The sequence below is a fragment of the Microtus oregoni genome, unplaced genomic scaffold (genome assembly GCF_018167655.1).
Source record: "Microtus oregoni isolate MIOR12 unplaced genomic scaffold, Mior012 000073F_ref0000255, whole genome shotgun sequence".
NCBI classification, from domain to species: domain Eukaryota; kingdom Metazoa; phylum Chordata; class Mammalia; order Rodentia; family Cricetidae; genus Microtus; species Microtus oregoni.
In genome coordinates, this window is record NW_024543986.1 from 3,013,341 (window position 1) to 3,085,429 (window position 72,089).

Below are 72,089 nucleotides of genomic sequence, written 5' to 3' on the forward strand. Positions count from 1 at the left end.
TGGTGTCAACATCACATTATCAGGCTGGAGAGATGGCTCAGTTGTTAAGAGCATTGACTGCTATTTTAGAGGTTCTGAGTTCTATTTCCAGCATCCATATGGTTGCTCACAACCATCTACAGTGGGATCTGGTGCCCTCTTCTGGAATAAAGGTGTATGTTGACTTATATACATAAATACACGAAAAATATCACATTATCTTGATTACCAAGAGTTTATGGTAAGTTTTCAAATGTGAACATGCAAGGGTCCCATTTGCCAAATCGTTTGGCTATTCTGAGTTCTTCACATTTCCACACACACTGTATTTCTGTATACTTTTAGAAACAGATCAGCGGTGTATTTTTCTGTAAAACCTATTGTCATTTTAATAGTGATTTTATGTAATTTATATATCACTTTGGTGTAAATTGCTACGCTAGCAAAGCCATTTCTTAATTCATGTACATGGACTTCCTCTCCACTTCTGTAGATCTTCTTTAATTTCCTTAAGCAATGTTTCATTCTTTATTTTCTACATTTTCTTACTTATTTGTGTCTACGTGTTTGGGTGTGGACATGCCACTGTGCAAGTGTGGAGGTAAGAGGACAACTTTCATGAATCAGTCCTCTGTTCCACCATGTGTATCCCAAGGATTGAACTCGGGTCATCAGACTTGCCAGCAAGTGTCTTTGCCCACTAAGCCATTTCACAGCCCTCATAGGTTTTGCGTACAAGCGTACATTATGGGGTTTTTTTTTTGTTAAAATTGTTTTAAAACATTTAATTTATTTTGGTATTATTGTGAACAGAGTTGTCTAATTTTATTTTTACATTTTGTTGCTATTCTACAAAAATCTAATTTATTTGTATATTTACCTTTTCCCACACATCCTTTTTTATAAATTCTAGTTTTCTCCAGAAACGATTGCCAACTAGAAATCAAGCTAGTTTAAGTCCTTTCTTTCCTATCTGAGTGGTTTTTGTTTCTTTTCTGTTCTAGCTACACTGGCTACATGATGCTGGAGAGATAGCTCATGTTTAGGAGTATTTGTTGCTCTCGCAGAGGAGCTGTTTGGTTCTCAGCACCCACTTCAGGCAGCTCACAACTGTCTATAACTCCAGCTGCAGGGAATCCAATGCCTTCTCCTGGCCTCCATGGGCAGTGCATACATTCAGTGCACAAGGAAACACACTTAAGATTAAACAAATAAATTACTTACCTTTTTTGATTTTTGGAGACAGAGTTTCTCTGTGTAGCACTGATTATCCTGGAACTCACTCTCTAGATCAAGCTGGCCTCAAACTCACAGAAAAGTACCCGCCTCTGCCTTTCAAGTGCTGAGATTAAAGGTGTGTGCCAGCACGACCCAGAATTTCTTTTAAAAAAAGAATGTGGGCTGGAGAGATGGCTCAGAGGTTAAGAGCATTGCCTGCTCTTCCAAAGGTCCTGAGTTCAATTCCCAGCAATCACATGGTGGCTTATAACCATCTGTAATGGGGTCTGGTGCCCTCTTCTGGCCGTCAGACACAACGCAGAAAGAATATTGTATACATAATAAATAAATAAATATTAAAAAAAAGAATGTACAGTACAAGTAGCAAGAATGAATAGCATAAACTTGCTTCCAGTCTCAGATAAGAACACTCACGCTTTCTCACTAAAAAGGCTGATAATGCCTTAACAGCTAGAGACTGCTTATGGTCATCCACACTTTGAAAAACTTTCTATAATATCTTGTTGGGTATCTTTGCAAATTGTGGTAAAATACATGCAACATAAAATTTGCCATATAAATCTTTTTTGAGACACAGAGAAATGTGTCTTGTGTTTTAAGAGCCTTTTTATGAAGTCCTGGCTGGTCTGGAACTTAATATGTAAACTCCCCCCCCACACACACACACATAGACAAATTAAACAAAATTTTAAATTATAAAACATAGACCAAAGAGATGCCTCAGTGACAAAGAGCACTTGATGCCCTTGAAGAGGACCTGAATTCATTTCTCAGGACCCATATGGTGCCACATGACCATCTGTAACTCCAGTTCCAGAAGATGCAAAGCCAAAGACACTGCACACACATGGTGTACATACATATATGCAGGCAAGACTTTTATATACACAAAATTTTCTTAAATAAATCTTTAAAAAATTAAAAATCCCAAATAGCATAGTTAACCAGGCATGTGACATGGGCTACATAGTAAGACCATATGAACACAAAACATAGAAACAAAAGTGATTATCAGATTGGATAAAAAAAAACAAAGATCAAATACATACTTTCTGTAAGACATAGACACACACACACAGAGAGACTTTGGTTCAGAGAGATGGCACAGTGGGTAAAGATGCTTGCCACCAAGCCTTGTGTTTGATCCCCAAATCCTACATAGGAGATAGGGAGAACTGACACCTGGAAGCTGCCCTCTGATTTCTACAGGCATGCTGTGGCTTATGCTCACATGTGGGCTAAATAAATTAAGTATTACAAAAAGAAACCTACCTTAAATATGAAGCTACATACAGGTTACAATTTGAAAAGATGGCTAACACCAATTTTAAAGAAATCTCTAGAAAGGATATCAACATCAAAGCAGATTGCAGAACCAAGTATAGCGCACACCTGTAAAGCTGGCATTCAGGAAGGATGAGGCAGGAATGTCAAGCTACAGGCTGGCCTGGTTATGTAGTGTGCACCAGTCTTAAAAGTCCCTAGTTCCAGGACAGGCTCCAAAGCTACAGAGAAACCCTGTCTCAAAAAAAAAATCAAAATAGATTTCAAACTACAGAATATCACCAAGGATCAAATTTAGAATGTTCTGAAACTGAATGGTCAACTCAAGAGAACATAAACTGAAAATTTTCAATACGATCATTTGTTTTCTGTTACTGCTTAACAGATTACTACAAACTGAGTGGATTAAAGCAGCCTGTTTTAGCCCGGCAGTGGTGGCACACCCTTAATCCCCGCACTCGGGAGACAGAGGCAGGCGGATCTTACTCAAAGTAAGGAAAAGAAATAAAATTAATTACAAATCAACAAAAATTACCAAATTCTAGTCGGTTTCATCAGGATAAAAGAGAAGACACATGGAAAAATGTTAGCATCATCCATTTGGAGCTTTGTGGCATCACCAGAAGCACTTCAATAAAACTCAGATGGCATCACAATGGACTCTATAGACATTTGAAAATAAGGACAGCTGATTGATAAATTAGTGCTAATGAATATAAAACTGACAAATTAAAAAAATACCACAAACTGTCCAAGTTCGTTTAAAAAACTACAAGGGCCAGACAGTGGTGCTCCCCCACCCCCCCCCCAAAAAAAAACAAAATCTAATTGATGTAATTCAGCATATCAAACTTAAAAAAAAAACTTGGGGCTGGAGAGATTGCTCTGTGGTTTAGTAGCCTTGCTGTTCTTCAGGAAGACTTGAATTTTGTTCCAAGTACCCATCTCAAGAGACTCACATCCACCTGTGACTCCACCTTCATGGGAATGTAGCACCCTCTTCCGGTCTCTGCAGGCATCTGCACTCACATGTGCACAAACACATACACAGCTACACACATATGGTTTTTCGAGACAGGGTTTCTCTGTGTAGCCTTAGCAGTGCTGGCACTAGCTTTGTAGAGCAGGCTGACCTCGAACTCACAAAGATCCACCTACCTCTGCCTCCCAAGTGCTGGGATTAAAGGCATGCTCCACCACTGCCTGGCCTTGTACACACACACACACACACACACACACAGTACACACACACACACATACACACATGCCATATAATAAAGCATGGCATATCAAGTTGATATCAAGTTGTCTTAAGACTGGGCTAGGCAACCCAGCATTAGGAACAGGTTCCAAAAGCCAGCCAAAGCATTAGGAACAGCCCCGCTTCCACTACCAGGAGTCCCACAAGTAGACTAAGCCACAACCACCACACTTATGCAGGGGGCCCAGACTGGTCCCATGCAGGTTCACTAGCCATCAGTTCATACCCTGTAAGTTCCCATGAGCAGGCCAGTTGCTTCTGTGGGTTCCCTTGTGATGACCCTGACTCCCCTGGCTTGTATAATCTTTCCCCTCTCTCCTCAACAAGATTCACCAGGCTCAGCCCAGTGCTTGGCTGGGGGGGGGTCTCTGCATCTGCTTTGCTGGCACCCATGGGAGGCCTACCCCTTTCTGAACAAAGGCAGAGGAGACATGGGGGAAGAGAATGGGAGGAAGGAGGAGAGGAAGCTGCAGTCAGGAGGTAAAATAAATGAAAAATTTTAATTAGTAAAAAAAATCATACAAAAATATCTATAGGTAGAGAAAAAGCATTTGACAAGTCAAGTTCATTCCTAAGGAAAGACATGGTGGCAAGGGCAACTTTAGCTGTGCTAGCAGGAGCAACCAGACAAGCCAGCCATGTTACATCCACAGTCCGGAGGCAAAGAGATACGAATACTGGTGTCTGCACTCGCTTTCTTATTCAATCTAAGACTCAGTTCCATGAGATTGTGCTGAATATATCCAAGGCGAGTTTCCACTCCTCCGTTAAACCTCCCTAGAAACACCTTAACACATCCATCCAGAGATGTGAGTCCTACGTGACTCCAAGTTCATCCAAAATGGCAATAAAGATTAACCATTACACTGATAAACCAAATTAAAAAAAACTCCCTACAATTAAATATTACTTAATGTTAAAGCACCAAGTGGATTCCCTAAGAGTAAGAACAAGACATGGATATCCACGTCTACCGCCCCCCCCCATTCAACACTGTACTGCATGCAGGTTCTAGCACTACATTAAGGACAAAGAAATAAATAGCATGAAGATTTAAAGGGAGAAAGAGTGTTAGGGGTTAGCTAAGAGATGGAATGTTTACTGCGTGCGGTCCTGGCTTTCTGCCTCAGCTTTTCAAAAAGAAAAGAAGAAGAAGAGCAGACAAGAGAAGAGAGACATGAAGGGGAGGGTGGAGGAGGGGATGGGAGGGTATAAGAGGGAAGGAGAGAGAAGGGAAAGGGGAGGAGAGGGGAGGGGAAGGAATAAATGGCTGTTTTTTTTCTTTTTAGATGGCATGCTAATTCATAATAGAATTCTGGCTAGAGTACCTAAAAGAAGATACTAGATCACGACTGGGTATGGAGGCACAGGCCTGTAGTAATAAGGGTGGCGGGGCTGCGTCCCCAGCACCCCAGCCACCTGCACGGCTAGTTTATGCCCCAAAATAACAACACACAAACTGTATTCTTTTAAACAGTGCTTGGCCCATTCTCTTCTAGGCTAATTCTCACATATTAATTTAGCCCATTTCTAATCATCTGTGTATGGCACCCCAAGGTGCGCTTACCAGGAAGATTCTAGCCTATGTCCATCCTGGGTCGGAGCTTCATAGCGTGCATCTGCCCAGGAGCCAGGAGCATGGCGTCTCTCTCAGGCGTCTGCTCCCAAAAGGAGAGCTGTCGAAACTGACCTCACTTCCTCTTCCTCCCAGCGTTCTGTTCTGTCTACTCCTCCCACCTATCCTCTAACCAATAAAATGGGCCAAGGCAGTTCCTTTATTAGCCAATGACCTTCCTCCATCATTTCCCCTTTTTCTGTTTAAACAAAAAAAAAGGCTTTAACTTTAACATAGCAAAATTACATATAACAAAACAGTTATCAAGTAAAAGTTACAATAATCTTTATCATAACTAAGGAAAACTATAACTAACTATTCTTAACTCCATCAAAGACTCCAGAAAGATATAATATTACCTAAGTAAACAAGAACTAAGAAACTTCAAACTCTAGAAATGACAAAGACATCTCGCTGCCTGGACAGTCACCCAAAGTTCTTTTGTACCGTTGGGGCATCCATCTTCAGCCTTTAGGCCCATGGTATCCAGCAGACATTTCCATAAAGCAGGAAAATTCAAAGTCAGTTCAGTCACTATCTGTTGTGTCCTGCAGAATGTCTCGCAGACTCTTTCAAAATGAATCAGGAACCCCGAAAGATCATCTCACCTTAGGCAAGTTCAGTAGTCCTCTCTCTGTGGGTTCTCTGTGTCCAGTTTATGCAATAGTCCAGGCAAGAGCAGTTTCTTGCCCAAATGGCTATCAAACTCCATAAGGTGCCTCTTCAATGCCCATCTTCCTCTTGAAGTAGATTGGTGCTGCCAGGAGCAGAGTGTCTCATTGTCATGAAAAGTCCTCAGTTATTAAAACATTTAAAATGCCATATTCTATAATCTTTAAAAAATATGAAGAATGCCTATCTAAAATATATCTACGCACATCTAGAAAATATTAACTAACATGACTACAAACTTGACTATTATGATTATCTATTAACTACCTATATACATTACATTTTTAAATGAACTACACAATCACAGTTCCTTAATCAAGATCAGAAACACATATACATATAACAAAATTGACCATAAATCTCTATCAATAAAGCAAAATCTATACTAATGCAAATTATTCATACCTATATCATATCCCCCTTTAAATGTAAAAGAACTTTTATAAACCATATTTGGGAATATGGGCGCAGTTTTTTTCTCTCCAAACTGCTCCCTGCTGAATGGAGGCGTCGTTAATTAGGTCTTTCATGGTATAACCTGTGTGCTAGTTTCATCTCAGTTGGCAGTTGAGCGAAGCAATTTTTTGAAGATGTTCACTGCAACCCTTCAGGAGGGCGTGGTCCATCATACCAAATCGGAATAGAAGAAATGAACAGCGTCTCATCCTCTGTGAAAACAAAATAAGAAACTCCTTTCCAAAGCATCATGTCCTTAGATCCAAATTTCAAAGTCAAGGCATCAAAATATCTATGTTGTATTAGTTCAGCAGCATTTATAAATAAATATCTTTTAGCAGCTGTTGCTCCTTCCTCAGCATTCAAACAATTCAAAGAGAGCATAATAGCATACAGTATCAAGATTCTCTGTGTATTTTCCATCTTTGTGCAGCTTTGTTTTAACCTCTATTTTGTTTATTTTTACTTTTAACTCTTTGCTTTTTGAGACAGGTTCTCTGTATCTTTGACCTGGAATAACTCTGTAGACCAGGCTGTCTTTGAACTCTCAGAGATCCGCCTGTCTCTGCCTCCCAGGCATTCGGGATTAAAGGTGTACACTACTACACCTTGAACTCACAGAGATCTGTTTGCCTCTGCCTTCTAGGCACTGGGATTAAAGGCGTGTGCTACCACACCTTGAAGTCACAGAGGTCAATCTCCCTCTGCCTTCCAAGTGTTGGGATTAAAGGTGTGTACCACACACAACAACTCTCTTCCTTTTTTTTGTTACTTTAAGAACTTTAAATTTTAGTCTGCATATATTTTTAACACACTTCAAACCATTTAGAAATTTTCTTTGTCTTTGAATCTCTCTTTACTGTATATCTCTCTTTTTCTGACCACACGAGTCTTTAATTTACCAAGCAATATCAGTAGGATTAAAGGCGTGGCTTTGCCGGCTGGATCCAGCCCATTCCTTAGCTTTCCAGCCTCATGGCTGAGGTACTGGCTGTAGCCAGCAAGCGAGCTTCAGCAGCCTGTGCTTGCAAACCGCACAAACCGCCTGCGTAAAAGAGTCAGAGTTTGTCCTGGCAGGACAGCCCAGAAAGCCGGCATTTTTTAAATGGCACAGCTTTTTTCCTGCTACAACTGAAAACCGAAAAGCATGCATTCAGCTTTTCATCAGCACCGTTTAAGTGTTTCGTGGCAGGACCTCTTAATGAGCTGCAGGCTTTGCAGCTAAAGCTGAGTCAGGAAGCCTCTCTTAGATGAGGCGCTTGCTTGCCTCTAGCAAGCAGAGCAGAGCGAGTCTAGTTGCCATCAAACAAATCATAGCACTTTACTCCAAATGCTCTATTCAAAAGCTCTGTCTCCCGCAGGAACCAGACAGAGATCTCAATGGCGACACAGCCCCAGGAAGTCGCGCTTTAATATGACACAGCATTTTTTCTGCTACTGTTGCCGAATCAGGAAATCTCTCTACAGCACGCCACCAACAAACAGCAAAAATCTGTGTTAAACTCTCTCTCCCTTATTTTTAAGCCTTCTCAGGTTTTTTAAGTGAGTTTAGTCCATCACGTGGGGCGCCAAAATGTAGTAATAAGGGTGGCGGGGCTGCGTCCCCAGCACCCCAGCCACCCGCAAGGCTAGCTTATGCCCCAAAATAACAACACACAAACTGTATTCATTTAATTACTGCTTGGCCCATTCTCTTATAGGCTAATTCTCACATATTAATTTAGCCCATTTCTAATCATCTGTGTATGGCACCCCAAGGTGCGCTTACCAGGAAGATTCTAGCCTATGTCCATCCTGGGTCGGAGATTCATCCCGGGAGCAGGGCATGGCGTCTCTCTCAGGCGTCTGCTCCAGAGAGGAGAGCTGTCGAGACTGAGCTCACTTCCTCTTCCTCCCAGCGTCCTGTTCTGCCTACTCCTCCCACCTATCTTCCAATCTATAAAATGGGCCAAGGCAGTTCCTTTATAAGCTAATGACCTTCCTCCATCACAGGCCTTTAATCCCAGCATTTTGGGAGGCAGAGACAGATGGACCTCTTTGAGTTCAAGGCCAGCCTGATCTACTAAGTGAGTTCCGGACTACCAGCCAAGGCTACACAGTGAGACCCTGTTTCATAAGAAAAATAACAAAAACCAGTCAAACAGACAAAAAATACTAGAGACCTAATAAGCAACCTTAAGTTATTCCAGGATAAGCCAGGCATAGAGCCACACACCTTTAATTACAGCACTCAGGAGGCAAAGGCAAGTACATTCTTCTGAGTTTGAGACAAGCTAGCCTATATATATATATATATTGAATTCCAGATCAACCAGGGCTATATAAGAGCCTGTCTCAGAGAGAGGGTGGGATTTCAGGATAAAAGATTGATATGCAAATGAAAAGTTTGCTTCCATGCATACAGCAGATAACTGGAAATGTAATTTTTTGTTTTTGTTGTTTTTCAAGACAGGGTTTCTCTGTAGCTTTGGAGCCTGTCCTGGAACTTGCTCTGTAGACCAGGCTGGCCTCAAACTCATAGAGATTCTCCTGCCTCTGCCTCTCAAGTGCTGGGATTAAAGGCATGCACCACCCCCGCCCGGCCAACAACTGGAAATGTAAATTTTAAAAGCAATATAATTTTAAACAGTGTAAAAATAATGAAAATACAAACAAATCTACAAGACCTATACTCTGAAAGAGTAGTACAATTAAAGAAATATAGGTCAATTCATGGTTCAGATAACTTGATATTGTTTAATAAAAATTGTGTCTTTGTTAGATAGGGCTACACAGTGAAGCCCTATGTAAAAAACAAAGAAAGAAATTGTGTCCAAATTGATCTAGAAATTCAATAGAATCCTGATGAAAATGCCAAAAAGCTTTCTTTTAAAACCTGTACTTAAGTGCAAAAGCATGAATAGCAAAACAATGGAAAAGCACAACAAAATCCCAGCTACTGGCTTCTAATGGCATTCTGTTACACAAAGGAAAGAGCCAGACAGCTGAAAAAAATGGCTCATTTTAGAGCAGGGACAGGAAATGTACAAGCTCTTATGACAGCTTGTGGGGCCAGAAAATAAGGAAATGTCCAAACAAGCCAAGAAAGCCACTTTGATGAGAGTTCCTGTCTCAAAGGGACATGAGAACCAGCGGAAAGCATTCCTAGCGATCAAAGGCAAAATAGTTTCAGCAACAACATAGTGCAGTGTTAGATGATAATCCAACACAGAAAACAGATATTTATGAGTCCAAAGTGTTATAAATTAATAATTGAGTAACAATGGATGCATACCTTCCTAAGCCTGGATGGAGAGGGGAGGGAGGGCCTTGGATTTCCCACAGGGCAGGGTACCCTGCCCTCTCTTAGGACTGGAGGGGGAGGGAAGAGTGAGTGGGGGAGCGAAAGGGAAGTGGGAGGAGGGGAGGAAATGGAAATTTTGATTGGTATTATTTATAATGTAATAAAAATTATCAGAAAAAATAACTGAGTAACAAGATAGGATACAAAACCTCACATTTTTAAAGAATCCCAAATAATTTATAGCAATAGTCAATCCTCACAGTTAGCATTATTGTCCATTCCTTGAGTACAAACTGTATAGACAGACATCCTTCCAAACAGTACAATAATGGAAAATAAGGGGGAAAGAGTCAATTAACAGCGCATAAAGTTTGACAAAGTACTACCCAAGCCAGTGGTTAAGGATTCTATCAGCAGTGAGAAGTCAAGCTGATAACTGTACCTTGGATATAATATGATGAAAATGGCTTTCTGCCTCCATAGTCTTTCTAGAAACACTGAAATCTATTCATGAGGAAAACAACAGCCAGGGCAACACAAGCCTGCAATCCCAGGACTCTGGAAGCTAAAGCAAGAGAGAGGATCACATAGCCAAGGCCAATCTAGACTGCAAACCAAGTTCTGGCGAGCTCTACTGCGTAGTTCGACTCTATCTCAGAAACCAAAAGAACGCCACAGATACACTCCAATAAAGAGATAGTCTGCAAAATACCTGGTCAGTACTCCCAAAAGTGTCAAGGTCACTGAAAGCAAGGAAAGTCTGAGAGACTATCATAAACAAGAGGAATCTAAGGATAGCCAATATCTAAATGTAGTTGGCATTCTGGTTAAGAGTCTAAAACAGTGTGCCAATGCCTTTGGTCACAGCACTTGAGAGGCAGAGGCAGGGGAATCTCTGTGAGTTTGAGGCCAGCCTGGGCTACATATAGATTTCTAAAACAGCCAGAGCTACATAATGAGACCCTGTCTCAGAAATAAATAAATAAATAAATAAATAAATAAATTTAAAATAAAAAATAAAGAAGTGAGGCATGGTTGTGCATACCGTTAATCCCAGCACTCAGGAGGCAGAGGCAAGTAAATCTCCATGAGTTCAAGGCCAGGCTGGTCTACAAAATAAGTTCCTGAACAGCCAGGACTGTTCTACAAAGAAACCCTATCTTGAAAAACCAAAAATCAAAAATAAATAAATTAATAAATAAAAGTGATGTTTAAAGAATCCGGAATAGAAAAAAAAAGGATAGAAAAGACAAGAAAAGATATCTGCTTTATTCCAATTCAAGTTTGTCCTGGATATCCTAACCAGTGCAACAAGACAAAGAAAAGAAACGAAAGCCACTCGTTTTGGAAAAGAAGAAATGGCATGTATGGATGTGTATTGCTGGGGATAGAATCCAGAGCCTTGTACATGCTGGGCAAATACACTTTTACTGAGCTGTATCCCCAGCCCATTTTAAAATGTATTTTATGGGCTGGGGGGATTGCTCAGTGGTTCAAGTGCTTGCCATGTACAATCATGAGAACCTTATTATTCAGATCCTCAAAAGCCACATAAATACTGGATGGATATGGTGCCTCGTAAAGTGTACCTCTATGCCCAGCAGAAAAAGATGTTTTTATTTTGAGACAGGGTCTCACTAAATTAGCCAAGCTGGCCTCAAACTTTAGAGAGACAGAGAGGAGAGAAAGAGGAGAGGGAGAGAGAGAGAAAGGAGAGGGAGGGGAGAGGAGAGGAGAGGAGAGGAGAGGAGAGGAGAGGAGAGGAGAGGAGAGGAGAGATGCCTGTCGAAGCCAGAGGCATCTGATCCTCTGTAGCTGGAATTACAGACAGCTATCAGCTGCCTGACTGAGTGCTGGCAACTGAGCCCTAGTTCCCCTAAAGGACAGCAAGTGCTTTTAATCACCAAGCCATATTTCCAGTCCCACTCTCATTCTTTTGAGACAAGGTTTTACTATGCAGCTCTGGTTGATCTGACTCTGTGTAGCATGATCTGGTACGAAATGCTCTGACCTTGATTCAGTCTTTGTATCATCCTCAGTGTGCTGGGGGCTCAGCGTATCTTATTCTTTTCAAAACAGCTTGATATAGGATCCACATATCATATACTTTATTTATTTAACATAGACAGTTTAACTGGGCATGGTAGTGATGCACACCCACAATCCCACCACTCCAAAGGCATCACACTGGTAGATGGTATATCTGTAATGCCAGCATTTGGGAGATGGAGGCAGGAAGATTAGAATTTCAAAGTCAGATTTGACAACATCCTGAGTTTGAGGCTAGCTTGGGCTATGTGAGACCCTATCTAGAATAAGTAAATTTCAGGAGAATTGACACTTTTTAATACTTCTCTAATTATTTAATCTTCTTTAAATTCTTTTTTAATTTCTCTATATATTGTTTTGTAGGATTATATAGCACACAATTCCCACTGTATACAATCCAGCCTCAAGGATTTAATGATTTTAGTCTATTTCAAATGATAGTTGATAACATTTCTTTTTTTTCTTAGTTTTTTGAGACAAGGTTTTTCTATGTAGCCCTGAAACTTTCTCTGTTGGCAGCACTAGCCTCAAACTCACAGAAATCGGCCTGCCTATGTCTCCCAAGTGCTGGAATTAAAGCCATGCACCCCATCCTTGACTAAAATGTCATTTTTGTGATTCCTAACAATATTCTGCAGTGTCTAAACCAATCATCATCAGAGAGGCTTCCTCCAGAAGCTGAGGGGAGCAGATGCAGAGACCCACAGTCAAAGGGGCAAAACTCAGGAACCCTGCAGAAGAGAGCGAGGAAGGATTGTAGGAGCCAGAGGGGTTGATAACATCAGAAGAACACAGCCCACAGAATCATCTAAGTGGGGCTCATAGGGGCTCACAGAGACTGAAGCGACAATCATGAAGCCTGAATGGGTCTGTGGCGTGTTTGGTTGATATCCCTGCGAAGCCTGACCTTTTCTGAAGGGAAACAGAGGAGCAGTGGATCCAGGGGAAAGAAAAGGGGAGGGGAGGGAAATTGGAGGAGTGGAGGGAGGGAAGGCTGTGGTCGGGATGTATTGTATGAGAAAAGAATAAATAAAAAGAAAAATAGTAAAATTTCATTTCTGTTTTTGTTCTTGTTTTTATTCTTGATGTGTTAGTCTGTAGAAGAACAATGTTGGCAAGCTGCTCTGTAGGGCTTTCACATACATTCATATGCACACATGTGCACACATAAACACACAAAATCAACTAATTAATTTTTAAAAAGAAAAAACAAATGTTAGTGAGAATGTGGGGAGAGGACAACCTTTACTTACTGTTGGTAGGAATGCAAAGTGGTAGAGCCCTATGGAAATGAATAAGGAGATTCCTCAAAAGATTGAAAGTAGAGCTACCAAATGACCAGATAGTCCACTCCGGGATATGTACCTGAAAGACTCTAAATCAACATACCACAGAACTAGTTACACAGCCTTGTTTACTGATGCAATATTCACAGTAGTGAAGCTATAAAACAAGCATGGATGTCCATCAGTAGATTAAAAAAAAATATGTTCTAAGCACAATGAAATTTTATTCAGGTATATAAAAGAATAAAATCACAGCATTTGCAAAAATGGATGCAACGGGAGATCATTAAGTGAAATAAACCAAAAAACTAAATATAGCATGGTTTTCTCATATGTGAGATATAATTCTTAATTTGTGTGAGGACCAGCGGCTGGATAAACAAAATGCGGCATAACTATACAGTGGGAGAGTATTCGTTCACTAATAAGAAATGAGGTACTCAGAGCCAAGATGTCTTCCGGGCCTGAGCTACTGCCAAGGCCTGTGCCTGGGTCTGTGGTCCAACTACAGCTGGAGTCTGAGTTAATGTCTGTGACGTGTGTCACCCAGGGGACTGTGGGAACCATGCATCATAAAACCAGGGGGCCATGCTGAACCAGCCCCACCCTTCACTGACCAAGGGAAAGCTGTCTCTGCCTCTCGCTGGACACTGCAGCATGAGTGGCCCTGACCCTCACAGAGAGCTGTACCCTGCACTCGGGAGAGATGGCCCCAGTAGGCAAGGGGGAACCAACCCGGATGACATGGGCCTAGGGAGGCTGGCTTTGCCCCCTCGCCTGAGGCAGGTGACCTGAGTGGTCCGAACTGACCAGCTCAGCTATCACGGAGGCCCACAGCCAAGCCTTAGGTTGGCCCAGCCTAACATCTATGATCTGCTGGAGTCTGTGAAGGAACTGCTCCTGAGCACTGAGCAACAACACCTGAAGGATCTCCATGGCCCAGGGCAACCGTGGGCTATCCCAGAGGATTTCCGGCCCGGCTGGGACTCAGTGCTGATGGTGTTCCAGGAAGCTGAGGCCTTGAACCAGACCAGTGACTCACTGCAATGAACATTTGCTAGTAATGCTGATTGGACAAAGGGTACATCATGTGACACACTGCTCCCAATGCCACCAGAATGAGTGGAGAGATGTTAGAGAGGTGGGAAGGAAGAAGCAGAGTTTCTGTTTTGTTCTTATTTTTGTTTGTTTGTTTGCTTGTTTGGTTTCTGTTTTGACTTGACTTTTTAAATTTTCTTTTGGGGAGCCCTGCAGGGGTGAGGGGAGGATGAGGGTGATGGTGGGGAGGTGCGGGAGGTGAGCAGAATTGTAGTGTATGATGTAAAATTTCCAAAGAATAAATTTAAAAAATTATGTTTAGGAAATAAAAAATAATACAAAGAGAAGAAAAAAGAAATGAGGTGCTGATACATGCTTATAAAATACATTATCCCTGAAAACTTTCAAGTCAAAGAAGCTATATGATTACATTTATATGAAATGTTCAGAAGACAAATCTATAAATAGATACGTGCTTGCCCAAAGTTGGGAAGAACAATGTAAGGTGATGAATATAGGGTACAAGGTTCTGTTCTACAGATTATTTAAAAAATACCTCCTGTAACTTACAACGGTAGAGGTTGTACAATTCTGTGACCATACAAAGTGAAAAACAAAATACTGAATTGGAGCTGGAGAGATGACTCCGGGATTAAGAGCTCTTGCTGCTCTCGCAGAAGACCATGTTCAGATCCCTGCACCTACACGGTAGCTCACAACCATCTATAATCCTAGTTGCAGGGGAGCTGACAACCTCTTCTGACCTGCACAGGCACCAGGCACGCATGTGGTGTATATACATATATGCAAAATGTGGTGGTTTGAATAAGTATGGCCACCATAGACTCGTGTGTTTGAATGTTTGGCCCATAGGGAGCGGCACTATTAGGAGGTGTGGCCTTGGTGGAATAGGTGAGGTCTCCTATGCTCAATCTATGCCCAGTATGGAACACATATGTGAAACACAATCTTCTTCTGCTGCTCATGGATCCAGATGTAGAACTCTCAGCTCCTTCTCCAGCACTATGTCTGCCTGCATCCACCGTGTCCAGACAGGATGATAATGAACTTAACCTTTGAAACTGTAAGCCAATTCCAATTAAATGTTTTCCTTTAAAAGAGTTGGGGTGATGGTGGTGCATGCCTTTAATCCCAGCACTCGGGAGGCAGAGGCAGGCGAATCTCTGTGAGTTCGAGGCCAGCCTGGTCTACAAGAGCTAGTTCCAGGACAGGAACCAAAAAGCTACAGAGAAACCCTGTCTTGAAAATCCAAAAAAAAAGAGTTGGGGTGATCATGGTCTTTCTTCACAGCAATAGGAACCCTAACTAAGACACAGGATCTAAAAGAATTTTCCCCTTTAATTGAAAATAAATTCTTTTCTCATATAATATATCCTAATTATAGTCTCACCTCCCTCTACTCCCACTTCCTCCCACCTCCCCTGCAATTGGATCCACCTCATTTCTGTCTCTCATTAGAAAAGAACAGGCCTCTAAGAGATAACAAAACATAAAAAATATAAAATAAAACAAAAATTATCACATCAAAGTTGGACAAGGTAACCCAACAGAAGGAAAAGAACCCAAGAGAAGACACAAGAAGCAGAGACCCACTTGTTCACAAATTCAGGAATCTTATAAAAGCTATAATATATTGCAGAGGACCTGGTGCAGAGCCATGTAGGGCCTGTGCTTCTTGCTTCAGTCTCTGGGAGTTCATATGAGTTTTGCTCGGTTGATATAGAGGACCTTGTTGTCCTGGTGTCCTCTATCCCTTCTGGCTCTCACACTCTTTCCACCTCCTCCTCTGCAACCCCCTGAGATCTGAAAGGAAGTATTTGATGGAGACATCCCATTTAGAGATGCGTGTTTTAAGGTCTCTCTCATTCTTTGCTTAATGTCTGGCTGTGGGTCTCTGCATTTGTTCTCATCTGCTGCAGGAGGAATCTTCCCTGATAATGGCTGAATAAGGCACTGATCTATGAAGATAGCAGAATAGCATTAGGAGTCATTTTATCACTACTTGTTTGAAGTACAGTAGTATTTGGTTTTACTCTACATCTCTGAGCTATGCTTTCTGGTTCTTATTCATTCAAGCAGTGTTGGGGATGATTTCCATTTCACAAAGTGGGCCTTAAGTCAAATCAGACACTGGTTGGTTATTCCAACAAGTTTTATACCTCCATTGCCCTAGCATATTTTTCAGGCAGGACAGACTGTAGATCAAAGGTTTTGTGGCTGGGTAGGAGTTTACGTTTCTCTTTTGGAAACCTGCAGAGTACCTTCCTGTACCAAAGACATGGGAACATAGGGGTGAGGGCTCTATGTAGGCACCAGCTCAATAACTCCATCTTCAATGAGTTGTGTAGCTGCTGTCTTCAGCAATGGGAACTTGATGTCTGTTTGTGTAAAGCAACCTAGCAACAGACTGAGTTGTTTGGAGATCTCCATAGGACTCCTTTGGTCATCAACTCAATTGGATTTAACCCATTCCCAGTACTGAAACTTTCTTTTGGTGATAGGAGATGGCCAATTGGAGTTTTGTCTCCCTTGCTACTTGGAAGCCTGATTAGGATCACCTTCGTTTATTTTAGGAAGCTTCAGGGTTGAAGAAGTGGCTCAGTGGATAAGAGCCCTGGCTGTTCTTCCAGAGGACCTGGGTTCAATTCCCAGCAACCATATGGCAGCTCACAACTATCTGTAACTCCAGTTCCAGGGGAATCTGATACCCTCACACATACATACATGCATTCAAACTCTAATGAACAAAAAAATAAAAATTTAAAAATCATTAAAAGATATATAAAATATAAAGGAAGTTTACACTGCACTAGGTTTCCCTTCCACCCCTCAAATGTCCCTCAATTCAAGCAGTTTCTCGGCACATTCCCTCCCTCAACCCCAGCTGTCCTCCCCCTTCAAGGCCCTTCTGGCTTTTAGAGTCTCCATTGAGAAGTCGGGTGTCATTCTAATAGGTCTGCTTTTATATGTCACTTGGTCTTTTCTCCTTAGAACTTTAAAATTCCTTCTTTGTTCTGTATGTCTAGTGTTTTGATTATTATGTGTCTAGGGGACTTTCTTTTCTAGCCCAGTCTATTTGGTGTTCTGTATGCTTCTTATATCTTCATAAGCATCTCCATCTTTATGTTAGGAAACTTTCATTCTATGTTTTTTTTGTTGAGGATACTTTCTGGGCCTTTGAGCTGGGAATCTTCTCTTTTTTCTAGCCCTATTAATCTTGGGTTTGATCTTTACAGAGTGTCCCAGATTTCCTGGGTGTTTTGTGTCAGTAGCTTCTAAGATTAACATTTTCTTTGACCAAGGCGCCCATTTCTTCTCCATATCTTCAACACCTGAGATTCTCTCTTCTGTCTCTTCTATTCTGTCGGTGAAGTTTGTCTCTGTAGTTCCTGTTCAAATTCCTAATTTTTTCATTTCTAGAATTCCCTCAGTTCGGATTTTTGTTATTGATTGTATTCCCATTTTCAGGTCTTGAACAGTTTTATTTGTTTTCTTCCACTGTTTGTGTTTTCCTGGATTTCTTTAAGGGATTTATTCATTTCCTCTTTAATGACTTCTATTCATATTCATAAAGGCTGGGTTTTTGTTTGTTTGTTTGCTTGTTTATCGAGACAGGGCTTCTCTGTAGCTTTGAAGCCTGTCCTGGAACTAGCTCTTGTAGACCAGGCTGGCCTCAAACTCACAGAGATCTGCCTACCTCTGCCTTCCAAGTGCTGGGATTAAAGGCATGCGCCACCACTGCCCAGCTCATAAAGGCTGCCTGCTGTGGTAGAATTGTTAGGCTCTAATGGAGATATATTGTCTTGGCTGTTATTGTATTTTTTACTCTGGCATCTAGGCATCTGGGATTAGGACGATTATAGATATAGATGTTGATATCTGCTTTTGTCTTTGTTGGGTAGGTGGTTTGTTCCTTGAGAATGTGATGGTTGTGTGTTCCAGGTAGGAAACTTTCTGTGGACTTGATAGGTGTGGCCACTGGTGGTTCCAGGTAAAATGTGTTTCTGGGTATTGGGAGGTGACACTTAGGGATGGGGATAAACTAGGGATGTGAAAGCTTTCACAGGAGGGAACGCAGAGTGTTCCACCAGGGTCGGCTTATTTAGTCTCCTTGGAACGGGTGTAGAGAGTGAAGAGGATGAGACTGGGGGATTATTGTATCTGGAGGAACAGAAGAGAGGGAAAGATCTACAGTCAGCCTACCTGCTTCCCTGAGGATTAGCAGGGAGGGCCTTTTGTAGTTGGGATCCGCCCACCCCACTCCCCTCCTTTCACCTGCTCAGCTGGTGTGTTTTCCTGGGGAATTCCTGCTGGTATTGGAGGCTAGGGAAATGGGGTGTGTTGGAGTAAGGAAGGTTGGAGGAGTGGCCCACTGAGGATGAAGTCTTAAAGGAAAGGGAGACCACAGCAGGTGTTCTGCTACAGAGTTGAGAATGCGACGGGGGATTGGGTCTGGAGAAACAGGAGAGGTCATGATCTGCACCCAGCTTCCTTGCTTCCCTGGCAGGAGTCAATCTAAAAAAAAATGTTTAAAGCATTGAGATGCACACTTAAACAGAATGAGCCACCAGGAGGTGGTGGTGCATGCCTTAAATCTCAGCACTCTGGAGGCAGAGGCAGGCAAATCTCTGTGAGTTTAGGCCAGCCTCGTCTGCAGAGTGAGTTCCAAAATAGCCAAGGCTACACAAAGAAATTCTGTCTCAAAAAAATCAAGAAAAAAAACCGCAAAAAACCAAACAACAACAAAAAAAACCATAATGAACTGATAATCACAATAAGCTGAATTCATAGCAAATTAAAATATCTCAATTGCAAAGCCAGGTGTGGTGGACACGCCTTTAATCCCCTCAGAGGCAGGTGGATCTCTGTGATTTTAAGGCCAGCCTGGTCTACAGAGTTCCAGGATAGCCAGGGCTACACAGAGAAACCCTGTCTCAAAAAACAAACAAAATCCACACAATTATGCTACACTACAATTCTTGCCTCTGCCTGGGTCTTCTTTGTGAAACATAAGTCAAATGAAATTATAAATTTATTTGTGGGAGGTATACATGCATATTCACACACAATAATTTTTGTTATTTTCACTTGGTTGTGAATTTGCTTATAGTTTTATTCACTGGCAATCACTTCCACAACTCTTATACCCTATTATACATTTTACCTCTACAATTAAGTACTTAACTCTTGTGGTAGTTTGAGTGAGATGTCCCCCATAGGTTCAGATATCTAAACACTTGGGTCTCCAATGGAAGGTACTATTTGAAGAGTTTTAGGAAGTGCAGCCTTGTTGAAGGAAGCATATCACTGGAATGGGTTTTGAGAGTCTACAGCCTTGCCCTACTTCCAATTCACTTGGCTTCTGTTTGCATTAAAAGATCTGAGCTCCAGCTGGGTATGGTGGTTCTAGCCTTTAATACCAACACTCAAGAGGCAGAGGCAGTCAGATCACTGTATGAGGCCATCCTAGCCTACACAGTGAATTTCAGGCTATCCAGGGCTATATAGCAAGACCCCCATCTTGAGAGCGAGAGGCGATCTTTCAGCTTCCTATTCCTGTTTCCATTTCTTCCCTTTGTGCTGTGTTTCCCTGCTAGGATGGACTCTTATCCCTCTCGACCCATAAACTAAAATAAACCCTTTCTTCCATAAGTTGCCTCTGACCAGGGCATTTTATCAGACCAACAGGGAGGCGACTAACTCTCAAACTACAAAAACACAAGCCAGAAATTTTAGTCTCACTCCACTATCGTCTCTCCCCTGCCCTCGCTAGTCTTCTGCGGTTCACAGTAAGTAGCCTACTACCCAGTCACTTGATGAAGCCAGTAATTTCGGCTTAATCTTTCTCTTTCCTCCCCCATTCTTTTGGTCGGTCCATCAGTGACTCTGTTCCCATAGCTGCCACCTTCTCTTGCTGTCTGCACAATAGCTTCCTGACTGATCTCTGAATCTTTTTACTTTTCTGGGGTGGGGAGGTCGTTTGGTTTTTCAAGACAGGGTTTCTCTGTATAACGGAACCCTGGTTGTTCTGGAACATGAACTCACAAAGATCTGTCTGCCTCTGTCTCCTGAGTGCTGGGATTAAATAAAGGCCACCACGCCCAACTCTGTCTCTACTTCTGCTCCTGCCCATCTCCAGTCCATTCTACACACAGCAGGAAGATGATATTTATAAAACTTCAAATGTCATTCTCCTGCATAACTTAATATTCGTGACCCATTTTAAATTCTTTCATCATCTGTGAGGTCCTAAATGGTCTGTTATTCACAATGATGCAGCCACACTGTCCTTTCTGTTTCTGAAATACTGTAAGGTCTTCCTAACCCTGAGCGACTGTGTGTACATTGTTCATTCTGCCCGGAAAATTTTCCCCCATTCTTTGCAAAACTGGTTCCTTGTCATCCTTTAAGTTTTAGCTACAACATGGCCTTGCCATCCTTATAACTCCACATTAGAGGGGACTTGAAGGGCCAGGCATGGTGGTGCATGCCTTTAATCTCAGCATTTTGGAGGCAGAGGCAGGCGGATCTCTGAGTTTGCAGTCTAAAGAGTGAGTTTCAGGACAACCAGAGCTGCATAGAGAAACCCTTTCTCAAAAAAAGTCAATGTTTCAAAAATGTTCTTATTCATATTATATATAAAATAGCATCTATCTATAAAAACATAATTTGAAGTGTCTTGAGAAGTGACAAGTAATTCAGAGAGGACAGACTAAACGTGTATTTTATTTTTATCTCCTTAATAATAGTCTCTTCACATCTTTTAAGTACATAATTGGATAGAAGACTAGCAATTGAAAAACTGATTGAAACAATTGTCATTATTATAGTTAACAATTATTGAACCTTTGATGTGTGTGTAGCCGGCTACTCTAAGAGTTTTTCACTTATTTTACTGTTTTATGTACATAATAATTCATTTAATTTCACAACTACCTAATGTAGTATTATCCCCACTTTTTTGAGAAACATCTCATGTTACTCAGGTTAGCCACAAACTCACTATGTCGGCAAGGATGAGCTTCAACTCCTGGTCTTCACACCTTTCTTTTCCACGTGCTACAATTATAGGCATGTTCCACCAATGCCTGACTGACTTTATTATTCCCATTTTAAAAATAAGAAAACAAAGACACCAAGGACCTAAATGGCTTAAGAAGTACCAATCTTGGATGAAAATCAGCAGGTGAAAGTGCTTTCCCCCAAACCTGACAACCTGAGTTCAACTCCTGGAACACACATGGTGGAAGGCGATCCAACTCCCACAAATTGCCCTCTGACTTCCACATACCCCTAACAAACAAGAAATAAATGTTTAAATATGTTAAAAACTACTTATCAAATTAATAAGTGACAGAACTAAATTTCAATCACAGATAATCTAACTTCACTATTCCCTTATTCTATAAGATTACTGCAATACCACAGACCTGAAGTTGAGATAATCTGAATTAATATAAAGATGTTATAAATAGAAAATGACAGAAAAGTGGGGAGACAATTGAGAGAATAAGGAATTAAAAGTGAAGGTGTTAGGGAAATAACCACGGAAAGGTGAGTCTAAGGTGACTCTCAAACGTCTGACTTGATTGGATAGCTTATTGACCAGTTATAGAGATGAAGATTATAAGAGAATTCTGTGGGAAAGGCAGAAGTCACCGGTCATTTCTATTGTGGTTGTGGAAACAAAGAAGGCAACCAGATACTGGTCTATAGTTTAAGAAAGACATCTTTCTTAGAAGTGTAGACTTTGAAGTTTACATATTAGTTTTAAAAACAATATACCCCAGGAAGGACATATGGAACAAACAAAGAAGACTGAGAGTAGAATTTTAGGGAATATCATCATTTAGGGGGAAAGTATATTAGATGTATCCAGAAGAGAAAATTGAAGCTGGACACAGAGCTAAGATATCGGGAGAGAATAGGCAGGGAACTCTGGGATGGAGTTTTAACAACATTAAAATTGTGTTAATAAAGCCCACTGGGAAATAGGATCTATGACGCCATAGAATATATCTGTTTTACTCACCAATATATCAACAGCTCCTAAAAGTCTGGCATAGAGTCAATTATTTTTTTAGAAAATGATAAATGAATAATGAAAAACAAAAAGAACTACCAAATCCCGAATCAAATTCTGGGAAGACAAAGACCAAGAATTGTTATTTTACTTAAGAATTAGAGTGCCACTGATCATAAGACACTTGGTGGAACAGTTGAGAAAAACAAAATGGAAATGACCTAAGAGAAATAGCAAGAATGTTTTCAGGCAAGAAGTCTCAGACTGGTAGCAATGGAGCTCAATGAACAAAAGTGATGACCTCAAGCCTGACAACCTAAATTTAATCCATGAAGTCAAATGGTGGAAGGACAACAAATTGTCCTCTGGTTCCCATATGTGTACAGTGTCATGAGCACACACACACACACACACACACACACACACACACAAATGCACTCACATACATAAATAGATAAGTTTATTAAAAAAAGAATTATTGTGCCCGATGCGATGCCACAAACATATAATTCCAACCGTTGGGACGCTGAGGCAGGATCACCAATTTTTATAGCTAGCCTGAATTTTTATACAGCCTGTCTCAAACAAGAAAAAAACAGTTCGTCAAGAGGTGAGAAACTGTGACTAGGACCTTGTGCCTAGTACCTGTGAGTCAAGCCCTCTGCCAGTGAGCTACAACCGGGATGAAATAACATTGTGTATGTGTGAAGGGCTCTCACCATGTAGCCCCGGATGAAATGTAAGATATATTCCTGCCTCTGCCTTTCCAGGGCTAGGAATAATTTAATAACTCTTTTTTGAATGACATTTTGTTGCATAGGAAGAAGGAACAGTGGGCTGCAATCACAGGTACATAGACTCAAAAGTGATTTCCCTTAAGATGGGAGGAAACTTGCTATATTCGTGTGCCCTCCATCCTTCTGGCTCAATGTGGACCACTATGCGGGAGTACAACAGAGTCTGAGGCTGGCCAGCGATGAGTTTTGTGAGACACAGTTCAGCTGGGCACGGACCTGGAGGCTTTGGGGTTTTTTTAGCTTTCAGCGGAGCTCAGACACCCTCGACCTCACCTCACTCATCTGGGACAACAAGAAAATCAAGGGTCTGAGAATCGCCACCGCTAATTTGAAGAGCTCCGAAAAGAACGGAGACTGCAAAGTCCCGCCCGCCGTCCTTGCCGCCTGCAGCCAGGCAACCGGGCGTTATGCCAGCCAATCCTAAAGAGACTCAAATTCTTCACCAGCCTCTCCCTGGGCGGAAATGACGCGTCTAGTCGTGCCTGATTGGCGGAAGCAATAATTGCTTTGCGGCAGGCTAGTAACTTGCTTTCTTTTTGGCTTCCGCCCTTGTTCCATGTGAGAGACAGGCTACGGCGATGCACGCGACCAAAGCTGCGAAGGGGTAAGAAGTAAAAGGGAGATCCCGGGTCTGAGGGCTGAGTTTCCTGGAATTAGGGGGAGAAACGCCACCTTCTAACACTCAGTAGTTATCCTTCTCTCAAGATCCTGCCAGTAGTTAATGTATCTGCTATTAGTCCTTTAAAGCCCCTTAATTTAAGTTGATTTTGCGCCTCTGTTTTTCGGCTCTTTAAGTGCGACGCTGTTAGACCTAATGGTCGATCAGATCTATCTTTTTTTTTTTAAATTTTTTTATTTATTTATTTAATATTCTGTCTGTGTGTAAGAGGGCCAGAAGAGGGCACCAGACCTCATTACAGATGGTTGTGAGCCACCATGTGGTTGCCGGGAATTGAACTCAGGACCTTTGGAAGAACAGGCAATGCTCTTAACCACTGAGCCATTTCTCCAGCCCAGATCTATCTCTTGACAAAGTTAATATTACTGGTTTCCCTTTATTTGTCACGTGCCCATTTTTTGTCTGTGCCACGCGCGATCTGCGCAGGCAGTGCCAAATTGTGTGAGAGTCGTCCACAATATTACCTCTCCTGTGGTATTTCACGTGTTCCCCCTCAGCGTTATAAAATCTAAATGTAGTCCATTTGGTAATGTTTGCCTAGTAAATACCGAGATACTCTGTTAAGTAATAGTAGACTCTTTCTAAATACCAATCTCCTTAGTTAAACACCCGTACTCGTTGGTTTCAATTATTCGCCTATCTCCCCAGTTCTGGGTACAAAAGATCAAGATTACATTTTGAATGCACTTATTAAGGCATCGGACTGGTAGAAGATGCATAGAATCGCTAATAGAATCTTTAAAAGGTTAATTAGGAAACTGCCTTTACCTCAAAGACCAGCAGTAGCATCGGTGGGAAACGCAGCGTCAATCACTAATGAGTTTTGTTCATTCTTTTTCTTGCGAATTTGAATGGTGTCAGTTACTGTTACCTTGGAGGTGTTGCCTTACTTCGGTCTAAATGTAAAGTCTTGACAAATTGCCGAAGGTGCTCTTACTATTGCGCTTTTGCACCTCTTCTCGGGCTACTCAGAACTGAAAAAAAAAAAAAAAAACGGAATGAATTGGTTTAGAACAGCGGTTCTCAACCTTCCCAACGCCGCGACTGTTTAATTTAATTCCTCATGTTGTGCTGACCCCCAACCATAGCATTATTTTCGTTGCTACTTCATAATTCTAACTTTCCCACAGTTATGAATCGTAATTATCTGTGTTTTCCGATGGTCTTTAGCAACTCCTTTAAAAGGATCGTGCAACAACCTCCGGTGGATCGCGACTCACAGGTTGAGAACCGCCGGTGGAGACGCTGTTTTTAAAAGAAGGGTTATTTCGCGTGCTAATATTTCTATGTTGCCTTTTTAAAACAGCCTTCTGGCTTTGAGCCAGCAGGAAGAACTAGTGGATTTGCCAACCAACTACCCCTTGAGCGCCAGTGAAGATGAGGTGGGTGACCAGCGTTGAACTGATTCAAAATCAGGGCGAACAACGCATTCCTGTAGCGGAAAGGATTGGAGATATATATATGGGGGGGTACCTAGAACTCCAGCATCTGCTGACTGAATTGTACGCCTAATTCCTTTACAAAATCCTTAAGTCGTTTCCCCTCCTTCCGTGTAAAACAGTACCGATATTAATGATAAGGAAAGGTCAGGGGTCATGGTAGTCATCCTAGAACTCAGGAGCCTGAGGCAGGAGGATCTGAAATTTGAGACCCTTCTCTGCTGCTAACCGAGAGCTTGTCTTCATTTGTTTGTAAGGGATTCTATGAAGCTCAGTGGCACACACCTTTAACCCAGCACTTGGGAGTCAGAGGCAGTGAATCTATATTATTTCGCAGCCAGCCGGGGGTACATAGTAAGTTACAATCCGGACAAGGCTACATAATGAGACCCTGTCTCAGAAGGGGGTGGGGTAGTTTCTCCTGATTAAAAAGCCACTTTGAATACTGTGTTTATGACTTTAACTGTTGGTCGGTGTTTCTGTATGAAAAAAAAAACCACTTTTATGCAGAAACAGTATTTTAAGCTGATTTCTTTTCTTTTGGAGGAGGGTTCGAGACAGGGTTTCTCTGCAGACAATAATTAAATTATCAGTAGATTCATTTGCAGTCACTAAGCTGACCAAAAAAACACAGGGTGGGGGAAGGTAGTCTCCAGACAAGGTTTCTCTGTAACCACCCAGACTGGCCTCAAACTCACATGGATCCACCAGTGCTGGGTTTAAAGGCATGAGTCACCACTGCCTGGTTTAAGATGTTATCTTCAAATCAGTTAGGACATTCCAAGTTACTAAGGATCTACAGTCTTTTTTTTTTTTTTTTTTTTTTTGGTCAGGGATGGGTTGAAGGATCTACATTCCTTATATAGTGTTTGAATTTTGAAACAGTTCCCTAATTCCAAATCCAGCTTGGATTAGAGTGGTCATATAATATCTCATCTGAATCCCCTGTTCTCTGCCAACCAGAACCCAAATTTGCATGTGCACTTATTTCCAAGTTGTCTTTCCCCTCCTCGCGTTGTCCTAATGCAGTTTCCTCCTCTGAGTCTAGGGGGACGGTGATGGAGAAAGAAAACATCAAAAACTTCTGGAAGCGATCGGTTCCCTTAGTGGAAAAAATAGGTAATATCTCTGTCAGTTTGGACAGCTTATAATTACGTCCGTCTGTCTGCCTGTCTTCCATCTTTCCTTCCTTCCTTTGTGTGGGGATATACATATGCCACTTAGCACAAGTGGAGGTCATAGGACAGCTTGTAAAAGTTGGTTCTTTCCTTCCATATGGGGGATTCAGGGATCAAACTCAGTTTGGTTTGGCAGCAATGGCCTTTATCTCTTGAGCCATCTTGCTCGCCCTACTAAGATTTATTGAGTATCTCATGTAATGATCCTAGTGCCTGTGTATAGCATATAGTAAAAAACTGTATGATTATTAGCTACTTTCTTTATTGCTGTCAATGTATTAGAACTCGTACAGTTTTAGTTAATTCACACCAATAGTCTTTTGAAGCATTGAATACATATTAACCACATTAAAGTTAAAATTAAAATTTTAACTCCATGGTGAACCATTTATAAGGGCAGGACCTGAATTCAAATTTATGTGTGCTTAAATCTTTTTCATTGTACTACATTGTATTTTTTGTTGTTGTTTTTGTTTGTTTGTTTGTTTTGTTTTTCTAGACAGGGTTTCTCTGTGGTTTTGGAGCCTGTCCTGGAACTAGCTCTTGTAGACCAGGCTGGTCTCAAACTCACAGAGATCATCACCCTGCCTCTGCCTCCCGAGTGCTGGGATTAAAGGCGTGTGCCACCACCGCCCAGCTACATTGTATTTTTTAAGGACTGGGGCTATATAAAGAATATGAGATGCGGATTAGACTAAGTCAAAAGTTAGAAACAGTTTGGTTGTACTGACAAAAGTGGACCATGGGGTGTGGACCATAAAACCACAACTGCCTTTGAAGAAAGAAACATTGTGCTTAAAGGTGTAACCCAGTGGTAGAGCGGGTATGAAACCCTAGACTTCAGCATCTTAGAAACAAAACAATAAAGGGAAGTGTTTTGCGCTCCCCATGCAAATGTTTCCATTTCTAGTGTATCTTTTTTTCCTAATTTCAGGTGGAAATCGGCTGAGAGATCTGAGGCTAGTCTGAAAGTGTCTGAGTTTAATGTTAGTTCTGAAGGTAAGGGGTTGTTATTTTGTTCATTTTTTTGTTTCTTCTTTCTTTTCTTTTTTTGAGACAAGGTTTCTCTGTGTAACAGCCTTGGCTGTCCTGGAACTCACTCTGTAGACCAGGCTGACCTCAAACTCCATCTGCCTCTGCCTCCAGAGTGCTAGAATTAAAGGTGTGTGCCACCACTGCCCAGCTCCTGAAGATAAGTTTTAAAAAGTATTTATGCATGAAATCATAAATATTTACCTGTGAGGATACATTAAGGATAGTCAAATAAAGAATGCTGAATATCTCCTATGGACCTCAATAGAATGCTTAATCCATTAAAGCGACTTGAGTGATGGTTCCGTGTATCTCTTACTACCTTAGCTGTCGTGTTTGTATAGCTTTTTTATGTATATATTTTTATTGATGTTTATTAAGCTCTACATTTTTCTCTGCTCCCCTCCCTGCCTCTCCCCTCCCCCCTCAATCCTCCCCCAAGGTCCCCATTCTCCCAATTTACTCAGGAGGTCTTATCTTTTTCTACTTTCTACATTCCATGTAGGTTAGATCTATGTAAGTCTCTCTTAGGCTCCACATTGTTGTCTAAATTCTCTGGGATTATGGTTTGTAGGCTGGCTTTCTTTGCTTTATGTTTAAAAACCATCTATGAGTGAGTACATGTGATAACTGTCTTTCTGTGTCTGGGTTACCTCACTCAAAATAATGTTTTCTAGCTCCATCCATTTTCCTGCAAAATTCAAGATGTTGTTATTTTTTCTGCTGTATATTACTCCATTGTGTAAATGTACCACATTTTCCTTATCCATTCTTCGGTCAAGGGGCATTTAGATTGTTTCCAGGTTCTGGCTATGACAAACAAAGCTGCTATGAACATAGTTGAGCACATGTCCTTGTGGCACAATTGAGCATCCTTTAGATATATACCCAAAAGTAGTATTATTGGGTCTTGAGGAAGATTGTTTCCTAATTTTCTGAGAAATCGCCAAACTGACATCCAAAGGGGTTGTACCAGCTTGCATTCCCACCAGCAATGCAGGGGTGTTCCCTTTACCCCACAACCTCTCCAGCATAAGTTGTCATAAGTGTTTTTGATCTTGGCCATTCTTTCAGGTGTAAGATGGAATCTCAGAGTTATTTTGAATTGTGTTTCTCTGATGACTAAGGATGTTGAACATTTCCTTAAGTGTCTTTCAGCCATTTTAGATTCCTCTGTTTAGAGTTCTCTGTTTAGGTCTGTACTCCATTTTTTTTATTGGATTATGTGGGTTGTTGCTGTCCAATTTCTTGAGTTCTCTGTATATTTTGGATATCAGACCTCTGTCTGATTTGGGGTTAGTGAATATCTTTTCCCATTCTGTAGGCTGTCATTTTGTCTTGTTGACCATGTCTTGCTTTACAGAAGCTTTTCAGTTTCAGGAGGTCCCATTTATTAATTGTTTCTCTCAGTGTCTGTGCTGCTGAAGTTATATTTAGGAAGTGGGTCCCTGTGCCAGTGCATTCAAATGTACTTCCCACTTTCTCTCCTATAAGGTTTAGTGTGGCTGGCTTTATGTTGAGGTCTTTGATCCATTTGGACTTGAGGTTTGTGCATGGTGATAGATATGGATCTAGTTTTACTCTTCTACATGTTGCTATCCAGTTATGCCTGCACCACTTGTTAAATATGCTTTCTTTTTTCCATTTGATATTTTTTTGCTTCTTTATCAAAGATCAGGTGTTCGAAGATGTATGGATTGATATGCAGGTCTTCTATTCAGTTCTATTGGTCCTCCTGTCTGTTCTTATGCCAATACCAGGCTGTTTTCAGTACTGTAGCTCTGTTGTAGAGTTTGAAGTCAGGGATTGTGATGCCTCCAGAAGTTCTTTTGTTGTACAGGATTGTTTTTTTTGCTTTCCCATATGGAGTTGAGTACTGTTCTTTCGAGGTCTTTGAAGAATTTTGCTGGGATTTTGATGGGCAGTGTTTGTATAGCTTTTTAATGTTCACAATTGCCTTTTTTCTTATCTGTCTTTCCTTTTTGGTTTCTCAAGACAGGGTTTCTTTGTGTAACCTTGGCTGTGCTAGAATTCTCTGTGTAGACCAGGCCGGCCTCGAACTCACAGAGATCCATCTGTCCCTGCCTCCCAAGTACTGGGATTAAAGGCATGCACCATCACCACCCAGCTCACAATTGCCTTTGTATTTCAGTTCTGACATGATGCTTTGAGTTAGGACAGACAGATAGATATTCAGCTTTTTTGGAGCCTTATTAGAGTTGTTTGATGTTGGTAAACCAAAGAGTTTCTATTGTCGTGACTAACAGAATATGGGTGAGGCGTTATTTATAGGAGCTAGCTTGACCCCAAAGCAGGTGTATTACCGAAAGCCCACTGCAACACTGATGAAAACTCAAGAATGCTGCACCCCTTAACTTCTTTAAGGAATTGACCAAGAAAATCTCTGTAGCTGGCTGCTCATATCTCTTCTCCCCAACAGCTGTTAGCTACTTCTATAAAGCTGTGTCTTGGGGGTGGACTTGGATAATCTGCAAGTTTCAGTGTTCCCAGACATGTGACACTTGTTTTCCTCATGAGCCTTCCCCCTCCCTCATGGGATGGTTTCAATTTGGAAGCAACTGCCGTATAACAAGCCACCCCTTACTCTCTCTTTCATGGTGTTCCCTTAGGCTTGAAGTGGGGTACAGATAGCCATTTCGGACTAATCATTGTGCCACAGCAAGTCTCTGGGGTGATTGAGTCTCTGGTTAGCCACTGCAACAGGAAGTTTCCTTCCATGACCAGTTAAGGCTGACAGTGGCCGTGATCTCTTAGCACTTCAGACTTTTGGATTTCATGTTGTGGTCTTTAGTCTACTATTAGTTGATTTTTATTTTTTTTTATTTCTGACTTCCTGAACATCAGCATCTTTGCTGTGGTTCCCTACAAAGCAGCATGTCACAGGGCAAAGGGATCAAGACAGACTCCTAGGCCTCCTTAGCAGAAAGGAAATGGCAGACCCTTACCTGACTGACCTAGGTAGAGGTGGCAGACATTTTTCAACCCCATTGCTTTTCCGTTATTGATTTCCTAATCAATAACTAAATGTTGAGTCTTGGAAGCTTAGTAGTATCTAAGATATACTATACCCCGCCCCCTCAAGAGTCCCTTCTTATCCCCTGAGTTGGGGGAAGAGAGGAAAAGGACAATATCATGACTGTTAGAAATGCATGATCTACCAGGTATGGTGGCATATACCTTTTATTCTCAGCACTCAGGAGGCAGAAGCAGGTGTATCTGTTTTAACCTTTTCTGAACTTTGGCAGATTCAATGAGTTTGTGCTTTTAGTAATCACCATTGGAACCTCAGAGCGCTTAGCAGTGTACTACCGGTAAGCTAGCTGAATTGATTCAACGGGTTTCTATTGAGCTTCTGCAGTGTATCCACCAAAGCAGCTAAATCAATAGCAGGTGACTAGTCTAGATACTAAGTCAACAATGAAGAATAAGGGGTGATCAGATGGGCTCTACAGTCTAGGAATGATGGGAAGAACTAAAACAGGCTGATGCAGCAGTGGCCCGTGTCTTTAATCTCAGTACTTGAAAGATGCAAGAAGAGCAAAGAGCAGGAATTCAAGGCCAAGCTTGGCTACACAGTTCAAGGCCACCCTGGCCTACAAGAGATCCTATCTTAAAAACAAGACAAAATCTAAGTGGTGTAGTATAATGATTTAAGGGAATACTTCAGATTGATTGGCCATGAAAGGTCCTTGAAGAGGCAAGGTTGAAGGGAAAGGAAAGTCAACCATACAAAGGTGGGAGAAAACATTCTTGTCAAAGGAACAGCTTAGGAACACTTAAAGAAAAACTCAGGAAAAGGACTAATATCAGTTGAGTATAGTAGAATATTGTGAGTTAGAGTTAACTCCAAATGAAGACCGAATCCTATCAGGACTTGTCCTTTGGGTTTATGAGATTCTAGGTATAATTAAGCAGGCTTGAATCACTTTCAGCAGGATTATGACATATTGAGATACATAATTTTAAAAACTGACTGGCTGCTGTGGGACGAATTAATTGCAGTGAGACAAGAGTAGAAGTAAAAACGACAAGGAGAAGCTGCGCAGTGGTGGCACACATCTTTAATCCAGGAGACAGAGACAGGAGGATCTGTGAGTTTGAGGCCAGCCTGGTCTGCAGAGCAAGTTCCAGTGCAGCCAGGGCTGTTACATAGAGAAACCCTGTGTGTGTGTCGGGTGGGGGGGGCATAACTGACTTTTTAAATAACTTTTTCTCCTTCCACCCCCTAACATATTTGGAAATGTACAAGATTAGTGGTGTCACTATGCCTAAAGGATAAAGGATTGAAATAAGGATAATTTATATTTATACATTTTTGAGACTCAACATATTCTATTCAGACCACTTCCTACATTATATTGAGTTTTTTTTTTTTTGTTTCACCTCCAAAACTGATGAGAAAGTTGACCTTTTCACAGGCTCTGGAGAAAAACTAGCCCTTTCAGATCTCCTTGAGCCTGTTAAGCCTTCCTCCTCATTGACTGCTGTAAAAAAGCAACTGAGTAGAGTCAAGTCAAAGAAGACTCTGGATTTGCCCCTTAACAAAGGAGAGGTTGAACGGGTAAGTTACATGGAAAGCATCCCCTTATAAAGGGAAGAACTTGAACTGAGAAGGGGAGGGAAAGTAGGGGTGGCTGAACTCTTCAGAAGTGAGCAAGAGGTCATTTCAGGGCTTCTGGTTGTTGGGGTGGGGACGACAAAGAAAGAAACATTACCTTCTGGTTTCTTGGTATTCCTTTGAGCTTGATGTGGGATCTCATAGCCTTTCCTTTTCTGTACTTTGCCTGGTTTAGATCCACAGAGAAGTGGCATTCAGTAAGACTTCACAGATCCTCTCCAAATGGGATTCTGTTGTTCAGAAGAACCGGGAAGCAGAGCAGCTGGTTTTCCCCCTGGAGAAGGAGCCAGCTTCCTTTGCTCCCATTGAACACGTGTTTCTTGACTGGAAGGTGAGGGCAGCAAAACAAAAACAAACCCTTCGGGGCTGGAGAGATGGCTCAGTGGTTAAGAGCATTGCCTGCTCTTCCAAAGGTCCTGAGTTCAATTCCCGGCAACCACATGGTGGCTCACAACCATCTGTAAAGAGGTCTGGTGCCCTCTTCTGGCCTGCAGACATACACACAGACAGAATATTGTATACTTAATAAATAAATAAATAAATATTAAAAAAAAAACCCTTCAACCAGTTTGAAGGAGTTTAACCCTGAATGTCAGCTTTTGTCATTTTCCTTCGGTGGTCAGAAAAGAGAGGAGACAGTGTATCTTAGCTGTCAGTCAGGAAATAGCCAAGCCACACAGTAGCTCTGTTAAAACATCTGATCACAAAGATTGGGACTTGGTGATACATACTTGTAATCCCAGCATTTGGGAGGTGGGAGCAGAATAATCAGGAGTTTGAGGCCAACTTGAGCTAGCTACATGAGACCCTGTCTCAAAAACAATTAATTTTAAAAAGTGTGTGTGTATCTGCCAAGATGAAAGGAACATACTATGTTTTATTTTATATAATTTATTTCTGTTTTATGTTCATTGGTGTTGTGCCTGCATGTGTGTCTGTGTGATGGTGTCAGAGCTCCTGGAACTGGATAGGTGGGAGCTGCCATGTGGGTGCTGGGATTTGAACCCAGGTCCTCTGGAAGAGCAGCCAGTGCTCTTAAACACTGAGCCATCTCTCCAACCCATGTTTTCTTTTTTTTCATATTTTCTTTCTTATCCCCCAGTTCTATTTTGTTGTAATGCTACCACCCAAAACTTATATTACCATTTAATGACAAGAACTTCAGTGAGTAACTCATGAAGGGAGGGAGGAATACTTTAAAGCCGTGTTTCCCAAACAGTGACCCCTGCCACTATGCATAATCATGGGGGGCTGAGTTGGGTGGGTTTTAATGGACCAACTCTTCTTCGTTATTGGGTATTCTTCCCATTTTAGGGGTTTTAGCCTGTAGCAAATGATACAGTTTTGGTAGAATGGTAGTTATAATCTTGGCCGAATTGGTCCCTGGAGTCTCTTTTTTTACTATATGAACAACCCCTTGAGAGCAGCCAGCCTACTTTTCTAGTATACCAATGGTATGGAGTCTCTACTAGAATGTTCTGTCTTAAAGAAAAATAGTCAAAGAAAACAGTACCTACACCATAGATAGATGTGGATGGATAGATAGATAGATCTGACTACAAAGGTGTTACATTTCTCTGTGCTTTCTAAAAAACCAGAAATGATAGTGTCTATGTCAGGAAGTTAAGCTAATTAAAACTGCATTGCTTGTCACCATGACTAAACAAAAAAAAGCTCTGTTTTCTGATAGTATTTTTGAAGTCACTACCATTCTCTTTCTAGGATTCTTTCTTTTCTACATGAAAAAGAGATCAGGTATAAAGTGTGGCTGCAGAATGAAGGGAGACTTTAGAAAAAAATTGAAGAGGTAATAACAATTTACAGGGTTTCAAAAAAAAGTATGAAAGCGATGTCTCACGCTGCCCCGCCTGCCTTCCATGCCTGCCCCCAAATAACCAGTTTTATTTTTATTGTTGATTTAGAGTTTTCTTTCTTTTTCTTTTTTTTCCTTTTTTTTTGTTGTTGTTGTTTTGTTTTTGTTTTTCGAGACAGGGTTTCAGGGTTTCTCTGTAGCTTTGGTTCCTGTCCTGGAACTAGCTCTTGTAGACTAGGCTGGCCTCAAACTCACCGAGATCCGCCTGCCTTTGCCTCCCGAATGCTGGGATTAAAGGCGTGCACCACCACCGCCCAGCTAGAGTTTTATTTCTATACTCATGAATTTTACCCTTTTTTTTGGTGGAGAAAGTAGTTTCCACACTATTTATGCGCCTTGCTTTTTCTAAATGATAGTATAATTTGGGAGTTAGCAGGAGAGTACCATGTCAGTGAAGGAGACCACACTAAGAATGGCCCAGCCTCTTCCTCAGTGAGTGGGGCCCAGACGGTATAGTTTGAGAATACTATGCCATTTATTCTGAGGCTTATTCCTGAGAAACTATGCTAGTATGGCACGGAACGTGAAAGGAAAGAGTTTGGCTAGCAGCTTCCAGTTCTTTCCTTGCAACTTAAAGAGTTCGAAGTACCAGAGACAGTAACAGAACTACATCTCTGGAGGTGGACAATCAAAAATGCCTGCGCTCTAGTTTGGGTTTCACCTTCCTAAAATTGCACTTAACTCTAGCTGAAGAGTTGGGGGGGGAGGGTTGTAAACTGCACCATTCTCTATAAAGGATATAAAGTAACCTTTACCCCCATCTCTTTTTCCTTTTCGTGAGCGCCGGCATTTTCCAAAGTGTTCACAATGTATCCTAGCTGTTACGTTTTGCTTTGAGGCACAATGTATCCTAGCTGTTACGTCTTGCTTAGGCTGGCCTTGACTCCTCTTGCTCGACCCTCTCAATCCTGGAATGGCGCCTAGTTCCTACACTCGGATTTTAAAGGCTATGCACAAAGAGCAAGTTCACCTGTTGTACCTAATCTGAACCATAAGCAGATTTTCTGAAAAGTGAAGTGGCAGGTCGCGTATCGTAGCTTTTGCCTGTAATCCTGGCACTCGGGACTCCGGCGGAGGACTGAGACCTTGAGACCCCTCTCAGGAAAGGGATGTGCCTAAGTGAAGTGGTGCACGCCTACATTTCCCACGCTTGGAAGCCTAAGACTGAAGGATTTTCAGTTCAAGGCAAATTCAAGGGAAGGAGGACTGGGCATGATGTCACAGGCTTGTAATCCTAGCTGTTTGGGAGCCTGAGGTAGAGGTTTGAAAGGTCCAGTCAACCAGGACACTTTAGCAACATTCCGTTTCCAGCTGAAAACTTTTTAAAGTTGGGAATAGAAAAAAATGGCAAAGTTCAATTGTGTTTTAAGCTTTTACACAATGAAGCAAACCTACAAGGAACGTGCTTTGGGAAGATATGGTCTCCGCTGCTGTTGCTGCTGTCTCCTCTTCCTGTCCTACTGCTGCCTGTCTCAAAGTGCAGTAATAACGAGCCTCCAAGTTGCCTTGTCCTAAGCCCTCCTCGGCTTCAGCCTGTCTGGCAACAGCATGGACAACCGCATTCTTAGACGCTCTCCCAGCCTTGGCTTCCGCTCTGTACTTTGACTGCTTGGTTTCTCCAGCTTTTCCTGGGCCTTTTGGGTCTTACTCTGTCAATTCTGTGAGTTGGCTGTCACTCTCAATCTCTCCCAAAGTCTAGTCTCACAGCCTGTAGGTGGGGCATGCCCACATCTCCATGTGAACTGTGCCACCAGACATCACACTTCTAGATTCCCAAGCCTTAACCGCCATCTTTATTCAGTTCACAGCCTAACTCCCCATTTGAGTCACCTGGGTTGAAAACCTGGCTCCTCTGATCCCTACCCATTCCCTTAGCTGTCCCCTCCCTAGCACGCGTGGTAGGCTGATCTTATCAAATCTGTTATGGCTTCAGGTGCTTGTTCTCTCTTATTTTTAGATTTTGCTGCCCTGGTCAGGATCCTCACACTCACCATGCTTTCCATTCTGAACCACAGAATCACTTGGCACTCTCCTACTTAAAAATCCATCATGGGCCAGGGAGAGGGCTCAGCCTTACGAATGCTAAGTGCCACGCCTGACAACTTGAGTCCTAGCTCCAGAGCCCACGTGGTGGAAAAAATTAACTGACTCCCAAAATTTGCCCTGTGCCCCATGGCACACACACACATGCACGCACACACAGTCACTGTAAGAATTCAAATCTAAGGCACTCCACTTAAGCAAAATAAAAATGCCTCGTGTTTTAGCTATGCTGAGCAGCGCATTGTTCCCTTACATACCACTTACTTCCCGGTACCTGTGTTTTTATGCCCATCTGTCTGAACTTTTCCCACTCTTGAAAGATTGTGCTTAAGCCTCCATACCTAAATCTAAGAGTTATTTCCTTCCCTCTCTAACCCACCCACCTCCTAAATCAGGATTAACAAACCCTTTCTGTGTGCTTACCATTATAACATTTAACCCATTAATGGGACATTGTTAGTAGCATGTGTATCATATCTTTGCTCTGAGCTCTATGAAGACAGGATCTATCTTAATTAATTGCATAGTCCTAGCACCCCTCACAAGTGCCTGGAATGTAGCTGAAATCAATAAATGTTGGCAAATTGAATTGAATTTGAAGGGCGATTACAACATTGCAATATAAATCACTTTGTAGCCTGTGATTGATCACTTCTGCAGATACTAAAAATGGAAGATCATGCACCTTTACCATTCAGTAGAATAGGTTTATGGCTAAATCAATAGCACCGTGTAACATGTGATGATGTGTATTTATGCGTTTGCTCAGATATTTGTAAGTTTACTACTGACCATGATGCATGTGGCTACTGAAGAAAAACATGCATAATATCTGAGGTTTGGAACTGGCTGTTGCCAAAGGCTGTCTTTGGGCTGTGTCCGGATGGACTATGGTCTGATTGGCCTGATGATTTTAGTCATCCTCACAATGTCAAGTAGCAAATGGGATATTTGATTGATGTGTGAAATAACTGGTGAACAGTTTATTTCATAGTTACCACCTGTCATTGAAAAGTCACTGGAAACTAAGGAGCTGGAGCCAAAGTTAGAAAACGAGCAGAGTTAAATTTGAATTACAAGAAGGCTAGTTAAATATTTGATAGGGAACACATACCCTGCCGTAAGATAAATTACTAGGCAAAATCTACCTAAGAATGACTGTTCTTGTCTATTTGGTAATGAATAAAAAGATGAGAGCCAGGCATAGTAGCACATACCTGGCAGCACTTGGAAGGCTAAGGCAGAAAGATTGAAGTTTGAGGCTAGCCAGACCATGATGTATAGCAAGATCCTATATCATAAAATCAAAAATGAGGGCTTGAGAATTATAGCTCACATACACAGGCCCCAGATTCAATCCTCAGCACTACCCAAATAAATAAGTACATAAATAAGTTAAGTTCTAGGGGACTGGTCATGTGGCTTAGTGGTTAAGAGCTCTGACTACCCTTCCAAAAGTCCTGTGTTCTATTCCCAGCAACTAAATGGTGGCTCACAACCATCTGTAATGACATCTGGTGCCCTCTTCTAGCATGCAGGCATAAATCTTTTTTTAAAAAAAAGTTCTGTCAAATACAACCATCCCATTCCCCCAAGCTTCCCCCATCCTCCCCTTCTCACTTTTCTCTCCCCATTTCCCCTTACCCCCATCCCACCCCACCCCCAAGTTCCCAATTTTTGCCCGGCAATCTTGTCTACTTCCCTAATGATGTGCTATAACCATAAGCTAAATAAATTGATTTTTTTCCTCAAAAAAAAGTTCTGGGTTGATTTTCCAGTTAATATCATCAATGGCAAATAATGCTTAAGATCTAACCTCTCCTTCCCTGTAGAGTTATGATAAGACCCTGAGATTCCCAACTATAAGGTAAATTAATTGGTGTTTGCTTCAAATATATATATAATTTTTTTTTACTTTTGTTTTGTTTTATTTGAGTCAGAAGCTTGCTATGTCACCCAGCCTGGCCTTGAACTTGCAGCTGTCAGCCTGCCTTTGTCTCCCAAGTGTAAGGATTATAGGCATGCATGCACCACCATCACTTTGACAGTTTTGGACTTTTAAAATTAACATGACAATTTAGTAATGCTCTCTTTCTAGCATTTAACATAAGACTATCATGCTTAGATCCTTAAGAAAATTGATAACAGAAAATGATCCCCCAAGTAATATTATCAAGTCCCTGAGTTCCCTTGTGGAAGTTGCCTTAATAATAATTTTTTAGAAAATTCAAGCTGAAGCCAGGCAGTGGTGGCACACACCTTTAATCTCAGCACTCAGGAGGCATAGGTAGGCAAATCTCTGTGGGTTCACGGCCAGCCTGGTCTACAGAACAAGTTCCAGGACAGAGCTACCCAGAGAGACCCTGTCTCAAAAACAAATCTAGCTGAGTGGAATAGTACCATCCTGTAATCATAGTACTAGAGAAGCTAAAAGAGGAAGACACCATCACTTCTGGGGCAGCCTGGGCTATAGTGAGTTTCAAGCTAGCCAGATCTAGATAGTAAGATCTTGTCTAAAGGAGGGAGGGAGGGAAAAGAAAACAAATTTTTAAACTTCAGAATAAAATAAAGCATTGTCTATTCCTCTGAACAGCTTGATTAGAACCTAAGGTTTGGCATGTTTTGTTACCTCCTTAAGGCAAGAACCCCTCTGGAACAGGAAGTTTTTAACCTCCTGCATAAGAACAAACAGCCAGTGACAGACCCTTTACTGACTCCTGTGGAAAAAGCCTCCCTCAGAGCCATGAGCCTGGAAGAGGTAAGTGTTGTAGATTGTTTCACATACCCAGGCAAGCCATGGTTCTCCCAGCATTTGACTTCAAGTCCAGGAGTTACTGTAAATGTCATTCATTGTAGGCTAAGATTCGCCGAGCAGAGCTTCAGAGGGCCTGAGCTCTGCAGTCCTACTATGAAGCCAGGGCTCGAAGGATGAAGAAAATCAAAAGTAAAAAGTAAGGAAGCTGTGAACCTCTTATCAGCAAGCGGTGTCATTAATCGTGAACCCTTTGGAGAAAACTTTTAACATGATGTTTAAGGTCATGTAAAAGAACTCCCAAGTAGGAATGACATCACCTTTTCCTAGAACCTCATGTGGTTGTGTCACTTCAGGAATGCCCCCTCCTCTGCCTTTAGCATTTATACTTGACATTGACAAGAAGAGGACTGTTTGGTTACTCTCTCTCCTTCCAAAAGACCATGGAGTGGTTCTGCAGAGTGAGCTCTGAATTTCCAGAGCGTGGAATCCAGTAGAAATTTTTTTGCTTTTCTGCCTCTCTGGAATGTGTTCTGTTCCTACTTTGAACTATAGGAACAGAAGAGTCTGCTCTGCAGAAGTTCGAAGGGTTGTAGAGTCCTGGCCATTGTCTCAGTTTTCCGTATTGACTGTGGTAGTCGTTCTAGCACCTGCATTAGGAAACCCCTTGGATCCCGTGGGCACTTTTGCATGTGGCATTCTGTGTTTCAGCCAAGTCTCAGCTCCCATACCTCCTCTCTTACCCTGTAGATACCACAAAATTGTGAAGAAAGGAAAGGCCAAAAAAGCCATAAAAGACTTTGAGCAGCTGAGGAAAGTCGATCCAAATGCTGCACTGGAAGAACTGGAAAAAATTGAGAAAGCCAGAATGATGGTGAGATTGCCTCTTGCTTTTTGACACCTTTGCTAACAACTATCCGTGAAAGGCATTAAAGATCTCATTTTGTCCTTCCTTTCTAGGAGCGAATGAGCCTTAAGCATCAGAACAGTGGCAAATGGGCCAAGTCAAAGGCAATTATGGCAAAGTATGACCTGGAGGTAAGAGACAGACCAGACAAAAGGAGATGGAATTGGAGGAAAAAAGGAAATCAGTACACAAGAATGGCCTCAGAAATAGAATTGGGGGGAAAGTCACAAGGATTAATGAAAAACCAGGAATATAGAAAGACATCAGAAAAAAGGTTAAGGCAGAGAGAAAATGACCAGGACAAAGGTGGAAAAAGATGAAAGAAAAAAAACATCAAGGCAAACCTAGCAAAAGGAAGAAAGTTTTTATACTTTTATCATTGTATTTCACCTGTTGCTTCCTTAAGAATAATTTGTCTTTCTATTTTATTCTATGGCTACTGTTTATTTTATGTGTACTGTTTAAACAGTAAATGCTAGTAAGAAATGCTAAGTGGGTAGGGCAGTGGTGGCCCACACCTTTAATCCTAGCACTCACAGGTAGGTCGAGGCAGGTGGATCTCTGTGAGTTCAAGGCCAGCCTGGTCTACAAGAGCTAGTTCCAGGACAGGCTCCAAAGCTACAGCGAAACCCTGTCTCGAGAAGCCAGAGAGGAAGAAAGAAATAAAGAAAGGAAGGAAGGAAGGAAGGGGAGAAAAGAAATGCCAAATGAAATGAGAAAACTGAGTTTGTGGCTTTAATGGTAGAGTACTTACTCAGCATGGTGAAAGCTTGGGTTCCAGCCCAGCATTCTGAAGAAAAAAACTAAAGGCAGCAGCTTGAGTTTATTGTTGTTACACATATAACAAACCCAGCACTAGCAAGGCAAGAGTAGAGGTCATTTTAAGAAATGAGGGGAAAGGCATTGCTATGGTCACTAACGACAAAGCTCCCGTGCTGGGAACTCCTTCCTCTAGGCCCGCCAAGCTATGCAAGAACAGTTGGCTAAGAACAAGGAACTGACGCAGAAGCTCCAAGTTGTTTCAGAGAGTGAAGAAGAGGGAGGCGCTGAAGAGGAAGAAGCCCTAGTTTCTGATGCAGTGAATGAAGCACAGATGAATGCTGATGGACCCAATCCATGGATGCTCAGGACTTGCAATCGTGATGCACAAGAGGATGAGGTCCAGGCCGGCTCGAATGAACTGCCTGAGCCTGTGGCCCATGAGTTTTCTGAAAACGAGGGAAATGAAAAACCAGAGGCAGAGGAAGATGTTTTGTTGAAAGAATTTGAGGAAAGGAGATCCCTTCGGGAAAGATCTAAGCTCAACCAGGATGCTAAGCCAGTGGGTGGCCAAGGTGAGCTGTGATGGGGTGAAAGGGACAATTTCGTGTTGCTGTGTCTGGACTGAGAGAAGAAAGGAATGTCCACCTGCACACGCTCTGTGGTGATTAACATCTAGGGACTTTCAAAGGCTATGTGCTAAGCTAGCCTTGAAAAGGTGTTGTTTAGCATTGCTGGTACCTACAGACTTACAATCAAGTAAGATGGTAAGTGTCAGAATCCATACATACTTTTAGACAAGAGGTAGACTTGGAGAAATTGTTAAACTGCTCCTAATGTCTGGAGTCCAAATTTTTATTTTTGGGTTTTTTGTCTTGCTTACATGAAGTGAGAAAATGGCATTTTTAGCACTTCATAATGCTAGATATTATGTGTCTGTATTTGAGTGACACTTCCCCAGAATGAATAGTTCTGCAGGCTATATGGTAAATTTATTTATTGTAGTGCTGGGAATGGGTTTCTTATTTTTTTGTCTGTTTCTTTTTCAAGATGCTTCTCTGTGACGCCCTGGCTGTCCTGGAACTCAATTTGTAGATCAGGCTGGCCTTGAACTCAGAAATCTGCATGCCTTCGCCTCCTAAGTGCTGGGATCAAAAGCATGTGCCACCACTGCCCAGCTCTCCTCAGTTCCATGATAAGATTTTCTATAAATAATATTCTTGCCCCAGAGGCTTCTTGAATTTTTTTCTTAAATACAATTTCATATATCCCATGCTGGCCTTAAACTTACTACGGCTCAAGGATGACCTTGAACTTCTGACGCTCTTGCCTCTGCCTATGGAGTGCTGGGACTACCAATGTGTGCCGCAGTGACTAGTTTTATACAGTGCTAGAAACTGAACCTGGAGCCTCATGCTTATTAGGCAATTTTTCTACCAACTGAGCCACACCCCTAACCTATGACAGTATTTAAAAGCAATGCCAGGCTTTGGGTTTGAGCTCCAGTACCACACTTTAAAAACAACTAACAAGAATTCTGAGTGATCTTTCCAAGTAGAGTTGACTGTGCAGGGAAGTTAAACCCCAGTCCCAGACATTAGCAGTCACCTGGGAAATAGGACCCTGTTTGTCCTTATTAAAGTGTATTTCATGCTTCTTGGCACTCAGTAGTTGCTTGGCAAATACTCCTTAACTGGGAAACTTCCAAACTTCTGACAGCTTTATTTTTTTCCCTCCAGATTCTGCAACCAAGGAGGTATTATCTGAACTGAAGGCACTGTCTCAGAAACTCAGTAAGGACAATCGTCTGTCCAAGAAGCCAAAAGAGAGTCCAGCAAAGACAGTTCTCCTGGTCCAGGAAGAGGAACCTGCCCCAGAGGAAGAGGAGCCTCTGTTGCTGCAGAGGCCAGAGAGAGTACAAACTCTGGAGGAACTAGAAGAGCTAGGTAAACACGACTGTCTTCCTAATAAGGAGCTCCCTGGAGCTGCAGTAGGAGGGGAGCAGGTAAGGAGGAATCCACAAGAAGAATTGAAGGGGAAGAAGAAGGAGCAAATGATCAGTCTACAGAAACTCCTTACTACAAGAACTCCTTCTGTGACATCAGTGGCTGTTCCCACAACAGTAGAGGAGCAGGTGAGTAGAGCCAGGGTCTTGGGCTTTTAGGGGCCAGAACTGGAACAGAACTAGTCCTTCTTACACACAGCACAGTCTATGTAAGTTGGTATTGCTGGGAAGACGTTTCAGGAGTTAAGAATTCCAGATTACCACGGTGCCAGGTGGGCCCCAAGTGTCAGTTTAACAGATGCAGATATATGCACACAGCTGAGCCACACAAGCAGCCTAAATTCTGGGCCACTAAAGCTCTCTGTGGTGACTGTCGACCAGGTCTCAATGGAGGAGGTAGTCACTGAAAACTCTGGCTAGATCTCAGGCACGAGAACTCAAAGTTCAGTTCTGAGTTACCGCCAAAGTTCCCCACACTTCCGACCACCAGTGGTTTGCCCTCAGCCCCAACCCCAAATTTAAGTAATTAAAACTAGCAAGACCTATCTGCTTTTCCTGGGATATAAAGCTGCTGGAGTTCACATTCCGGCCACACTTGGAGATTCTGTTTTGACCCTGGCCATCTTTTCTCCCACCCTAAAACTTTCCTTATTAAAGGGTTTAAATTGTGTCACCCTAGAGAGAAATTGGAGCATGATTGCCTGATTGGTTCCATTGCGAATCGATCATTCTTTCAGCACTTCCCCCTAGGGGGCGCTAAGATGTCACAACCCAGGATTCGGTCTCCTCGTGAAGCACTTGCAAGACAAGTTTCAGTTCTTGCTCTTATTTCTTCCCAGGAAGATGAAGTGGAGAGAGACCAAAAGCAAATGATAAAGGAAGCTTTTGCCGGAGATGATGTCATCAAGGAGTTCCTAAAAGAGAAGAGGGAAACTATCCAGGCCAATAAGCCAAAGGACTTGGACCTGACCTTGCCTGGCTGGGGAGAGTGGGGCGGGATGGACCTGAAGCCCAGCGCCAAAAAAAGACGCCAGTAAGTGGAGGGAAAAGCCTGTCAAAAGAGCACGGTTTCCCCAGCCCACCCTGAAGTGTGTTCCCCGCACTTTTGACTAAATCCTGAATACTCCTTTGACTATGGCTTTCCAGGTTTCTTATTAAAGCTCCTGAAGGTCCACCGAGAAAAGACAGGAATTTGCCCAATGTGATTATCAATGAGAAACGCAACATCCACGCTGCGGCTCACCAGGTGAGATTCCAAGCACTCTCTAGGTGACTGATCTCCACTACCTGCTTCTCTTGCTTGAGAGAACTCTTTTAGTAACTGGTGGGGAGAGAGATCATGATGTTTTCATTTGGGGTTTCTAGACTTTTGCATTTTTTTGAGACACCTTACCCCAGACTGGCCTTGAACTCCAATTGCTCCATGCTGGACACGACCCACACCTCTAATTCCTAACCTCAGCACCTGTTAAAGCCTGTGCCACCATACCTGGTGTGATGGTGACCAACAGATCAAATTTGTCTATTCCACTGACTGGTTGGGAGAGCAGTAAAGCCAGACAGGCTGTGCTGTTCTGGCTACTGGAAAGGTTTAGGCTGAAAAGAGATTCCTTGCAAGCAGTAACTGAGCCACCAAGTCGCAGTGAAACTTGTACCCTGGATCATTCTGCTCTAAATGAGGTTTGCTAAACTAAAAATTTACCATTCCGCTCTACGCTTGGATTTGTAGTCAAGGTAACACTTGGAGACCAGAATGTTTGAGTCATGTGTCAAGAAAAGTGGCGATGAACCATTCACTATCTGTCCACAAAAGTGAAGAAATTTTCAGCTGAATCATACGCTAATAAGCAAGGGATGAGCTGTATGAGGTGGCATCCGCCCTTAACCCCAGCAAAGGCAGGTGTATCTCTGATCTACAGAGCAAGTTCTAGGGTAGTCAGAGCTACAGAGTGAGACCCTGTCTCAAAAAATACTAATAATAATAATAATGAGCAAGGGGTGTTTACAGTTTAGGAAAGTAGAGCATAGCCATTGTCCTCTAGAATATGACAGGCAATACTGAGTGCTGTTGCACATGAAGTAGAAAAGTTAGAAAATGGACAGAAGGTCCAGAGAGAAATTGGGCTTCTCTCAAGGTGAGTATGTGACCCCCCCCAAAAAAAAACTGTCATTGAACTGCATAATCTGCATGTTCCCTTTAGTCCTGTGGTCTGCCTCTCATTTGAAATGAGTTGTGTTTGCCCTTCTAAAGAGAAAAGAACTATGGAATGTGTACAGCACAGAGAGGAGAGCTGGGGATGTGGCTCGGATGCTAGACTGCTTGCCTAGCATGCACAAGGCTGTGGGTTCTGTTACTAGCATTGTAACATTGGAGCTAGACAGAAAGCATACCTTTAATCTCTAATCTTAGCACTCTGGAGGTGGAGACAGGAAGATCAAAAGTTCAAGATCGTCCTTAGCTACCCAGTGAATTGGTGAGCAGCCTGGGATACGAGGCCCTCTCTCAAAAACTCGAGCAATAACAGTTTAGTCATTCTGTGTGATCTCAGTTTCTAAGCCAATCACTGCAGAAACGGTTGCCAATATAATTCCAGCTGAAACTATAATAACTAAACAACTGGATATAGAAGGAGAGGGAAGAAACACCCTGATAGGACCGGTGAGGTGGTTCACTGGGTAAAAGCATTTGTTGCCAAGCCTGACAACCTGATTCTAATTTACAGGGGCCCACATTGTTAGAGGAGAAGGCTCCAGTGGGCCAAAATTACAGATGACAGCTAAGAGTGTGCTTCTCAGAAAGGATGGCCTTTCCTTCCCGTGTTTATTTACTATCGTCACAGCAAATTATGAAATGATTTTCCAGGAATCTTTCTTGACTTTTGCTTTGCCTTTTTTTTTTAGACAGGATCTCATGTATAGCTTAGTCTGACTTTGAATTCACTATGTTCCTGAACGTGGCCTTGAACATCTGTTCTTCCTGCCACCTCCTCCCAAGTGCTTGAATTATAGATATATGCCACCACATCTAGTTTATGTGATCCCTGGGGATTGGATCTAGGACTTTGTGTGTGCTATACGAACACAACCAACTGTCTCTTCTTTTTAACTAGTTCAGGGGTTCTCTCTCTTCCTACTGCTATTACCCTTTAATATAGTTCCTCATGTTGTGGTGCCCCCAACCATAATTTTCTTGGCAAGTTCATAACTATCATTTGCTACTGTTATGAAAATATCTGATATGAGAAAACCTACAAGAGGGTCATTTGACCCTGAAAGGGGTTGCGACCCAGAGGTTGAAAACCACTGAATCAGCTAGACACCATAGGAGCAATAGAATGAAGTGTGTCAAAACAGGAGAGGACTCCTGAAACTGACTTTATGTTTTCATACCCTTAGTAGCATGCATAGATAGAAGAACATTAACCCAAATGAGACATTTCCGTAGCCGAAAGGCAAAGGAAGCCTTTTCTTTCAGTACTGACATTGGGAAAGCGATTACAAACCTGATGCTAGCACTCTGGAGTGGAGAAGAGCACAGGGCAAGGACCAGGAACCCAAGGGTTCTGTTCTTGCATTTGCTTATTTTACTTGGGAAAATCACTTTCCCGTCTATACATATGATGACGCCAAGGGAGATGGCTGGTGCTATCAAGTAGGGCCAACCAGCTCTACATCCTCTGCCTTAAGAAAATGAAGCTGAGCTCAAGAACCTGGAGGCATTCAGGATTCAGAGGCGTATCTTTGGTTCCCTTAAAACATCAATCATAGGGCTGGAGAGATGGCTCAGCGGTTAAGAGCATTGCTTGTTCTTCCAAAGGTCCTGAGTTCAAATCCCAGCAACCACATGGTGGCTCACAACCATCTGTGCCCTCTTCTGGCCTGCAGACAGAATATTGTATACATAATAAATAAATAAATAAATAAATAAATAAATAAATAAATAAATATTTTAAAAAAATCAATCATAAAGAGGAAAGGAAGGTAGATCTCTGTGAAGTTCAGGACAGCCTGGTCTACATAGCAAGTTTCAGGCCAGTCAGGGCTACATTAGTGAGACTCTGTTATGAAAAAACAAGGGGGTGGGGAGAGAATAGAGAGCAGGAGGAGAATAGAAGGGTCAGAATCCATGAGGATGTACAAATACTCCTGGGCTCCTTGAAGTGACAGTGTTGTATAAGTACGCACTGGTTAGCAGCCTTGGAATTACTGTAGCCAGGCAGGAGTGGTTTTCTGGGTTTTCAGTCCTAAAACCATTGGCCAAGCCTGAGAGTGTGGGTACCAAATAACTTCAAACAGATTATCAGTCCTAAGATTATATGGGACTACTGGGGTGCTTTGGCCTCTCAAGCTTACCTCCCTTGTGATTGCCACATAGAACTCAACTATGGACTGGGCTGACCTTGAACCTGTGATCCTCCTGTCTCAGCCTTGCAAATGCTGAGATTACAAGCATGAGCCATTATGCCTTCTCTAGGCTCCCTTTAAACAACTGCACCTTAGGCCTCACGCCAAATCCCTCTTCTTTCCCTTCCAGGTGCGAGTGCTCCCGTATCCATTCACCCACCATCAGCAATTTGAAAGGACCATCCAGAATCCTATAGGATCCACGTGGAACACACAGAGAGCTTTCCAAAAGCTGACTGCTCCCAAGGTTGTCACCAAAGCAGGCCATATTATCAAGCCCATAAAAGCAGAGGATGTGGGTTACCAATCTTCCCCAAGGTCTGACCTGTCTGTCATGCAGAGCAATCCAAAACGACGCTCCAAACATCAGAAACAGCTGAAGAAGAGCTCAATAGATTGAATTGTCAGAGGAATGTCCTGACAATTCCTCTATTTGTCCTATGCTGCAAAATAAATTCCAAAACTGGCTTAATTAATGCACTGTGTGTAGTTAAGCCATATCTTAGAAATAAAGGCATTTATAACTCGACTCCGTCTGTATTATCTCCCTGTTGAATTAGACACTTTGGATGCCCTGCCATTGTACTTCTCTACTTAGCACTTTGTAAGGGGAATTTCACCTTCTTTCCTTACCAAGACTTGTAGCTGGTCATGAAAATGAAGGAAACTTATCCACATCGCTGGTTTCATGCATATCACCCATTAATCATGATCCACTGTGATAAAGCACTGTGTGGTTTAACCTCTGGATCTAGAGGTGTGGCATGTGCAAGCCACAGCTGAATCCTGCCCTTGGCTGGTCATGGAACCAAGCTGAAGTGGGGCCTAACCCCAGGAGTTGAAACTTAATCTTTTTGCATCTGCGAGCTTCCCTGCTCATTCAGGTTGCTGTGTAGAGTATCAGTTTTGGGAGATGTGGCAGGGAGTTTTGATTCTTCCAAGAAATAAACATTCTATCCTGCAGGAAACTCTTTAAGCATTAAGGTAACAACTCAGAATAGCTTCTGGAACTCCCTGCAGCTGACCAGATTTCACTCAGTCCCCTTCCTGCCAGCCTAAGTAATAAAAGTTAGGAGTCCCTCTCAGATGGAAAGAGCCAAGCTGCCATTTCCAGACTCTTAAATAGATCTGGAAGAGGTCTAGAGCAACTGAGGCACCCAGAAAGGACACTCTCCAGCCTGCAGGCTGTGCAGTGTGTTTCAGGTTCCCATGCCAGGGTGGACTCGGACAATGCAGCTGGGTCATTTCCCTCCTACAAGTGACCCCCGACCCATAATCCTGTAAGTACCCCCAGTAAAACTTACTGATTCTCACCAAGTTGAACTTTAGTGGTATCCCCTTTGGTCTGTCATGGGCTCCCTATCTGGGGTGAGTAGACATGTGTTGAGTCTCCCCAGGAAAAGTTTGTCAGACAACACGAGTGTGCCAGCCTACATATCTAGAAGGCCCAGGTTTGATTCTCCCAGTAATCCCTGAAAGTGGGGTCACGGAGGTGTTCTAGAGCTGTAGTGCAATCCCTGACACTCCAGAGGTGGAAGATCAGAATCATTTTTGCATGCCTGCATACCAAGACAGTGAAGTTTTAGCCTCACGTTAGAGGCACACACGCAATTTCAGAATAAACGTGTTTCCTTTCTAACTCACCCAGCCAGTCCTTCACCATTTATTCAAGCAGTATTTAGCCATATGGTAGTTAACATTGATTGACTTTTGCCTCATTTTGTATCACAGTACTTGGAAAGCTGGAAGTGTAGTGGTAGAGCAAGTGCTTAGCATGACAAAGGTTCTGGACCACACTCCCACGGAGGCTCATCCCTCATAACCTTATAATAAGTTTGTAGCACAGGACATAAACGCTAAGAATGTGCTGATAGTTAGGAACCTTTCTGAGAAAAACACAGAAGTACACAATTTTACATAGTTTCAGCTTTGAACATTTATAATCACTGGACCTATTGCTACCGTGGGTTTTTTTTTTTTTTTTTTGGTTTTTACAACCCCTCCTCTCCATCTGGACCTCTTTGACAAGTGTGCTACTCCAAAGCAGTTCTGAAATGTTTAGACCGCAAACACTGGGCGGTTTAGACCCCCAATACCTTGGTTTTTACAGGCAAAAGATCTCAGTGTAGAGCGGTAAGTCCTGTGTTACACAGTAAATTAATAAAAATCAGCTTTGTTTTTCTGAAATTCTGAGTGGTAACTGTGTGGGATGGTTCTTACCAGCAGTCCTCAGGAAGTACCTGGGACTAGCTGTCACGGGAAATTAATATAATGATTAGTGTTCTCTGCCCAAAGGGCATTTTTCAAAGTTATGCACTGGCTTGAGATTGTCCATAATCGGCTCCGCTAGTTGACACTTAAATTAGTAGCCAGTGCAGGAGAATGGGGAACTTCCACCTTCTCCTGCCTCCATTTAAGATACCTCAACATTCTTTCACTCTTACGCACAAAGCTGCCACCTCTGTGCAACCCACTCCCCAAATCGAAGCGCCACCAAAAAGTGGCCAATTCCTGGTCTACTTTCTCGGGACCCTCCTGAGCGCTGTTTGCGCTGCAAAGCAGTAGAGTGATGTAAGCCACCCATCCTTTAAAGGAGCGGGCAGAAACGGGAACATGACATAAACGACGCCCACTCCCCTTCTTCCAAGCCCCCAAACGGATTCGATTGTTGTTTCATGGGGCTTTTTTTTCCTTTTCTTCCTCCGAACCTCCGAAGTGTTCTTCCTTTTCATTGGTCGAAGCTGCCCCTTGACGCCACCCCAGCTTTGCTTGCTGATTGGTCGGTTCTGGATGTGCCCAAGCCTTTTTCCCAGGGTGTGGCGGCCCCCCTCCCGCCCCCAACAGGGTTCTGACCCCTGGCTCCTCCCTTCCCCCCAACCCTCCCTCTCCGTTTCGAATGGTACCCGCCCTGGCTCGGCTCCCCCACGGCCAGGCCGCTGCCCTTAGGGCCCCCGGACGGGGCGGGGCACACTGGGGACGGGCAGAAGACGGTGGTGGCGCCTTCCTGCCGAGCCCGAAGCCACCCCTGCCACCGTATAGCAATCCTCCTAGGTTCCACTTTCCCCTGAGCAGTTTTCGCACTGCCTTGATAGCCCCGTCCCGTCTGTTGCAGCCCCCACTGGTCTTTTGGTCATCCCAAAGGGCAGCATTCAATCCCAGCCCTCTGCGCTCCATACACGCCCATCCGCCTCCACCCTTGGGTTCTCTAAAGGTTCTTTTCTCCCAGAGTCTGTGCACCCTTCGCCTCCCGGTCTCTCTTTCTAGCGGACTGTCCATCCATCCCCAGGACCTCCCTCCCTGTGTGTGGCCATTCCTCCCAGCGGCCTCCACTTCGCGGCGTCCCCTCCCCTTCGTGGCCAGCGTGGTGGAGAACTCCTGCCCCCCTTCCCTGTACCCCTGCACTCTCTTATGTTGTCCCTTCACGTCCCACTCTAAGCTCCTCCCACGCCACCCCCCCCCCACACACCCCTCCCTGTTAGGCGTCCCCCGACACCCCTCCCCTAGCCCCGCTTGTCTATGCCCCTCCCACACACCCGGTCCTTTTGTCTCCTCTTTGGTCTCTAAGTCCCCCGCCTTCGCTCCCCACTAGCACTCTCTTATCTTCCCCAGGTCCCGGCGCCCCGCCCCTTGGCCGCGCCCCGCCGGCCCCCTCCCTCCCGCGGCCCCATCTCCGCCCTCAGCGCTCCGCCCCCCCCCCCCCCCCCCCCGTGGCTCCGGCCCTCCAGCCGGGCCCACCTCCCTAGTTCCCTGGTTTGCTCCTCCCACCACAGTCGCCACGGAACCCAGACCCACCCTTCCCGGGCAGGCAACTCGAGCTCCCTCGTGCTCTCCCCACGCATGCACTACTCCCTCCGCCCTGCCTCGCTACCTCGCCCAGGCCCCAAAGCCGTTCTGCCCCGGGCACCATGCAACCCGCCCTCGGGGAAGCCCGGCCCTGCGCGGGCACCTCATGAGCGGACCCACAACCCAAGAGCGGGAACCCAAACTGGGCGGGCCCGGCCGCCTCTACTTAGCCCGGCCCTCGGAACCCGCCCAGGACCTGGTGCCAGTCGGAAGTGTTTAGGGATCGGCTGAGCGCTGTTCCTCTGACCTGCCCGGAGCGCCCAGGGGTGACACTGCGACCAGAATGCCAGTGATGTCTTTACCCAGAGCCTCCTCCCGCCTTCCGCCCCAAACCTGTGCCTTCAGTATGCAGCTACCACCTGAGTACTCGCGCTCAGCCGGCTGAGGTTGGGACGACGTTCCCCACACCCCCCTCCAGCATTAGGAGCCTTAGTTATTAGTTATGGACAATTTGGCCCCGTCAGTGAGAGCCCTGACCACCCAGGGAGACGGAGAATTCACATCCCAGCCTAGTGCTTGAGGAAGTGGGTAGCTCCCTGGCTCGGGTTCTGGCCCTTCAGAGGGACCAAGCCTCTGGGCTTTGTATCAACTGTCAGCAGGTGGAGGGCTTGGAACTAAACTCTTTCATCTCAGGTGAGGGATGTGTCCTAAGGAGAAAACCCAGCCACAGGCCAATAACTACTTAAAAACATGTCTGTTCCATAATGCCCACGTTGACGGTATCTCTCGCCCGATCCTCTGCAGCCAAGACCTTATTTACTCACCAGACTAGAAGCTCTTTGAAGGAGGTCCCTGTTCCTTACCCTAGCTTGCTCAATAGATCTCTTGGGATTGGCAGATAACTGGATGTGTTTGTTAACTGCCCGCCTTTTGTGACTTAAGGTTGTACACTGGCCAGGGCCAGGACCAGATCGGGATTACTAGCTTGTGCCAGGCACAGCATGGTGCCTGAACGGTTTTTGAAAGGGCAGCCAGTGGTTTTTGAAACTGATGAACGTAATTATGCAGGAGGCAAATGCCTACCTCTGAGTCCCCAGAACTGTGAATGCACCTGAGTCATGGCCAACTAAGGAAGCTGCTTTAGCTCATCTGCAATCCAAAGCAGAGTCGGTGGGGCCAGGTATAGCTCCAGTCACTGACTGAACACAATGGGTGTTAGAACCATCCACTACTGGGAGTGGTTTGCAAGAAGACATAAAATCATCAGTTCCAAGTTTACAACTGAAACGGAAAAAAGTAGGTAGTCAGGGTTTTCTCACTGCGAAACAAACTGTCCCATACAAGGGACAAACCTGTAGCTCTCCATCTGCTTGTCCCAAGGTCATGCTTAACCCCAACCTGTCAGGAGAAGAAGGTGGCTGCAAACAGACTGGACGCTTTCAACACCAATTACTGCGGAGGGGGGTTGGGGGGCAATGAAAGACTGCTCCCTCCCATTTCTGGATGCATTCACTCTGGGCTTTGCAGCAGCTCATTTGTAACCTGGTCACTCTGGGTTAGTGAAACTCTCTGCCCACCTCATAACCCCACCCCCCGCAGTGGGTTTGTGTTCTCTGTGTGTCCTCAGCCCTACACTGTCTTCACCCAAACCAGCCTGCTCTAAAGGGACACGGTCAGTGATCCAAGCAGAAACTGAAACAGTAACAATCAGACAGTGTCAAGAGACTCCGGCAGAGATGCCTCGGATCGCCAGGCCTCCTCTTCTGCCTTGGCACAGATGTTCTCATTGTCCAGGCAAGAAATACCAAATTCCCTCTTCAAGCTGGAGAGGGGATATTGCAAGGCTTATCCCCAAGGCCCAGTCCAGTTCCTCTGCCCCCTGATTATTCATCAGCTTGAGACTGTCACCATCCCCTTTCCTCCAGGCTAGTCAAGATTTTTCTCCCCCTCACCAGAGATTAAGGGGAGTGGGACTGGAGCCACGTGAGATTACTGAGCTGCTCTGAAGTTCTCTTTAGGGACAGTTAGCACATCAAAATACATATTTGGAAAATGTTCACAATTAACACTAGGGAAAAAACAGTAAACACGGTGTCACTTTGCCAGGCTCAGCAGTTTTGTTTTGTTTTGTTTAAATGCTAATGGCCTCAAATGGGGAGCAGCATCCATCAGTTAAATAAACAAGCATTAGACTGAGACTAGAAGTGTCAACACATGACTAATCTACTAATTGGGGGAAGCCATAGAGTAGTGAGGAACAAGGCAGCAAAGGATACTGGAGGCTGTGTAGTGGACAGCTCAAGCACTTAGCATGTGGGGCTTAGAGCCAAGAAGACCTGAGTTTAAATCCCAACCTCAAACAGTTCATAGCACTGTCTTCCGTGAGTTGCTTCATTTCCTGAGCCTCTGTTCCCTATCTGTAAAATGGGCATAAAAATGGTACCCATCCGCCGGGCGGTGGTGGGGCACGCCTTTAATCCCAGCACTTGGGAGGCAGAGGCAGGCGGATCTCTGTGAGTTCGACCAGCCTGGTCTACAAGAGCTAGTTCCAGGACAGACTCCAAAACCACATAGAAACCCTGCCTCGAAAAACCAAAAAAAAAAAAATGGTACCCATCTTACAGGATTGTTAGAGGCTGAACTGAGATGACACCAATAAGGCTGTTGATACTGGGCCTGCCATATCATCAGCATTCCATGCCTTGTTGGCTCCACCTGATAATGTGAGGTAACTTGCAGATGGTGAGCATGTTGTAAAAATGAGAAAGAATTAATTGATTTTTTTTCTTTTGTCTGTAGGGATGCATCTCTCATCTCCAGGTCTCCAGACCTCACCATATATCAGGCAAGGGCAGGCATGCTTTTGGTTGATTCTAACATGTTTGCATTGTTGGCTTGGGAGTTTTGCTTTTAGTTTTGAGTAGTATCTTGTATAGTCAGAGTATCCTCAAGCTCACTATATAGCTGAGGATGGCCTTGAACTCCTGATCTTCCTTCTTCCACCTAACAAATGCTAATATTTTAGGTCTGTATCACCCAGCCTACCTGGTTTTAACTTCCTTTCTTTGTTTCAGAGTCTCATTACACAGCCCTAATTGGCCTGGAACTTGCTATGTTGAGCAGGCTGGCCTCAAACTCACAGAGATCCACCTGCCTCTGCCTCCCGAGTGCTACAATTTAAAGGTATTCGCCATCACACCCTGGTTGTAACTTCTTAGGAAGATCATTCCTCTAACCTGGAATTCACTCTAGCTCTTGAGGACCCAAAGGTTGTTGAATTCTGGGGTCCTCTCTCCAGCACCTGCCAAAGAAACTTGGGGTAAACTGACCCTCTGGATGAAGATCATCTTAGAGGCATCCTTGGGCTCCTTCTGTAGGCAGGCAGGCCCATCCTCATAGTATTATAGACTGTTCTTAGTTACCTTATTCTATGGTATGTGGAGACACATGGTGCTCACTGTATTGACAGGGTCCAGAGTATAGAAGGAAAGGACAGAGATAGGTGTGCAAGACCTCCCAGAACATATAGCAAAGAAGTTACCGATCTTTGCTGTCCTGTCCCACCTGTTTTCCGTTATAAAAATACTACTTTAAAAAAAAGACAACATCTCACCATGTAGCCCTGGCTGGTCCGGGACTCACTGTGTTGACCAGACTAGTCTCAAAAGACTCTTCAGCAACCGGGTGGTGGTGGCACATGCCTTTAATTCCAGCATTTGGGAGGCAGAGGCAGGTGGATCTCTGTGAGTTCAAGGCCAGCCTGGTCTACACAGCAAGTGCCAGGACAAGCTCCAAAGCTACAGAGAAACCCTTTCTCGAAAAACAAACCAATCAACAAACAAAAGACTCCTCCGCCTCTGCCTCCAAAGTTCTGGAATAAAAGGCAAATGCCACCAAGCCTGGCCCTGCACTTATTTATTTAGGTGTGCAGGGTGCACAAGTATCATGAAGAAGACAACTTGCAGCAGTCGGTTCTCTCTTTCCACTATGTGGGTCTTAGGGATTAAAGTCAGGTCAGAGGGTTTGGAAGCAAGAACTTTTACCCAAAGAGCTGTTTCACCAGTACCCCTTTCCTTTGAAGTTCACTCTCTTCCTGCTCACCTGCCAAAAAAGACTTGTTCTCAGCCACATAGAGTTGCTTTCATAATTAGCCAACCCTGTTGGAGTTTTTTTGTTTGTTTGTTTTCAAGACAAGGTTTCTCTGTGTAGCTTTGGTTGTCCTGGAACCCGGTTTGTAGACCAGGCTGGCCTCAAACTCACAGAGATCCACCTGCCTTTGCCTCCTGAGAGCCGGGATTAAGGTTGTGACCCACAACCCCCGGCATGTATGTGTGTGAGTGCACATGTCTCAGCATATTGTGTGGAGGTCAGAAGACAATTTGAGTCAATTCTTCCCTTCCACCTTGAGTGTTCTGAGGATTAAACTTGGGTCACCTTTGTCCACTGAGCCATCTATCTTATCAGCCCCGTGTTCTTATTGCATGGACATTCACATTGCTTTTTCCCTTCTTTTTCTATTCTATGAGATCTGGGGATTTCTTCTGTGTGATTAAGAAGTTAAATTGGCTGGGCCATCGTGGTGCACACCTTTAATCCCAGCACTTTAATCCCAGGGAGCAGAGGCAGGCAGATCTTTGTGAGTTTGATGCCTGCCTGGTCTACAGAGCGAGTTCCAGGATAGCCAGAGCTATTACACAGAGAAACAGAAACTCCGTCTTGAAAAACAAAAACAAAAAAAAAAAACAAAACAAAAAAAGAAGAAAGAAAGAAGGAAGGAAGTTAAGTTGGTTGGGCCCTGCCTTTCCCTTTTCCCTTGCTGGGTCTTGTAGTTCTATGTTAGCAACTATTTTTTGCTTGAAAAAACATCCTGTCTAGTGGTTCAAGCCTAGAATCCCAGCACTTGGGAGGCTGAGGGAGGAGGACTGGAGAGCTGGCTCAGCAGATAAAAGCACTGGCTATTCTTCGTGGGGCCCAGGATTCAATTCCCAGTACCCATATGGCAGCTCGTAACTGCCTGTAACTCCAGTTTCAGGGAATCCAACACTTTCACACAAACATTCATATAGGCAAAACACAAATGAATGCAAGTGAAATAAAAGTAAATGAATTATTTAAAAAAAAAACAATAGCAATGAACGTCTCTGGAAGTACCAGAAAGAAATTACAATAAATTTGAGAGGATTTGTGGAAGAGACCCATAATTTTTAATAGTTTATCTGGTGGTTGTTTGTTTTTTGTCATTGTTAAAATTTTATCAGTTTGGGGAGTTTGGTAGTTTTTATTTATTTATTGGAGGAGCATGCCCTGGAGAGCAGAGACCAACTTGCAGGAGTAGGTTCTCTCCTTCCACCATATATGTTCTGAGGATCAAACTCAGGTTGTCAGGCTTGGTAGCAAGTACCTTTATTTGCCGAGTCTTCTTGCCAGCCCAGTTCTGTTTTTTGGTTTTAACTTTTTTCTTTTTTTAAAGATTTGTTTCTTTATTTTTTTCTTTCTTTCTTTTTTAGGTTTTTCAAAACAGGGTTTCTCTGTAGCTTTGGAGCTAGCTCTTGTAAACCAGGTTGGCCTCGAACTCACAGAGATCCGCCTGCCTCTGCCTCCCAAGTGCTGGGATTAAAGGCTTGCGCCACCACCGCCCAGCAGATTTGTTTCTTTTATTTCATGTGTATAAATGTGTCACTGTATATTCATATGTGTACCGCATGTGTGTGGACCAGATGGTTGTGAGCCTACATGTGGGTACCTAGGGAATGAAACCCAGGTCCTCTGAAAGGGCAGCAAGTGCTCATAATCACTAAGCTATCTCTAGCCCCCAGTTTTGTGACAAGGTCTCAAGTAGCCCAGGATGGCCCTGCATTCTAAATTCAATATGTAGCTGAGGAAATCCTTGTCATTTGGTCCTTCTGCCTCCACCTCCCCAGTGCTGGAACTACAAGTTTGTATGCTACCATACCTGGTTTAGGAGGTGCCAGAGCTAAGAACCCAGGGCTGGGTACAGGTTAGGGAAGCACCCTGTCCACTGAGTAAACATCCTCAGCTTCAGAATCTTCAGTTGCTTCTTTGTAAATTGCGCCTTGAATTCGGAGTCCCGAATAGACAGACTCTCGTTGACACTCACAGCCCTCTTCTCCGTGGCTCCACAACTGGAGTGCCTCCACACTGGCAGTGGGATTAGCTCTCAAGCTCCATTCTCCAGCAACCCTCCCACCTAAGCCTTGAGTCAGGCTCCCTCCTGGCTCCACACTTTTCGTTTTTGCTTTTTCTCAGATTGTCTCCCTGTGTAGTCCGGGGCTGTTCTCAGTCTCCGAGATCCTCCCACCTCAGTTTTCCCTGGCTCCGCGAATAACAAGCAAAGACCATGAATTCACCCAAGTAAGCTCTCCACGGGGGATTAAGGGGTTTATGTGTTCTCCCTCTTCCTTCAACACTTCAGTTGCACTTCTCCAAAGCCCAAGTTCTGTTCCAGAACCTCAGCTGTTGGCAACTGCGTTGCCTATTTGGACCACCCAAATTAGCCCCTCCACCTTGTTCTCTGCCTGCCTTAAAGGGCCACCTAAGCTGCCTACGCTGCAGACAGCTGCCCACAGGCCCCCAGGTGAGTTCAGCTTTTCACTCCCTAGTCATTTAAAACATGGTACCCCCCCCACACACACACACCGAGGATCTCCTTGCCAACTATCTGGCATAACTTTTTTCATGTAACCTTCTTGAGGACAAGAAGCATTTCAGAGGATATGGCACCACAGGCCTTTAATCCCAGCACTCAAGAGGCAGAGGTAGATGGATCTCTGTGAGTTCTGGGCCAGCTTGTTCTATGTAGTGAGAGTTGGGACAGCCAGGGCTGTTACACAGAGAAACCCTGTCTCAAAAAACAAAAACAAAAGAAAGAGGAAGTCACAACTTGATGGAAATCAGAGGGTGTCAAGGTTCACAAGACAGGCTCCTAGGGGTGACATGGGATGATGGCACCAGAAAGTTGGTCATGTGGTGCCAGGCATGGTGGCACACACCTTTAATCCCAGCACTCAAGAGGCAGTGGCAGGCAGATCTCTGTGAGTTCAGGGTAAACCTGATCTACATAGCAAGTTCCAAGTTCATCACCTAGAAACAAAGAAGAAGTTCTCCATGCTTCCATACTTCAGGTGCGTCACAAGTCACCTTACGTCACAGTCCCGACAACTATGTAGAATAGGTGGTTAGTCTTTGTTTTGTTTTTTTCTCAACAGGATTTCTTCATTTAGCCCTGGCTGTCCTGGAACTTGCTCTGTAGACCATGCTGGCCTCAAACTCAGAGCTTTGCCTGCCTCTGCCTCCTGATCACTGGGATCAAAGATGTGAGCCACTGCTGCCTGGCAAATAGGTACTGTTATTGTGCCCATTTTCAGAGGTGTTAAACTTAAAGTCTTCTTTTTTTGTTTAAACAGAAAAAGGGGAAATGATGGAGGTGGGTCATTTGAGAAAGGGGGTCCAGAGAAGTGAAGGGATTTGCCTTGGGTTGTCCAGATAAGGCAATAGAAGAGTTGGAATTCAAATCCAAGTCCAATGACCTTCTCTCTATATCCTGAAGCTTCCAAAGGTATGCAAATGAGCCTACCACCTTCTCTTCTTCCATTTTGCAGCATAAGATATATTTTGTGCATACCCTTGGAAGTTTGGTATGCATACACACACACACACACACACACACAGAGTGATCTACATGTTCACAACGTGATTGTCAAATACTTACACTGATTTTTTTTTTTGGTTTTTTGAGACAGGGTTTCTCTGTGGTTTTGGAGCCTGTCCTGGAACTAGCTCTTGTAGACCAGGCTGGTCTCGAACTCACAGAGATCCTCCTGCCTCTGCCTCCCGAGTGCTGGGATTAAAGGCGTGCGCCACCACCGCCCGGCCACTGATGTTTTTTAAAATTATTTATTTTTATTTTATGTTCACTGGTGTTTTGCTTTGTGTGTATGTCTATATGAGGGTATTAGGTCCCCTGGAACTGGAATTACAGACAGTTGTGAGCTGTCATGTGGCTACTGAGAATTGAGAGCAATCAGTACTCTTAACCACTGAGTCATCTCCCCATCCCCTGATTTTTTTCTCTATGAAAATACTCCCAAATCAACTCATCCTGGTGAGGAATAGAAGATGGTTAGGCACAGCCATGTACTTCTCAAAAGAGATACAGAATTTCTTTTCCCATGCTCCTATCAGTAGAGCCTGTTTTATAACTCTACAGTGACGTTGGAACTTGTTTTCTCCCTTTGAGGCTAACTGGCTTCTGGCTGGTCGTCTTGTTCTTTGCAACTCTCATTGTCTTATCTGGGTATCTGTTTGTTTTTGTGCCAATATCTCCAAATCTCCAAATCCCCCCCCCCACACACACACACATACACACATGTGGATTCCTGATGTTCTAATAGCCTGCTGTGCCCTCCCCCAGCACTCTCCATACCTAAATTCTCCAAGTCAATGTTCCAGTTTCTCTTCCTTCCAGAAGCCTTCCCATACTCTGATCACCTGCCAACTTTTTGATCCGGTCTGATTTTGCTATGTGTCCCCATAGACCTTTGTGCCTGGACCGCCAGAGTGCTGAGCTTATAGGTATGTCACGACTACACCCAGCTCTGGTGTTTCTTTTAATCCAAATCTTGATTCTCTGCTTGCACTCGCTCCCCCAACCTCTTCTCTAGTTGCTTCTTGGGAGCTGTATCCTTGACCACGCCTAGTCCCTTGAGTTTAAAGTTCTAGGTAGAGAAAAATAAAGGAAAGACTTCATCAAGTCCCTTTCTCTTGTCTATGAACTTCTTGCTACCTCTAACCTCCACACATAAGCGGTGGCATGAGTGCCTATACAAATGAGCACAGATAAGTAAATAAATGTGGTTCTTTAAAAAAATAAAAGGTGTAGACCAAGCTGAGCAGTGGTGGTGCATGCCTTTAATTCCTCAGGAGGCAGAGGCAGAGGCAGAGGCAGAGGCAGAGGCAGAAGGATCTCTATAAGTTTGAGACTAGCCTAGTCTACAGACTGATTCCCAGGACAGCCAGAGATACACAGGGAGACCATGTCTCAAACAAACAAACAAGCAAACAAACAAAAAAGGCCTAGACCAATTACCCACCTTCAAATGTTACCATGTAGGTTCAGGGGATTAAAGCCAGATGTTAAGACCTTGTGTGCTGAACCATTTCACTGGCCCCGTGGTAGCCTCCTTGCTCTAGTGTCTTGTAGTACAGGCAAAGTGAGAATGCATACAGCAGAAAATGGTTGAAATGTTTCTGGTTTCAGCCCTAGCTAGGAAGTTAGGGAGCAGTAAGGGAGTTTTATTCCTTTGCCCAGGCATTGGAAAGCGGTTAATCGGTAGGTTAGAGCTCTGGCCTTGATCTGGCCACTCTAGTTAAAAGATGCCCTTCCACTTGCCTGTAAGAAAATACTCCCTTTGAAAAAAAATGGGACACCTAAATACACTCCTGAAGGCTCAGAGCCCACTGCGGAAAAAGGAACTGAAAGAATGTCAGACAGAGGATCTTGGTGGTGGTGGCACATGCCTTTAATCCCAGCACTCTGGATGCACAGTCAGGGCTCTGTGAGTTCGAGGCCAGCCTGGTCAATGGAGGAAGTTCCAGGTCAGCCAGGGGCTGTTACACAGATAAACTTTGTCTCAAAAAAACCAAACCAAAAAAGAAAGAAAGAAAGAAAGGAAGGAAAGAAAAGAAAAGAAAAGAAAAATATACCTTTTCTAGGAGTTGGAGTTCGTACCTGTAATTGCAGAACTCTAAAGCCTGCAGCATGACAATTGATTCAATTTTGAGACCTTCATAGGTCAAAGCCAGTTTGGGCTACAGATTGAGATACCCCCTGGGATTACAGGTGAGTACCATCATACCAAGCTCCCTGTTTCCTTCCAACCATCAATATTTATATGGGAGTAAGGAGATGAAAAAAAAAAGACTTACTACACATCACAGATGAGGGGTTACTCAGGGCCAGGTTCAAGAGATGGGTCTATCTATGTACTTGAGGCCTAGAGTAAATTAAAAGTTCAGTCTGTTATTAAGACCAGGATTAGAAGTCAGGGTGGCTGTCAAGTCCCTGGGGACATATACTACTCAAGGTAGCAGTTATAGGGCTAGGAATATGACTCAGTAGAGTGCAGCTTAGCACAGAAGAGGCCCTGGGTTCCATCCCTAAAGCGACAAAATATCAGGACTTATGTTCACTTGGAATCTGTTGTTCTGTGAGGCAGTGAAAAGTTCATGAAATCAGCCTCAGGGGCCAACTTAGATTCCAGACTCTGGTACTACTTTTCTCCTGGGGCACTAAGTAACTCATTTCCCCTCTCCGATCCAGAGGTCTCATGTAAACAATGCTAAAAAGAAGCCTTAATCTCTAGGGCCCATAATAAAATGTAAGAAAAGAATTGGGAAAGTCTAAAGTAGCAAAATGAATTAAGATAGTAGTTTCCTCCGTTAAAAGACGGTCTAGAAAGGATTGGGGATCTGGCTCTGCTGGTAGAATGCTGAAGTCCTGAGTTCAATCCCCAACACGGAATAATCCAGGTTTAGTAAAGCATGCTTGTAATGCCAGCATGGAGGTGAAGGCAGGAGGAACAGAAACTCAAAGTCATCCTCAACTATATAGTAAATTTAAGGCCAACGTGGGCTACATGAGTTCCTCTTTCAAAAATGAACATATTTATGTATATATGTGTGTGTGTGTGTGTGTGTGTATGTACACATAGGTATGACCATCACATGCTCATTGTATAAGTTTTTAAAATGCAGGGAACTATAACAATCATAAAACTCTTTTGTAATCCTACCAACATAAAGCTAACTACTATTAACATTTTAGTATTTTATTCATATCATTACATATTTATTTTTCTTATTTTTAATTTGGCATTTATTGACTACATGAAAAATTACTGATAGAATGTTAAGGATAGCACACTGCTTTCAACATTTTTCTTTTTTCTTTTTTTTTTTTTTGGATTTTCGAGACAGGGTTTCTCCGTAGCTTTTGGTTCCTGTCCTGGAACTAGCTTTTTCGAACTCACAGAGATCCGCCTGCCTCTGCCTCCCGAGTGCTGGGATTAAAGGCATGCGCCACCACCACCCGGCCATTTTTCTTAATTTTAAACGTTTTTATTACATTTATTAAATGTAAGTGTATATGCATGTATACATGGTCTGTGTGTGGTGTGTGTATGTGTAGATCAGAGGACAATTTGTGGGTTCCCTTATTCTACTGTGGGTATTGAACTTAGGTCAACAGCCTTGGTGGCAAGTGACTTCATTCACTGAGCCATATTGACAGCTCTTACTATTTTTTTTTAAATTTATTTATTCATTTTATGTACATTGGTGTCTTGCCTATGTGTATGTCTGTGTGAGGGTGTTGGAGGCCCTGTTTTTTTTGTTTTTGTTTTTTTTTTTTTTGGTTTTTCTAAGCAGGGTTTCTCTGTGGTTTTGGAGCCTGTCCTGGAACTAGCTCTGTAGACCAGGCTGGTCTCGAACTCACAGAGATCCGCCTGCCTCTGCCTCCCGAGTGCTGGGATTAAAGGCGTGTGCCACCATCGCCCGGCTGTTGGAGGCCCTGTAACTGGAGTTGTGAGCTGCCATATGGGTGCTTAGAATTGAACTCAGGTCCTCTGGAAGAGCAGCCTTAACCTTAACTGCTGAACTATCTCTCCACTTCCAACAACTCTTGATTGATTGATTGATTGATTGATTGATTGGCCTTGAATTCAAGATAATCCTCCTGCTTCAGCATTTCTAATGTCGGGATTACAGACACGTGCTGCCACTCCCAGTCCATTGGCTATTACAATTTATTATGCGTCAGGCATGGTGGCGCGCAACGCAACTTCACTTTCAGCACTAGGGAGGCAGAGGCAGATGGATCTCTGTGAGTCTGAAGCCAGCATAGTCTACCAAGTGAGTCCCAGGACAGCCAGGACTGAACCATCTCGAAAAACCAAAAACTTTAAAAAAATCTTATTATAAATGGCCAATTGGTGTTCTTTGACTGGTTTTCTTTTCCTTGTGAACTTGTAAGACTTTCTATTTTTTTTTAATTAAGACATTCTGGGCCAGAGAGATGGTTCAAAGGATAAAGAGCTCTTCTAAGAGAATCTGAGTTCAGTTCCTAGCACCCATGTCAAGTGACTCATAACTGTACATGACTCCAGCTCTATCCAGTATCCAATACCCTCATTTTGACTCCTGTGGGGACATACAGACATACACAAATATGTTTTAAGAAAAGATGCTTTAGAGCAAGAAAGATGTTCAGGGAGTGAGAGTACATACAGTGTTTGAAGAGGTCCTGAGTCTGGTTCCCACCACCCACATCAGGTGGTGCACAACCATCCACCTGTATGAACTCCAGCTCCAGGCAGATATGATGCCTCTGACCTTCACAGACTCATATTCATGTGTACATGCCCACACATGCATCATACACATGATTTAAAAATTAAGAAAGTTTTATGTTTTTACATAGCCAAATCCATGTTCTTAATTGTTCTTTCATTTACCTTTATGCCTGAAACAATTTTCCCTACTTCTGAGATCAGATAAGAAGCTTATTCATCTATGTTCTAGTTTGTCTATGGTTTTATTTGAGGCCCCCCCCCTTTTTTTGGTTTTTCAATACAGGGTTTCTCTGGGTAACTTTGGCTGTCCTAGAACTCAATCTATAGACCAGGTTGGCCTTGATCTCAGAGATCCACCTCGTGAGGCCATTCTTGATCACTTTAGGACATAGTTGACAACAACAAGCATAAGCTTTTTTTTTTTTTGAGACAGGGTCACAAATAGCTCAGGTGGTGTTTGAATTCAGCAGGCAGGTAAGGATGACCTTGAACATCTGATCTTCCCGTCTCCACCTCCTAAGTGAGGGGATTACAGGCATGCCCCCACCGTACCTGGTTTATGGGGTGTTAAGGATCAAACTTAAGACTTGGCAATGATAAGCAAACACTCCAGACTGAGTTACATCTCCAGTCCAAGAACAGCCTTTAAAGTCAGAAGAAGCCGGGCGGTGGTGGCGCACGCCTTTAATCCCAGCACTCGGGAGGCAGAGGCAGGCGGATCTCTGTGAGTTCGAGACCAGCCTGGTCTACAGAGCTAGTTCCAGGACAGGCTCCAAAGCCACAGAGAAACCCTGTCTCGAAAAACCAAAAAAAAAAAAAGTCAGAAGAAGCTGGAACCAAGTCTCAGCTTCATTCTTTACTTATTTACTAGCTGTGTGATCAAAGGCATCCTCAGCTTTGTCTAGAAAATGGAGATACCAAGGCCTGTGAGATAGCTCTGCAGGTATAAAGGTACTGCTACCAAGCCTGATCTGAGTTCAATTCTGGGGACTCATGTGGCAAGAGAAAACTGACTCACAAAAGGTGTCCTTTGGTCTCCACATGTGTGCCCTGGTTCACCTCCATATGCAAATAAATAAATAAATGTCATTTTAAAGGGGAGATATGAGCTGAGCATAGTGGTACAGACCTGACTCCAACACTGAGGAGGCAAAGTCAAGAAGATAACTTTTTATTTCTCCTTTCTTCTTTTTTTTGTTATTTTATTTTCTTTTATTTTTCAAGACAGGATTTTTACATGCAAACAGCCCTGGCCATCCTGGAACTTACTCTGTAGACCAGGCTGGCCTTGAACTCAGAAATTTACCAGCCTTTCCCCTCTAATGCTACAATTAAAGACACGCACCCCTGCTGCCCAGTAAGGATCAGTTTCTCAAGACATTCTCAGCTCCATAGTGTTTTCACAGCAGCCTGGGCTATACGTAAGACCCTGTCTCAAACTCACACCCCCCCAATTAAGAAACCTTGTCTCGAAAAAATAACAAACAAACAAAAAAAGATACTAATAGTTTCTAACCTATAGATTTGGGCTTTTTTGTTTTGTTTTGTTTTGTTTTGTTTATTAGCTTTCTGAGACAGGGTTTCTCTGTAGCTTTGGAGCCTGTCTTGGAACTAGCTCTTGTAGCCCAAGTTGGCCTCAAGCTCACAGAAATCCACCTGCCTCTGCCTCCCAAGTGCTGGAATTAAAGGTGTGCGCCACCACCACCCAGTTTACAGCAATGTTTTAATTACTAAATTTAAATAATGAAGTAGAGTAGCCAGCCAGATCCCTCAGACATACTTACCGTTCAGGAAACGTCAACAAGCTGGACCTGGCTGGGTTGCTGTGTCTGTGATCTGACCACTGAGAAGACTGAGGCAAGACAATCTAGAGTTAGTTCAAGGCCAGCTCCTTTGTCTTTAAAAATAAAAATAAAAAGGAAGCAAGTGTCTCTGGCACAGTGGCACACACCTTTAATCTCAGCATTTGAGAGGCAGGCAGATCTCTGTGAGTTTAAGTTTGAGGCCAGCCTGGTCTACATAGTAAGTTCCAGGACAGTCAGGGCTACATAGTGAAACTTTGTTTCAAAAAAATAAAACAAAAATGTCAGCAGCTATATTTAACAGTTTGAGGGATTTTAAAATATTATTTGTATTATTTTTGATTAATTAATTAAGTGTGTGTGTGTGTGTGTGTGTGTGTGTAAACTAGGTTTGGTAATTCATGCCTTTAATCCCAGCCTAGAGGCGAGGCAAGTGGATCTCTCTGAGTTGGAGGCTGGCCTGGACTACAAATCGAGTTCCAGGACAACCAGGATTACACAGAGAAACCCTGTCTCAAAAAAAAAAATATTGGCATAAGAACAGACAGGAGGACCAATGGAACACAATAGAAGACCCGGATATCAATCCACACATCTTCGAACACCTGATCTTTGATAAAGAAGCAAAAAAATATCAAATGGAAAAATGAAAGCATATTTAACAAGTGGTCCTGGTATAGCTGGATAGCAACGTGTAGAAGAATGAAAATAGACCCATATCTATCACCATGCACAAAACTCAAGTCCAAATGGATCAAAGACCTCAACATAAAGCCAGCCACACTAAACCTTATAGGAGAGAAAGTGGGAAGTACATTTGAATGCATTGACACAGGGAACCACTTCCTAAATATAACCCCAGCAGCACAGACACTGAGAGAAACAATTAATAAATGGGACCTCCTGAAACTGAAAAGCTTCTGTAAAGCAAAAGACACGGTCAACAAGACAAAATGACAGCCTACAGAATGGGAAAAGATATTCACTAACCCCACATCAGACAGAGGTCTGATCTCCAAAATATACAAAGAACTCAAGAAATTGGTCATCAAAAGATCACATAATCCAATTAAAATAATGGAGTACAGACCTAAACAGAGAACTCTCAACAGAGGAATCTAAAATGGCTGAAAGACACTTAAGGAAATGTTCAACATCCTTAGTCATCAGAGAAACACAAATCAAAACAACTCTGAGATTCCATATTACACTTGTAAGAATGGCCAAGATCAAAAACACTGATGACAACTTATGCTGGAGAGGTTGTGGGGTAAAGGGAACACGCTTGCATTGCTGGTGGGAATGCAAGCTGGTTCAACTCCTTTGGATGTCAGTGTGGCGATTTCTCAGAAAATTAGGAAACAACCTTCCTCAGTAATACTACTTTTGGGTATATATCCAAAGGATGATCAATTGTGACACAAGGATATGTGCTCAACTATTTTCATAGCAGCATTGTGTGTCATAGCCAGAACCTGCAAACAACCTAAATGCCCCTCGACCAAAGAATGGATAAGGAAAATGTGGTACATTTACACAATGGAGTACTACACAACAGAAAAAAATAATGACATCTTGAATTTTGCAGGAAAATGGATGGAGCTAGAAAACTATTTTGAGTGAGGTAACCCAGACACAGAAAGACAGTTATCACATGTACTCACTCATAGGTGGTTTTTTTAAAAAAAAAAAAAGCAAAGAAAGCCAGCCTACAAATCATAATCCCAGAGAACTTAGACAACAATGAGGACCCTAAGAGAGACTTACATAGTAATCTACATGGGAAGTAGAAAGTAGAAAAGGACAAGATCTCCTGAGTAAATTGGGAGCATGGGAACCATGGGGGAGGATTGAGGAGGGAGGGGAGTAGCAAGGAGGGGAGCAGAGAAAAATGTAGAGCTCAGTAAATATCAATTTAAAAAAGGAAACAAGAAAAAAGAAAGTATATTGGGGTGATATGTGTTCATGAGGTGCCCTCATAAGTGGCCTTAGATTTCACTGGAACAGGAGTTACATGGAGCTGTGAGCCACCTAATGTGGATGCTGGGAACCAAACTCAGGTCATGTGCAAGAGCTGCTTGTGCCCTTAACCACTGAGCCATATCTCCAGCACTGACATTCCTGGTTTTGATTGTTCAGTATCCCAACAGCCTGGTAAAGTAAACCCACTGACGCCGGGAGGTGGTGGCGCACGCCTTTAATCCCAGCACTTGGGAGGCAGAGGTAGGTGGATGGATGTCTGTGAGTTTGAGGCCAGCCTGGTCTACAAGAGCTAGTTCCAGGACAGCCTCTAAAACTACAGAGAAACCATGTCTCGAAAAACAAAAACAAAAACAACAACAACAAAAGTAAACCCACTGACAGCTAGATTAGGAACATCTCACCCAGAACTTGCCTAGCTCGATGAGAGAGCTCCCTATGGACTTTGGAACTTTAGCACTACCGTGCTTCAGGGGAGAAGAGCAATGAATCCTGGAGGTATCTGCATCCAGGTGTACAGAATAGCAGCAAGTCTCTGGCGGGAACACTAATGTCATGGCATCCTAAGCAAGGTAGGCATGTGACATGGACCTGACTGTTCCCTAATCCCTTTTGCTGAGGGTGAATCTATATGGCTTTTGTTTGTTTGGGTGGTTGGTTAGTTGGTTTTGTTTCTGAGACAGGATCTCAGGCAACTTAGAATGACCTCAAACTTGCTCTGTAGAGGAAGACAATCTTGAACTTCCTATTGTCCTGCCTCCAGTTCTTGCTGGAATTAGAGGGGTGCGCCACCACGCCCAGTTTTCTCTGGAGATGGTGATAGAACACAGGACCTCATACATATTAGGGGAGTACTCTACTAACTGAGTATTTCTCGGCCCTGATTCTTTACAGTTTCAGTCCCAATGAGATCCCAGATAGCTTTCAGCAGAAACCTTGTATACTTCCATGAGGCTTAGCTGCTGTAGCAACTAAGAGCTTGACGAGCTCAGCGGTAGAGGCACGATTAGTCTATGTTTCGCCTTAGGCTCAGTCTCTGGAACAAATCACTAACTGGCTATCATTATGCCACTTTCTGCTTTTATTTGGTGATGGCATGAGGTGCTAACTTGTTTTTCTCAAATATTCACATATCCCCAAACCATTCATTAAATAATACATTCTTCTCCACTGATTTCGAATGGGTGAAATTTCCCCTTAAAATTAACTCTCGCTCCTAGGATTGTCCCTTTGACCCAGTTCCTCCAAGAACTCCAGTGGGTCATTCTTCTTCTCTCCTGTACTGGAGCCCAGACCTGCCTGCTCCAGACCAAAGTTTCTGGCTAAGGACTAGCTACAGTCTCCTTCTTCCTGAAGCGAGAGGGCTGCCATCCAGAACAGGCCTGCTGAGCTTCATGCCCCCCAGAGAAAACCATCTACTTGGTGGTTTTTGTCTCAGATTGGAGACACTTTTGTTTACCTAAAGAAGAAAGAAACGGCCCAAGGAAAGCCCTTGCTTTCTTCTCCATCCCCTCACTGGCTCCTATTTCTTACACTTGTCACCATTCGGTATCCTTCCTCCTGACCTGGCCCCCGAAACCCTGACAGCAACTACAGCGCTTACTTACCTCCTGGCCTACTGTTTCAGCAAGAGAAAAACCGCGTGGCACACAGTTACCACTCTGTCATTCTGAAGATAGAGACAGGAGGATCTCAAGTTCCAGTATATCTTGGAGTAAATGGAAAGATGCTGACCCTTCCCTCACCTACACACCAAAAACTAAGTTTACAGGCTGGAGTTGCAGGCCAGCTGGTAGGGTACTTGCCTGGGCATGAATGGAGCCGCGGGTTCCATCTCTAGCATCGTCTGAAAGAAGGCACGGTGGTGCACACCTGTAGCCCTAGAACTTGGAAGAAAGGAAGAGGCAGGAGGATCAGACTGTCAGCGAGATCTCTGATTACATAAAGAGAGATCTGGCCAATGTGAGATTCATGAGAGCTATCTCAAGAACAAACACGTAAGTGTTGCCCCAGCAATGGAGGTGTTATCTCTGACTGGTAGAGGAGAAACATAACTAGCCCTCAAGGACTTCTTAAAGAAGCTTCCAGTTGAGCATAGGCTCCAAAGGCAGGTTAGAGCCTGGGAACAGGAAGCATGAACTGAAAGAGGGGACGATCCTCTGAGGCTAAAGTTATCAGGCACCCAAAGATCTGAGTGTGCCTGAGTTTTCATTAAGTGTAAGGACAACGTTCAGCAGCACATGTCCCAAAAATTGGAATATGGAAATTAGCATGACCCCTGTGCAAGAATAACAAGCAAATTTGTGAGGCATTTGGTATTTTTATTACTTTGTATGCTAGGTTAAAAATTAACTTTTCAAAGTGTAAGGACAGACATCTGTGGAAATGCCTAAGTAAAAGGAGAGATCCCAATCAATGTCTTGGGAAATAATTGGGTTTGAATGTGAAGGATGGGAAACAGGTGGTTCTGTAATTGTCTTTGGCAAGGGCATTGCTGAGGTGGTCATGGGTAAAGAACAAAGGAAACGGTAGGCCTGGGAACTTTGAAAAAGCAACAGGAATCTACACAATGAATAATTATGTGCTCACCAAGATAATGTTTTCAAATACCAAGGAAGTTACTATTGCAATTTTAGGTTAAAAAGTAAGGTATAAAATTATGTATTAAGTTTTTTTTTGGGGGGGGGGTTCAAGACAAGGTTTCTCTGTAGCTTTGGAGCCTGTCCTGGAACTAGCTCTTGTAGACCAGGCTGGCCTCGAACTCACAGAGATCCACGTGCCTCTGCCTCCCTAGTGCTGGGATCAAAGGCATACTCCACCACTGGCCGGCATGAAATTATGTATTAAGTTTAATCACAAACTATGTAACTGAGGAAAATAGGCAATTTTTTAAAAAAAAATCACTGGGGGCCAGGGATGTAGCTCAGTTGATAAAGTGTTTGCCCAGCATGCATGAAGCCCTGGGTTCAATCCCCAGCACTGCATTGTAAAAGAGAGTGATGTAATGATAGCTATGATTCTAGTAGTGAGAAGATAGAGGCAGGAGGATCAGAAGCTAAAGGTCATCCTTGGCTACATAGTGAATTCCAGACCACACTGTCCTATATGAGTCTCTGCCTCCCCCACCTCTCTAAAAAGGAAAAAGACCGTACGTAGTGGTGCACGCCAATAATCTCAGAACTAGGGAGGCTAGCACAAGAGGAATGGAGAGTTTGGGGGTAGCCTGGGCTACATATTAGGACTCAAAAATAAAACGAAACAAAACAAAAACTGGAAGAAAGTGCACTAAAACGTTAATAGCAGTTGATTGTCTCTGAACAGTGGCTATGTAATAACATACCCACAGAAAAGCAGGAGAACTAGGTTCTGTGTTTGGCTTTTTTTGGTATAAATTATCAATGCATCTGCGCATAAGGACCCTACATGTGTCATTAGTATTTCTACTTTACAAATAAGAAAACTGAGGCTCCCTAACTAAAATCCACACAGCTAGCTGAGTGTGATGGCTTATGCCTCTATTTCAGCATTTTGGAGGCTGAGGCAGGGTTATTGCCATTAATTCGAGGCCAGCCTAGACTGTATGAGTTCCAGGTCAACATGGTGGTGTATGTCTTTAATCCCACCACTTGGGAGGCAGGTGGATCTCTATGAGTTTGAGGCCAGCCTGGTAGTTCTAGTTCCACAACAAGCTCCAAAGCTATACAGAGAAATCCTGCCTCAAACAACAACAACAACAAACTACTTTTGAGACTGGGTCTCACTGAGTAGTCCTGCTGGCCTATAACTTGCTCTGTAGACTAGGCTGACCTTGACTCACAGATATCTGCCTGCCTCTGCCTCTTGAGATTTAAAGGCCTGTGCTACCATATACCAGGTTTCAATGTCTGTCTTTCTTTTCTTTTTTCTCTTTCTCTCTCTCTCTTTTTCTATTTTTTTTTGGGGGGGGGCTTTTTTTTTCCAAGATGGGGTTTCTCTGTGTAGCCCTGGCTGTCCAGGATCTTGCTCTGTAGACCAGGATGGCCTCAAACTCAAAGTTCATCCTGCCCCACCCCCTTCCCCACCAAGTGCTGGGATTAAAGGAATGCCCCACCATTGCCTGCCTCAATGTCTTTCTTAGTGGAGCAGAAATTCTTGGTGGGAAAGGAATCTATGCCCAGTCCTGAGTACAAAGGGATGCTCACTGATGAACAGTGTGAAGAATAAAAAACAGATAGGACAAGTGAGTAACAACCACAAACGTTTGATTGTGGTGAGGGGATTGCCTCTCCAATAGAACGTGGGAAACGATGCCATTGGGACTGCAGCTTAGTCTGGAATTTGGTTCCATTGCCCTGAGAAATCCAGCCAGCCACTTCTCAAAAAAAAAAAAAAAAAGCCCGACATCTCTAGCCTTGAGGATGATATTTTATAAGTCAAGACCTAAAGCTGATAGCTGTCGTGCCCTCCCCTGCAATGAAATATACACATGTTTATAAGACCCCAACTTCTAGGGCAGTTGGGAGTTGGCCAGAAGAAAGGCTGTAAGGATTCTCGGGGACCTTAGTAAAACTCCTGTGGATAGAGAGTAGAACATAGTTTTGCAAACTAAGCAAGCCATCAGATAAAGTAATTCATATGATTAGGATGTCAACAAGAGAGGAGTAAGACACCCAAGGAATATCTTGGCCTGTTCATAAGGACCTAGAGTCTAAATTTAGAGACTTTGTCTGGTTGTTCAATCCCAGCAAGGAATGTTAAGGCCATGTGTGTGATGTGAGAGGAGGGCAATGCCAGGGCAGAGATTTTAGTGCCTTTGGGCCATACTCACTGAGTGGGTGGTCACCTCCTATCCTTGTGGGGCAGGGGTACTGGGGACAGACAGGATATTGACTTCATTTCCTCCTGGCCCTCACTTCCTCAATGGAAAAAGCAGACTGAGCAATGTTTTCATTGAATTGGTAGCACTTTGGAAAATTATAGCCAATTCCCAGTAATCAGCACCAATGAGGGGCCAGCAGTGGGGTCTGCAATTAGATAAAGAAAACTAGCAATGTTTACAGTTCAATTTGTTTTGAAATGACAGATTTCCCTTTATAACTGTGGTCCAACGAAGGTTCAGCTAGAAGTGGTGGGTCTTTGCTCCGGTCCTTCTGCTCAGAACAATTCCTCTTTTCCCTCTAGCCTCTGGATTCCAGAACTCTACTTAAGCCCAAATGCTCACATGCTACCGCCCACTAAAAACCTTCCCATTCTCTGTTACTTCTCTGTTCTCCATATCCTCTCTGGCACTTGGTATAGCCTCTTTCACAGTCAGCTTTTTCTACCTGTCACAATAAAAACAGGCTGCATGTTTTGTCCATTTCATCAAGTCCCTTACACTTAGCACTCTGCCTAGCACTGTTAGACTCCTATCCAAACCTTTGCTTGTTGTTGCTCAATGAACCCTGGATCTCGTCTCAGTGGA

General features: G+C 43.4%; 1 protein-coding gene across 1 annotated transcript; it reads left to right on the forward strand.

Annotated features, from left to right (window-relative positions):
• Positions 1-23,513: 23,513 nt before the first annotated feature.
• Positions 23,514-47,136, forward strand: LOC121441132 (U3 small nucleolar RNA-associated protein 14 homolog A-like). Its single transcript, XM_041642266.1, is given in 15 exon segments — positions 23,514-23,607; positions 24,989-25,064; positions 26,170-26,240; positions 27,234-27,298; positions 31,771-31,913; positions 32,146-32,301; positions 38,525-38,644; positions 38,743-38,837; positions 39,389-39,512; positions 39,599-39,676; positions 40,501-40,879; positions 42,044-42,438; positions 43,149-43,342; positions 43,456-43,555; positions 46,844-47,136. Coding segments are annotated over 15 exon segments (2,292 nt in total). The 5' UTR covers positions 23,514-23,581; the 3' UTR covers positions 47,114-47,136.
• Positions 47,137-72,089: the final 24,953 nt, after the last annotated feature.